This window comes from Somniosus microcephalus, unplaced genomic scaffold (assembly GCF_052327205.1).
Source record: "Somniosus microcephalus isolate GS21.2 unplaced genomic scaffold, FLI_Smic_1.0 scaffold997, whole genome shotgun sequence".
In the NCBI taxonomy this organism is placed as follows: domain Eukaryota; kingdom Metazoa; phylum Chordata; class Chondrichthyes; order Squaliformes; family Somniosidae; genus Somniosus; species Somniosus microcephalus.
The window spans coordinates 1-66,106 of NW_028226184.1; the positions used below are offsets into that span (position 1 = coordinate 1).

Below are 66,106 nucleotides of genomic sequence, written 5' to 3' on the forward strand. Positions count from 1 at the left end.
CAACCAATTGTCTCTTGTCCCCAATCACACTGCCCCTTAGTGTCCTCCCTGGTAACTGGTCTCCCACTCTACTACCCTTCAGTGAAAAATATTACCCTGATTTCACACAGAAATACAACCAATTGTCTCTTGTCCCCAATCACACTGCCCCTTAGTGTCCTCCCTGGTAACTGGTCTCCCACTCTACTACCCTTCAGTGAAAAATATTACCCTGATTTCACACAGTAACACAACCAATTGTCTCTTGTCCCCAATCACACTGCCCCTTAGTGTCCTCCCTGGTAACTGGTCTCCCACTCTACTACCCTTCAGAGAAAAATATTACCCTGATTTCACACAGAAACACAACCAATTGTCTCTTGTCCCCAATCACACTGCCCCTTAGTGTCCTCCCTGGTAACTGGTCTCCCACTCTACTACCCTTCAGTGAAAAATATTACCCTGATTTCACACAGAAACACAACCAATTGTCTCTTGTCCCCAATCACACTGCCCCTTAGTGTCCTCCCTGGTAACTGGTCTCCCACTCTACTACCCTTCAGTGAAAAATATTACCCTGATTTCACACACAAACACAACCAATTGTCTCTTGTCCCCAATCACACTGCCCCTTAGTGTCCTCCCTGGTAACTGGTCTCCCACTCTACTACCCTTCAGTGAAAAATATTACCCTGATTTCACACAGAAACACAACCAATTGTCTCTTGTCCCCAATCACACTGCCCCTTAGTGTCCTCCCTGGTAACTGGTCTCCCACTCTACTACCCTTCAGTGAAAAATATTACCCTGATTTCACACAGAAACACAACCAATTGTCTCTTGTCCCCAATCACACTGCCCCTTAGTGTCCTCCCTGGTAACTGGTCTCCCACTCTACTACCCTTCAGTGAGAAATATTACCCTGATTTCACACAGAAACACAACCAATTGTCTCTTGTCCCCAATCACACTGCCCCTTAGTGTCCTCCCTGGTAACTGGTCTCCCACTCTACTACCCTTCAGTGAGAAATATTACCCTGATTTCACACAGAAACACAACCAATTGTCTCTTGTCCCCAATCACACTGCCCCTTAGTGTCCCCCCTGGTAACTGGTCTCCCACTCTACTACCCTTCAGTGAAAAATATTACCCTGATTTCACACAGAAACACAACCAATTGTCTCTTGTCCCCAATCACACTGCTCCTTAGTGTCCTCCCTGGTAACTGGTCTCCCACTCTACTACCCTTCAGTGAAAAATATTACCCTGATTTCACACAGAAACACAACCAATTGTCTCTTGTCCCCAATCACACTGCCCCTTAGTGTCCTCCCTGGTAACTGGTCTCCCACTCTACTACCCTTCAGTGAAAAATATTACCCTGATTTCACACAGAAATACAACCAATTGTCTCTTGTCCCCAATCACACTGCCCCTTAGTGTCCTCCCTGGTAACTGGTCTCCCACTCTACTACCCTTCAGTGAAAAATATTACCCTGATTTCACACAGAAATACAACCAATTGTCTCTTGTCCCCAATCACACTGCCCCTTAGTGTCCTCCCTGGTAACTGGTCTCCCACTCTACTACCCTTCAGTGAAAAATATTACCCTGATTTCACACAGAAACACAACCAATTGTCTCTTGTCCCCAATCACACTGCCCCTTAGTGTCCTCCCTGGTAACTGGTCTCCCACTCTATTACCCTTCAGTGAAAAATATTACCCTGATTTCACACAGAAACACAACCAATTGTCTCTTGTCCCCAATCACACTGCCCCTTAGTGTCCTCCCTGGTAACTGGTCTCCCACTCTACTACCCTTCAGTGAGAAATATTACCCTGATTTCACACAGAAACACAACCAATTGTCTCTTGTCCCCAATCACACTGCCCCTTAGTGTCCTCCCTGGTAACTGGTCTCCCACTCTACTACCCTTCAGTGAAAAATATTACCCTGATTTCACACAGAAACACAACCAATTGTCTCTTGTCCCCAATCACACTGCCCCTTAGTGTCCTCCCTGGTAACTGGTCTCCCACTCTACTACCCTTCAGTGAAAAATATTACCCTGATTTCACACAGAAACACAACCAATTGTCTCTTGTCCCCAATCACACTGCCCCTTAGTGTCCTCCCTGGTAACTGGTCTCCCACTCTACTACCCTTCAGTGAAAAATATTACCCTGATTTCACACAGAAACACAACCAATTGTCTCTTGTCCCCAATCACACTGCCCCTTAGTGTCCTCCCTGGTAACTGGTCTCCCACTCTACTACCCTTCAGTGAGAAATATTACCCTGATTTCACACAGAAACACAACCAATTATCTCTTGTCCCCAATCACACTGCCCCTTAGTGTCCTCCCTGGTAACTGGTCTCCCACTCTACTACCCTTCAGTGAGAAATATTACCCTGATTTCACACAGAAACACAACCAATTGTCTCTTGTCCCCAATCACACTGCCCCTTAGTGTCCTCCCTGGTAACTGGTCTCCCACTCTACTACCCTTCAGTGAAAAATATTACCCTGATTTCACACAGAAACACAACCAATTGTCTCTTGTCCCCAATCACACTGCCCCTTAGTGTCCTCCCTGGTAACTGGTCTCCCACTCTACTACCCTTCAGTGAAAAATATTACCCTGATTTCACACAGAAACACAACCAATTGTCTCTTGTCCCCAATCACACTGCCCCTTCGTGTCCCCCCTGGTAACTGGTCTCCCACTCTACTACCCTTCAGTGAAAAATATTACCCTGATTTCACACAGAAACACAACCAATTGTCTCTTGTCCCCAATCACACTGCCCCTTAGTGTCCTCCCTGGTAACTGGTCTCCCACTCTACTACCCTTCAGTGAGAAATATTACCCTGATTTCACACACAAACACAACCAATTGTCTCTTGTCCCCAATCACACTGCCCCTTAGTGTCCTCCCTGGTAACTGGTCTCCCACTCTATTACCCTTCAGTGAGAAATATTACCCTGATTTCACACAGAAACACAACCAATTGTCTCTTGTCCCCAATCACAATGCCCCTTAGTGTCCTCCCTGGTAACTGGTCTCCCACTCTATTACCCTTCAGTGAAAAATATTACCCTGATTTCACACAGAAACACAACCAATTGTCTCTTGTCCCCAATCACACTGCCCCTTAGTGTCCTCCCTGGTAACTGGTCTCCCACTCTACTACCCTTCAGTGAAAAATATTACCCTGATTTCACACAGAAACACAACCAATTGTCTCTTGTCCCCAATCACACTGCCCCTTAGTGTCCACCCTGGTAACTGGTCTCCCACTCTATTACCCTTCAGTGAAAAATATTACCCTGATTTCACACAGAAACACAACCAATTGTCTCTTGTCCCCAATCACACTGCCCCTTAGTGTCCTCCCTGGTAACTGGTCTCCCGCTCTACTACCCTTCAGTGAAAAATATTACCCTGATTTCACACAGAAACACAACCAATTGTCTCTTGTCCCCAATCACACTGCCCCTTAGTGTCCTCCCTGGTAACTGGTCTCCCACTCTACTACCCTTCAGTGAGAAATATTACCCTGATTTCACACAGAAACACAACCAATTGTCTCTTGTCCCCAATCACACTGCCCCTTAGTGTCCTCCCTGGTAACTGGTCTCCCACTCTACTACCCTTCAGTGAAAAATATTACCCTGATTTCACACAGAAACACAACCAATTGTCTCTTGTCCCCAATCACACTGCCCCTTAGTGTCCTCCCTGGTAACTGGTCTCCCACTCTACTACCCTTCAGTGAAAAATATTACCCTGATTTCACACAGAAACACAACCAATTGTCTCTTGTCCCCAATCACACTGCCCCTTAGTGTCCTCCCTGGTAACTGGTCTCCCACTCTACTACCCTTCAGTGAGAAATATTACCCTGATTTCACACAGAAACACAACCAATTATCTCTTGTCCCCAATCACACTGCCCCTTAGTGTCCTCCCTGGTAACTGGTCTCCCACTCTACTACCCTTCAGTGAAAAATATTACCCTGATTTCACACAGAAACACAACCAATTGTCTCTTGTCCCCAATCACACTGCCCCTTCGTGTCCTCCCTGGTAACTGGTCTCCCACTCTACTACCCTTCAGTGAAAAATATTACCCTGATTTCACACAGAAACACAACCAATTGTCTCTTGTCCCCAATCACACTGCCCCTTAGTGTCCTCCCTGGTAACTGGTCTCCCACTCTACTACCCTTCAGTGAAAAATATTACCCTGATTTCACACAGAAACACAACCAATTGCCTCTTGTCCCCAATCACACTGCCCCTTCGTGTCCCCCCTGGTAACTGGTCTCCCACTCTACTACCCTTCAGTGAAAAATATTACCCTGATTTCACACAGAAACACAACCAATTGTCTCTTGTCCCCAATCACACTGCCCCTTAGTGTCCTCCCTGGTAACTGGTCTCCCACTCTACTACCCTTCAGTGAGAAATATTACCCTGATTTCACACAGAAACACAACCAATTGTCTCTTGTCCCCAATCACACTGCCCCTTAGTGTCCTCCCTGGTAACTGGTCTCCCACTCTACTACCCTTCAGTGAAAAATATTACCCTGATTTCACACAGAAACACAACCAATTGTCTCTTGTCCACAATCACACTGCCCCTTAGTGTCCTCCCTGGTAACTGGTCTCCCACTCTACTACCCTTCAGTGAAAAATATTACCCTGATTTCACACAGAAACACAACCAATTGTCTCTTGTCCCCAATCACACTGCCCCTTAGTGTCCTCCCTGGTAACTGGTCTCCCACTCTACTACCCTTCAGTGAAAAATATTACCCTGATTTCACACAGAAACACAACCAATTGTCTCTTGTCCCCAATCACACTGCCCCTTAGTGTCCTCCCTGGTAACTGGTCTCCCACTCTACTACCCTTCAGTGAGAAATATTACCCTGATTTCACACAGAAACACAACCAATTGTCTCCTGTCCACAATCACACTGCCCCTTAGTGTCCTCCCTGGTAACTGGTCTCCCACTCTATTACCCTTCAGTGAGAAATATTACCCTGATTTCACACAGAAACACAACCAATTGTCTCTTGTCCCCAATCACACTGCCCCTTAGTGTCCTCCCTGGTAACTGGTCTCCCACTCTACTACCCTTCAGTGAGAAATATTACCCTGATTTCACACAGAAACACAACCAATTGTCTCTTGTCCCCAATCACACTGCCCCTTAGTGTCCTCCCTGGTAACTGGTCTCCCACTCTACTACCCTTCAGTGAGAAATATTACCCTGATTTCACACAGAAACACAACCAATTGTCTCTTGTCCCCAATCACACTGCCCCTTAGTGTCCTCCCTGGTAACTGGTCTCCCACTCTACTACCCTTCAGTGAAAAATATTACCCTGATTTCACACAGAAACACAACCAATTGTCTCTTGTCCCCAATCACACTGCCCCTTAGTGTCCTCCCTGGTAACTGGTCTCCCACTCTACTACCCTTCAGTGAGAAATATTACCCTGATTTCACACAGAAACACAACCAATTGTCTCTTGTCCCCAATCACACTGCCCCTTAGTGTCCTCCCTGGTAACTGGTCTCCCACTCTACTACCCTTCAGTGAAAAATATTACCCTGATTTCACACAGAAACACAACCAATTGTCTCTTGTCCCCAATCACACTGCCCCTTAGTGTCCTCCCTGGTAACTAGTCTCCCACTCTATTACCCTTCAGTGAGAAATATTACCCTGATTTCACACAGAAACACAACCAATTGTCTCTTGTCCCCAATCACACTGCCCCTTAGTGTCCTCCCTGGTAACTGGTCTCCCACTCTACTACCCTTCAGTGAGAAATATTACCCTGATTTCACACAGAAACACAACCAATTGTCTCCTGTCCCCAGATAACCTGCCCACGGTCTGATACAGTAACAGTGCAAATTATATCCATTCACAGTCTGTCCCTCTCCCAGTGTACACACTAACCCCAGATAACCTGCCCACGGTCTGATACAGTAACAGTGCAAGTTCTGTCCATTCACAGTCTGTCCCTCTCCCAGTGTACACACTAACCCAGATAACCTGCCCACGGTCTGATACAGTAACAGTGCAAGTTCTGTCCATTCACAGTCTGCCCCTCTCCCAGTGTACACACTACCCCAGATAACCTGCCCACGGTCTGATACAGTAACAGTGCAAGTTCTGTCCATTCACAGTCTGTCCCTCTCCCAGTGTACACACTAACCCAGATAACCTGCCCACGGTCTGATACAGTAACAGTGCAAGTTCTGTCCATTCACAGTCTGTCCCTCTCCCAGTGTACACACTAACCCAGATAACCTGCCCACGGTCTGATACACTAACAGTACAAGTTCTGTCCATTCACTGTCTGTCCCTCTCCCAGTGTACACACTAACCCAGATAACCTGCCCACGGTCTGATACAGTAACAGTGCAAGTTCTGTCCATTCACAGTCTTCCCCTCTCCCAGTGTACACACTAACCCAGATAACATGCCCACGGTCTGATACAGTAACAGTGCAAGTTCTGTCCATTCACAGTCTGTCCCTCTCCCAGTGTACACACTAACCCAGATAACCTGCCCACGGTCTGATACAGTAACAGTGCAAGTTCTGTCCATTCACAGTCTGTCCCTCTCCCAGTGTACACTAACACAGATAACCTGCCCACGGTCTGATACAGTAACAGTGCAAGTTCTGTCCATTCACAGTCTGTCCCTCTCCCAGTGTGTACACTAACCCAGATAACCTGCCCACGGTCTGATACAGTAACAGTGCAAGTTCTGTCCATTTACAGTCTGTCCCTCTCCCAGTGTACGCACTAACCCAGATAACCTGCCCACGGTCTGATACAGTAACAGTGCAAGTTCTGTCCATTCACAGTCTGTCCCTCTCCCAGTGTACACACTAACCCAGATAACCTGCCCACGGTCTGATACAGTAACAGTACAAGTTCTGTCCATTCACAGTCTGTCCCTCTCCCAGTGTACACACTAACCCAGATAACCTGCCCACGGTCTGATACAGTAACAGTGCAAGTTCTGTCCATTCACAGTCTGTCCCTCTCCCAGTGTACACACTACCCCAGATAACCTGCCCACGGTCTGATACAGTAACAGTGCAAGTTCTGTCCATTCACAGTCTGTCCCTCTCCCAGTGTACACACTAACACAGATAACCTGCCCACGGTCTGATACAGTAACAGTGCAAGTTCTGTCCATTCACAGTCTGTCCCTCTCCCAGTGTACACACTAACCCAGATAACCTGCCCACGGTCTGATACACTAACAGTGCAAGTTCTGTCCATTCACAGTCTGTCCCTCTCCCAGTGTACACACTAACCCAGATAACCCGCCCATGGGCTGATACAGTAACAGTGCAAGTTCTGTCCATTCACAGTCTGTCCCTCTCCCAGTGAACACACTAACCCAGTTAACCTGCCCACGGTCTGATACAGTAACAGTGAAAGTTCTGTCCATTCACAGTCTGTCCCTCTCCCAGTGTACACACTAACCCAGATAACCTGCCCACGGTCTGATACAGTAACAGTGCAAGTTCTGTCCATTCACAGTCTGTCCCTCTCCCAGTGTACACACTAACCCAGATAACCTGCCCACGGTCTGATACACGAACAGTGCAAGTTCTGTCCATTCACAGTCTGTCCCTCTCCCAGTGTACACACTAACCCAGATAACCTGTCCACGGTCTGATACAGTAACAGTGCAAGTTCTGTCCATTCACAGTCTGTCCCTCTCCCAGTGTACACACTAACCCAGATAACCTGCCCACGGTCTGATACAGTAACAGTGCAAGTTCTGTCCATTCACAGTCTGTCCCTCTCCCAGTGTACACACTAACCCAGATAATCTGCCCACGGTCTGATACAGTAACAGTGCAAGTTCTGTCCATTCACAGTCTGTCCCTCTCCCAGTGTGTACACTAACCCAGATAACCTGCCCACGGTCTGATACAGTAACAGTGCAAGTTCTGTCCATTCACAGTCTGTCCCTCTCCCAGTGTACACACTAACCCAGATAACCTGCCCGGGGTCTGATACAGTAACAGTGCAAGTTCTGTCCATTCACAGTCTGTCCCTCTCCCAGTGTACACACTAACCCAGATAACCTGCCCACGGTCTGATACAGTAACAGTGCAAGTTCTGTCCATTCACAGTCTGTCCCTCTCCCAGTGTACACACTAACCCAGATAACCTGCCCACGGTCTGATACAGTAACAGTGCAAGTTCTGTCCATTCACAGTCTGTCCCTCTCCCAGTGTACACACTAACCCAGATAACCTGCCCACGGTCTGATACAGTAACAGTGCAAGCTCTGTCCATTCACAGTCTGTCCCTCCCCCAGTGTACACACTAACCTAGATAACCTGCCCACGGTCTGATACAATAACAGTGCAAGTTCTGTCTATTCACAGTCTGTCCCTCTCCCAGTGTACACACTACCCCAGATAACCTGCCCACGGTCTGATACAGTAACAGTACAAGTTCTGTCCATTCACAGTCTGTCCCTCTCCCAGTGTACACACTAACCCAGATAACCTGCCCACGGTCTGATACAGTAACAGTGCAAGTTCTGTCCATTCACAGTCTGTCCCTCTCCCAGTGTACACACTAACCCAGATAACCTGCCCACGGTCTGATACAGTAACAGTGCAAGTTCTGTCCATTCACAGTCTGTCCCTCTCCCAGTGTACACACTAACCCAGATAACCTGCCCACGGTCTGATACAGTAACAGTACAAGTTCTGTCCATTCACAGTCTGTCCTTCTCCCAGTGTACACACTGACCCAGATAACCTGCCCACGGTCTGATACAGTAACAGTGCAAGTTCTGTCCATTCACAGTCTGTCCCTCTCCCAGTGTACACACTAACCCAGATAACCTGCCCACGGTCTGATACAGTAACAGTACAAGTTCTGTCCATTCACAGTCTGTCCTTCTCCCAGTGTACACACTGACCCAGATAACCTGCCCACGGTCTGATACAGTAACAGTGCAAGTTCTGTCCATTCACAGTCTGTCCCTCTCCCAGTGTACACACTAACCCAGATAACCTGCCCACGGTCTGATACAGTAACAGTACAAGTTCTGTCCATTCACAGTCTGTCCTTCTCCCAGTGTACACACTGACCCAGATAACCTGCCCACGGTCTGATACAGTAACAGTGCAAGTTCTGTCCATTCACAGTCTGTCCCTCTCCCAGTGTACACACTAACACAGATAACCTGCCCACGATCTGATACAGTAACAGTACAAGTTCTGTCCATTCACAGTCTGTCCCTCTCCCAGTGTACACACTAACCCAGATAACCTGCCCACGGTCTGATACAGTAACAGTGCAAGTTCTGTCCATTCACAGTCTGTCCCTCTCCCAGTGTACACACTAACCCAGATAACCTGCCCACGGTCTGATACAGTAACAGTGCAAGTTCTGTCCATTCACAGTCTGTCCCTCTCCCAGTGTACACACTAACCCAGATAACCTGTCCATGGTCTGATACACTAACAGTGCAAGTTCTGTCCATTCACAGTCTGTCCCTCTCCCAGTGTACACACTAACCCAGATAACCTGCCCACGGTCTGATACAGTAACAGTGCAAGTTCTGTCCATTCACAGTCTGTCCCTCTCCCAGTGTACACACTAACCCAGATAACCTGCCCACGGTCTGATACAGTAACAGTGCAAGTTCTGTCCATTCACAGTCTGTCCCTCTCCCAGTGTACACACTAACCCAGATAACCTGCCCACGGTCTGATACAGTAACAGTGCAAGTTCTGTCCATTCACAGTCTGTCCCTCTCCCAGTGTGCACACTACCCCAGATAACATGCCCACGGTCTGATACAGTAACAGTGCAAGTTCTGTCCATTCACAGTCTGTCCCTCTCCCAGTGTACACACTAACCCAGATAACCTGCCCACGGTCTGATACAGTAACAGTGCAAGTTCTGTCCATTCACAGTCTGTCCCTCTCCCAGTGTACACACTAACCCAGATAACCTGCCCACGGTCTGATACAGTAACAGTGCAAGTTCTGTCCATTCACAGTCTGTCCCTCTCCCAGTGTACACACTAACCCAGATAACCTGCCCACGGTCTGATACAGTAACAGTGCAAGTTCTGTCCATTCACAGTCTGTCCCTCTCCCAGTGTACACACTAACCCAGATAACCTGCCCACGGTCTGATACAGTAACAGTGCAAGTTCTGTCCATTCACAGTCTGTCCCTCTCCCAGTGTACACACTAACCCAGATAACCTGCCCACGGTCTGCAGTAACAGTGCAAGTTCTGTCCATTCACAGTCTGTCCCTCTCCAGTGTACACACTAACCCCTGATAACCTGCCCACGGTCTGATACAGTAACAGTGCAAGTTCTGTCCATTCACAGTCTGTCCCTCTCCCAGTGTACACACTAACCCAGATAACCTGCCCACGGTCTGATGCAGTAACAGTGCAAGTTCTGTCCATTCACAGTCTGTCCCTCTCCCAGTGTACACACTAACCCAGATAACCTGCCCACGGTCTGATACAGTAACAGTGCAAGTTCTGTCCATTCACAGTCTGTCCCTCTCCCAGTGTACACACTAACACAGATAACCTGCCCACGGTCTGATACAGTAACAGTGCAAGTTCTGTCCATTCACAGTCTGTCCCTCTCCCAGTGTACACACTAACCCAGATAACCTGCCCACGGTCTGATACAGTAACAGTGCAAGTTCTGTCCATTCACAGTCTGACCCTCTCCCAGTGTACACACTAACCCAGATAACCTGCCCACGAGTCTGATACAGTAACAGTGCAAGTTCTGTCCATTCACAGTCTGTCCCTCTCCCAGTGTACACACTACCCCAGATAACCTGCCCACGGTCTGATACAAGGTAACAGTGCAAGTTCTGTCCATTCACAGTCTGTCCCTCTCCCAGTGTACACACTAACCCAGATAACCTGCCCACGGTCTGATACAGTAACAGTGCAAGTTCTGTCCATTCACTGTCTGTCCCTCTCCAGTGTACACACTAACCCAGATAACCTGCCCATGGGCTGATACAGTAACAGTGCAAGTTCTGTCCATTCACAGTCTGTCCCTCTCCCAGTGTGTACACTAACCCAGATAACCTGCCCACGGTCTGATACAGTAACAGTGCAAGTTCTGTCCATTCACAGTCTGTCCCTCTCCCAGTGTACACACTAACCCAGATAACCTGCCCACGGTCTGATACAGTAACAGTGCAAGTTCTGTCCATTCACAGTCTGTCCCTCTCCCAGTGTACACACTAACCCAGATAACCTGCCCACGGTCTGATACAGTAACAGTGCAAATTCTGTCCATTCACAGTCTGTCCCTCTCCCAGTGTACACACTAACCCCAGATAACCTGCCCACGGTCTGATGCAGTAACAGTGCAAGTTCTGTCCATTCACAGTCTGTCCCTCTCCCAGTGTACACACTAACCCAGATAACCTGCCCACGGTCTGATACAGTAACAGTGCAAGTTCTGTCCATTCACAGTCTGTCCCTCTCCCAGTGTACACACTAACCCAGATAACCTGCCCACGGTCTGATACAGTAACAGTGCAAGTTCTGTCCATTCACAGTCTGTCCCTCTCCCAGTGTACACACTAACCAGATAACCTGCCCACGGTCTGATACAGTAACAGTGCAAGTTCTGTCCATTCACAGTCTGTCCCTCTCCCAGTGTACGCACTAACCCAGATAACCTGCCCACGGTCTGATACAGTAACAGTGCAAGTTCTGTCCATTCACAGTCTGTCCCTCTCCCAGTGTACACACTAACCCAGATAACCTGCCACGGTCTGATACAGTAACAGTGCAAGTTCTGTCCATTCACAGTCCCTTGTCCCTCTCCCAGTGTACACACTAACCCAGATAACCTGCCCACGGTCTGATACAGTAACAGTGCAAGTTCTGTCCATTCACAGTCTGTCCCTCTCCCAGTGTACACACTAACCCAGATAACCTGCCCACGGTCTGATACAGTAACAGTGCAAGTTCTGTCCATTCACAGTCTGTCCCTCTCCCAGTGTACACACTAACCCAGATAACCTGCCCACGGTCTGATACAGTAACAGTGCAAGTTCTGTCCATTCACAGTCTGTCCCTCTCCCAGTGTACACACTAACCCAGATAACCTGCCCACGGTCTGATGCAGTAACAGTGCAAGTTCTGTCCATTCACAGTCTGTCCCTCTCCCAGTGTACACACTAACCCAGATAACCTGCCCACGGTCTGATACAGTAACAGTGCAAGTTCTGTCCATTCACAGTCTGTCCCTCTCCCAGTGTACACACTAACACAGATAACCTGCCCACGGTCTGATACAGTAACAGTGCAAGTTCTGTCCATTCACAGTCTGTCCCTCTCCCAGTGTACACACTAACCCAGATAACCTGCCCACGGTCTGATACAGTAACAGTGCAAGTTCTGTCCATTCACAGTCTGACCCTCTCCCAGTGTACACACTAACCCAGATAACCTGCCCACAGTCTGATACAGTAACAGTGCAAGTTCTGTCCATTCACAGTCTGTCCTTCTCCCAGTGTACACACTACCCCAGATAACCTGCCCACGGTCTGATACAGTAACAGTGCAAGTTCTGTCCATTCACAGTCTGTCCCTCTCCAGTGTACACACTAACCCAGATAACCTGCCCACGGTCTGATACAGTAACAGTGCAAGTTCTGTCCATTCACTGTCTGTCCCTCTCCCAGTGTACACACTAACCCAGATAACCTGCCCATGGGCTGATACAGTAACAGTGCAAGTTCTGTCCATTCACAGTCTGTCCCTCTCCCAGTGTGTACACTAACCCAGATAACCTGCCCACGGTCTGATACAGTAACAGTGCAAGTTCTGTCCATTCACAGTCTGTCCCTCTCCCAGTGTACACACTAACCCAGATAACCTGCCCACGGTCTGATACAGTAACAGTGCAAGTTCTGTCCATTCACAGTCTGTCCCTCTCCCAGTGTACACACTAACCCAGATAACCTGCCCACGGTCTGATACAGTAACAGTGCAAATTCTGTCCATTCACAGTCTGTCCCTCTCCCAGTGTACACACTAACCCCAGATAACCTGCCCACGGTCTGATGCAGTAACAGTGCAAGTTCTGTCCATTCACAGTCTGTCCCTCTCCCAGTGTACACACTAACCCAGATAACCTGCCCACGGTCTGATACAGTAACAGTGCAAGTTCTGTCCATTCACAGTCTGTCCCTCTCCCAGAGTACACACTAACCCAGATAACCTGCCCACAGTCTGATACAGTAACAGTGCAAGTTCTGTCCATTCACAGTCTGTCCCTCTCCCAGTGTACACACTAACCCAGATAACCTGCCCACGGTCTGATACAGTAACAGTGCAAGTTCTGTCCATTCACAGTCTGTCCCTCTCCCAGTGTACACACTAACCCAGATAACCTGCCCACGGTCTGATACAGTAACAGTGCAAGTTCTGTCCATTCACAGTCTGTCCCTCTCCCAGTGTACGCACTAACCCAGATAACCTGCCCACGGTCTGATACAGTAACAGTGCAAGTTCTGTCCATTCACAGTCTGTCCCTCTCCCAGTGTACACACTAACCCAGATAACCTGCCCACGGTCTGATACACTAACAGTGCAAGTTCTGTCCATTCACAGTCTGTCCCTCTCCCAGTGTACACACTAACCCAGATAACCTGCCCACGGTCTGATACAGTAACAGTGCAAGTTCTGGCCATTCACAGCCTGTCCCCCTCCCAGTGAACACACTAACGCAGATAACCTGCCCACGGTCTGATACAGTAACAGTGCAAGTTCTGTCCATTCACAGTCTGTCCCTCTCCCAGTGTACACACTAACCCAGATATCCTGCCCACGGTCTGATACAGTAACAGTGCAAGTCCTGTCCATTCACAGTCTGTCCCTCTCCCAGTGTACACACTAACCCAGATAACCTGCCCACGGTCTGATACAGTAACAGTGCAAGTTCTGTCCATTCACAGTCTGTCCCTCTCCCAGTGTACACACTAACCCAGATAACCTGCCCACGGTCTGATACAGTAACAGTGCAAGTTCTGTCCATTCACAGTCTGTCCCTCTCCCAGTGTACACACTAACCCAGATAACCTGCCCACGGTCTGATACAGTAACAGTGCAAGTTCTGTCCATTCACAGTCTGTCCCTCTCCCAGTGTACACACTAACCTAGATAACCTGCCCACGGTCTGATACAGTAACAGTGCAAGTTCTGTCCATTCACAGTCTGTCCCTCTCCCAGTGTACACACTAACCCAGATAACCTGCCCACGGTCTGATACAGTAACAGTGCAAGTTCTGTCCATTCACAGTCTGTCCCTCTCCCAGTGTACACACTAACCCAGATAACCTGCCCACGGTCTGATACAGTAACAGTGCAAGTTCTGTCCATTCACAGTCTGTCCCTCTCCCAGTGTACACACTAACCCAGATAACCTGCCCACGGTCTGATACAGTAACAGTGCAAGTTCTGTCCATTCACAGTCTGTCCCTCTCCCAGTGTACACACTAACCCAGATAACCTGCCCACGGTCTGATACAGTAACAGTGCAAGTTCTGTCCATTCACAGTCTGTCCCTCTCCCAGTGTACACACTAACCCAGATAACCTGCCCACGGTCTGATACAGTAACAGTGCAAGTTCTGTCCATTCACAGTCTGTCCCTCTCCCAGTGTACACACTAACCCAGATAACCTGCCCACGGTCTGATGCAGTAACAGTGCAAGTTCTGTCCATTCACAGTCTGTCCCTCTCCCAGTGTACACACTAACCCAGATAACCTGCCCACAGTCTGATACAGTAACAGTGCAAGTTCTGTCCATTCACAGTCTGTCCCTCTCCCAGTGTACACACTAACCCAGATAACCTGCCCACGGTCTGATACAGTAACAGTGCAAGTTCTGTCCATTCACAGTCTGTCCCTCTCCCAGTGTACACACTAACCCAGATAACCTGCCCACGGTCTGATACAGTAACAGTGCAAGTTCTGTCCATTCACAGTCTGTCCCTCTCCCAGTGTACACACTAACCCAGATAACCTGCCCACGGTCTGATACAGTAACAGTGCAAGTTCTGTCCATTCACAGTCTGTCCCTCTCCCAGTGTACACACTAACCCAGATAACCTGCCCACGGTCTGATACAGTAACAGTGCAAGTTCTGTCCATTCACAGTCTGTCCCTCTCCCAGTGTACACATTACCCCAGATAACCTGCCCACGGTCTGATACAGTAACAGTGCAAGTTCTGTCCATTCACAGTCTGTCCCTCTCCCAGTGTACACACTAACCCAGATAACCTGCCCACGGTCTGATACAGTAACAGTGCAAGTTCTGTCCATTCACAGTCTGTCCCTCTCCCAGTGTACGCACTAACCCAGATAACCTGCCCATGGTCTGATACAGTAACAGTGCAAGTTCTGTCCATTCACAGTCTGTCCCTCTCCCAGTGTACACACTAACCCAGATAACCTGCCCACGGTCTGATACAGTAACAGTGCAAGTTCTGTCCATTCACAGTCTGTCCCTCTCCCAGTGTACACACTACCCCAGATAACCTGCCCCTGGTCTGATACAGTAACAGTGCAAGTCCTGTCCATTCACAGTCTGTCCCTCTCCCAGTGTACACACTAACCCAGATAACCTGCCCACGGTCTGATACAGTAACAGTGCAAGTTCTGTCCATTCACAGTCTGTCCCTCTCCCAGTGTACGCACTAACACAGATAACCTGCCCACGGTCTGATACAGTAACAGTGCAAGTTCTGTCCATTCACAGTCTGTCCCTCTCCCAGTGTACACACTAACCCAGATAACCTGCCCACGGTCTGATACAGTAACAGTGCAAGTTCTGTCCATTCACAGTCTGTCCCTCTCCCAGTGTACACACTAACCCAGATAACCTGCCCACGGTCTGATACACTAACGGCGGGTCTTCTGCACATTGTCCCTCTCGGTGAGCGATCAATCCCGTTTTCCATTGCTTCAGAATGGAAGCACCACTGACGGTTTCAGAGTTTGATCCACTAGAACTTCTACTGTCGTATAAACAGGATCATGTGTGGATTTGTAATGTGATTTCTAAAGCACAGCGCAGGCCGGAGAGTATTAACCATCAGAGGGAAAATATCACCTTCATTGAAACCTCCATGTTCAGTGAATATTAGAATCAAGTGAGGATTTGAAACTTTTCTCGACCATTGTTCGCTTTCAAGCGAGGTTTCCATTAACTGAGATTTAATTTCTACACGCACCTCTATTGAAGCTGTGAATTAAACCGTGCAATATTTTACTGAACATTCAATGTTATTGAGAAGTTGTTTTTGTCAATACAACTAACATTGAAACCACTTTCTGTCTGTTCTAATTGAAGATGTTCAGCAGAAACACAAGGAAACACTCCGGGTACAAACTGAAACACTGAGAGTGAACACTATCCTAATAAAGGAGAAAGTTAAGATTTTCCAGCTGGTTGATCGATACGCTGAACTAACGATCATTTCTACTGTTCGAGATCGGACACTTGTAGAACATGAACTGCTGGCAAGAGGCCGAGACCATGAAGAGTGGAGAAAACAACATCTCCGGGGAGTGCTGGAAAAAATACGAACTAATCAATTGTTCCACAGCAGTTTTTCCCAGAGAGAATCCAAATCTGGGAGTTCAGGAGCAGTGAGCGGAGTCCCAGGGATTGGAAAAACAACAATGGTACAAAAGATTGTTCATGACTGGGCCACTGGGAAAATATACCCAAACTTTCAATTTGTTTTCAGCTTTAAATTCCGGGATTTGAACGCATTTAACTGTAGAATAAACCTGAGGAATCTGATACTGGATCAGTATCCTTACTTTGGGAATATTCTTAGGGAGCTCTGGAAGAACCCAGAGGTATTGCTGTTTATATTCGATGGTTTGGATGAATTCAAGGACAGGATCGATTTTGCTGACAATCGGAGAAATACTGAACCTCAGCACAGGTGCACAGATCCTGAAGACTGGTGTGAAGTGTCTGACATTGTGTACAGTTTAATACAGCACAAGCTGCTCCCAGGATGTTCAGTGCTAGTGACCAGCCGCCCCACTGCATTACATTTATTGGAAAAGGCTGAGATCAGTGTCTGGGCTGAAATCCTGGGATTTGTTGGTGAAGAACGGAAGGAATATTTCAACAAGTTTTTTGAAGATCAGACGGTGGCAGCAGCTGTTTTCAAACACGTGGAGGAGAACGAGATCCTGTACACCATGTGCTACAACCCTTCCTACTGCTGGATCCTCGGTCTGTCACTGGGTCCCTTCTTTACACAAAGAGACAGGAATCGGCGAGTTCCCAAGACCATCACCCAACTATATTCCTACTATATTTACAACATTCTGAAAAACCATGGCCGAGAGATTGCAAGCCCCCGGGATGTGTTACTGAAGCTTGGTGAGATGGCCTTCACAGGAGTCTCCGAGAAGAAGATTGTGTTTGGAAATGGAGATTTGATCAAGTACAATCTACAACCTTCCCAGTTCCTGTCTGGGTTCATGGTGGAACTTTTGGAGAGAGATGAATCTGCCCAGAGCGTGGTGTACACATTCCCGCACCTCACCATCCAAGAGTTTGTAGCCGCACTCGCACAATTCCTGACTCCAGATCCTGGGAACATCCTGAAACTCCTCAGAGAAGCCCACAGCAAGAAAGATGGGCGATTTGAGATATTTCTCCGTTTTGTTGCTGGTCTCTCCTCCCCACAGGCAGCTCGGCCCCTGGAGGAGTTTCTGGGTCCATTTCTTCATCACACCACCTGCCGAGTGATTGACTGGGTGAAGGAGAAGATTGAAGGACAGATTGGAGACACAGTGAGTGAAACTGGTAAAAGGGACCTCCTGAACACATTCCACTACCTGTTTGAGTCTCAGAATAAAGCACTGGCTCAGACCACAGTGGGATCTGTGGAAACACTTACATTTACTGGATTGACATTGACCCCGATTGACTGTGCGGTCCTGTCTCACGTCATTGGACTCTGTGATTCAATAAAAGACCTCGATCTAGGAGGCTGCTCCATTCAGTGTGAAGGACTCCAGCGGCTGGGACCCGTACTGCACAAATGCCGGGTGTTGAGGTAACTGTTTATTTGTCTCTAACTGTTGGGTGAATTGTAGAACAGTCACGGATTGTGTTGTTGCTCCGTAATGTAGGGAAACAAACAGTTCAGTTAAACCAGGGAGAAGCGGATTCAACACAAATATGACCAATAATAAAAGGATCGGTCAGTAATTCCCTAAGGACTGGAGAATCTAAAATGGATCCTTGTGACCAAGTAGAGATTTTACAGTCTTTATCGGATCAGCAGATACAGGCCACTGAGAGTCTGATAATTTAATTACAATAAATCATATTTAATAAGGCTGGACAGGTAAACATATAAAATATAATCCGGCAGTAAAGATAACATTAATTTAAAATATTTTCCACATCCACCATTTCAACTAGAAACAGGAGAGAAACCCGAGTTTAAATCACTAACAGTTCGATATTTACTCCAATACCGTGCAGGGTGTATCCTGTCGAGGGGGTAGTTTCCTGGATTGGGAATATTGGGGAATCGGGAATTCTTTCAGCTGTAAATGTTTACAATTATTCACAGTCCTGAACATTGAGTAAAGATTGATATTCAGGATCTTAAACCTGCCGGTGAAAAGGTTCCAATCTAACCGGAGTACAGACACACACCGGCCAGCGGTGGGGCCTCGCACACAGCGGGCGGCTCCTGGGTAAACCGGGGGCAGTGAACCCGGGAATTCCCCATAATCCACCCCCTGTGTGTGAGGCCCCACTCGGGGAGGGAACTTCCGAAAATTCCCCAAAAACTGCCGGGCCAGTTACCCCGAAATAAATGTAGAGCCAGTTTAATGGGAATAAAGTGAGAGATTCCCCTCCCCTATAAACTAGGAGCACAGGGACATTTAAAACTTGTAACGGGACAGAATAAACTCTCTTGCTGCTATTGACAAACATTCACTATAAGCCCTCTGACTCCCACAGCTACCTGGAATACACTTCCTCCCACCTCGCTTCCTGTAAGGACGCTGGCCCATTCTCCCAGTTTTTCTGATGATGCCACGTTCCATCCAGTGCTTCCGACATGTCTTCCTTTTCCCTCAACCGAGGATTCCCCTCTACCGTGGTTGACGCGGCTCTTGACCGTGTCTGTTCTGTTTCCCACACTTCTGCTCTCACCCCTGCCCCTCCCTCCCAGAACCACGATAGGTTCCCCTTGTCTTCACCTTTCACCCCACCAGCCTCCACATTTAATCTCTCCTGTCTTCCACCCTATCACAGACCTTCCCTTTTGTTCTGTCCTCCGCTCCCCCCACCTTTCCCGGCCCCGACACTTGCTTAAACATCTGTTACATCTGTAACTTGTTCCAGTTCTGACGAGGGGTCCTTGTCCTGAAACATTAACTCTGTTTCTCTCTCTGTAGATGCTGCCTGACCTGCCGGGTATTTCCAGCATTTCCTGTTTTTATTTCAGAATAAATTCTCCTTGTTATATAAAATCCTGGGGGGCGGATTTTACAGCAGCAGTGAGCGTTTCACAATATAACTCACCCAGAGTTATTGTACAGATTAATATAATGCACAGAGTAGAAAGCACAGGGAATCACCGCTTTATCATTTAATTCTGAAAAAATCGACCGATTCCCATAAAATCCGGGATTTAAGGAGCAGCAGAAATGGGACAAGTTTCTCCAAACATGACGAGGCCGGTCACTGAGCTCCAGGAGGGTAATTCTGATCATCAGGGAATGAGACCGGACTGAGGGACATTTAAAGGCTCCACACAGACAGCACTTTATTTAATAAATACATTAACGGACAGTCCCTGAATATATGGGCAGTTGGACAGAGTGAGATACATTCCCAGTGAGGGGGGAATTTCGCAGGGGTCAGCGGGCGCGATCAGTGGCGGGTCGGGTGGGAAAATGGATTTTTCCCCAGTGGTTCGGGACCTCGCTGTCAACCCGCCACCACGTGCCTTTCCCAAATGTCGGGTCTGTCAGAGCAGAGCAGACCCCACACGTAGCGGCGGGGGAGGCAATTCAGGTCATTATAACCTTGTTAACAGAGGATTACAGTAACAACTATTTTCAGCTCGCCTTCAGAGTTTACATAGAAACATAGAAGATAGGAGCAGGAGTAGGCCAATCGGCCCCTCGAGCCTGCTCCGCCATTCAATGCGATCATGGCTGATCATCCAAATTCAGTACCCTGTCCCTGCTTTCTCCCCATATCCCTTGATCCCTTTAGCCTTAAGAAATATATCCAACTCCTCCTTGAATATATTTAATGAATTGGCCTCTGCTGCCTTCTGTGGTAGAGAATTCCACAGGTTCACCACTCTCTGGGTGAAGAAATTCCTCCTCATTTCTGTCCTAGAAGGCCTACCCCTTATCCTTTAGACTGTGACCCCTGGTTCTGGACTCCCCGACCATCGGGAACATCCTTCCTGCATCTAGTCTGTCTAGTCCGGTTAGAATTTTATAAGTTTCAATGAGATCCCCTCTCATTCTTCTAAACTCCAGCGAGTACAAGCCCAATCGACCCAATCTCTCTTCATACGTCATTTCTGCCATCCCAGGTATCAGCCTGGTGAATCTTCACTGAACTCCTTCCATGGCAGGAATATCCTTCCTCAGATGAGGTGACCAAAACTGCACACAATACTCAAGATGTGGTCTCACCAAGGCCCTGTACAACTGCAGCAAGACCTCCTTGTTCCTGTACTCAAACCCTCTCGCTACGAAGGCCAACATACCATTTGCCGCCTTAACCACCTGCTGCACCTGCATGCTTACCTTCAGCGACTGGTGCACAAGGACACCCAGGTCTCATTGCACTTCCCCTTCTCCCAATCTATTGCCATTCAGATAATAATCTGCCTTCCTGTTTTTGACACCAAAGTGGATAACCTCACATTTATCCACGTTGTATTGCATCTGCCATGCTTCTGCCCAATCACCCAACCTGTCCAAATCATTCTGTAGTTTCTCGGCATCCTCCTCACAACACACACGCCCACCCAGCTTTGTGTCATCTGCAAATTTGGAGATATTACATCTAGTTCCCTTGTCTAGATCATTAATATATATTGTGAATAGCTGGGGTCCAAGGACCAATCCCTGCGGTACCCCACTAGTCACTGCCTGCCTCTCAGAAAAAGACCCGTTTATTCCAACTCTTTGCTTTCTATCTGCCAACCAGTTCTCTATCCAAGTCAACACCTTGCCCCCAATCCCATGTGCCTTAACTTTACACACTAATCTCTTATGTGGGACCTTATCGAAAGCCTTCTGAAAGTCCAAATACACCACATCCACTGGTTCTCCCTTATCTATTTTACTAGTTACATCCTCAAAAAATTCCAGTAGATTATTCAAGCACGATTTACCTTTTGTAAATCCATGTTGACTTTGTCCGATCCTGTCACTGTTTTCCAAGTGCTCTGCTATTGCATCTTTTATAATGGACTCTAGCATTTTCCTCACTACCGATGTCAGGCTTACCGATGTAATTCCCTGTTTTCTCTCTACCACCTTTTTTGAACAGTGGGGTAACATTAGCTACCCTCCAATCCATGGGTACTGTTCCAGATTCCATCAAATGTTGGCAGATGATCAGCAATGCATCTACTATTTCTAGGGCCACTTCCTTAAGTACCCTAGGATGTAGATTATCAGGCCCGAGGGATTTATCGGCCTTCAATCCCATCAATTTCCCTAACACCATTTCCCTACAAATACTGATTTCTTTCAGTTCCTCCCTTTCATCAGACCCTATGTTCCTGTGGTCCACGCTGCTCGGGGATCACGTCAGGTAACCAGGGCGGGAGTTGAAAGGCCATGGAATCATTTCATTACTTGACAGCTGGAAATGTGCTATAAAAGCTCCCATCTCACAGCTGTTCACTTTCCAAGCTCAGAAGCTGTTGCTTACTGCATTTGGAAGACAGATTGAGCTTTATGCAGGTTGCAAGTGTTTGGAGCAAACTCTCTATCCAGTGTCACCTCATTGGAACAACCTCTCTCACCGTTAACAGATAGCTTCTGACATCTCAAGTTCACCTGCCATCTATTACACCAGCATGGGTCTGGTTTATACTGTCTCACCTTGGGCCTCAGAGTCTCACCACGATCAGCCCCAACACCAGCAGCACCAGGGACACCAGCAGCACCAACAACAACACCAACCTTCTCCACAAGTCCTGATGCTGCACCGCACAGAGGGCATCAACACCCGGCCACATTGCTGACCGGGTCACCAGAGATGGCCTCACCATGGCCAGAATTTCTTCACTTGGTGCTGCTCGCCCTGGATGACACATGATGCGCCAGGTTAACACCAGCCCACACCAACAACACAAAGCATCCCTACAATGCCCAAACCATTCCTGTCACACTCATCAGCATTGCGGGGGCTATCGTTATGTCTCACCATTCACTGCAACTCACTAAGCCACTTCCAAACATGTACACAAATCTTTCGAAGAACGGAAAGTGTTGAAAATAAAGATTTCAATGTTTGACACCACATTAACAGAAACTTCACATGAACATTGGCTAAAACACACAATTGCCTATCCTTGTGTGTTGTTAGTTGGTATGATTGGACTAGGATGAGGGTGAGTGTGAGGGGTGGCTCGTGAGATGGGGATGTGATAATATAGAGAGAGATGGGTGGAGGTGCAGGGTACGTTGGTGAGAGTAAGGATGTTCAGGAGTAGGGTGGGGAAGGCAGAGTGATGGGGATGTGATATAGAGAGAGATGGGTGGAGGTACAGGGTAAGTTGGTGAGAGTAAGGATGTTCAGGAGTAGGGTGGGGAAGGCAGAGTGATGGGGATGTGATAATATAGAGAGAGATGGGTGGAGGTGCAGGGTAAGTTGGTGAGAGTAAGGATGTTCAGGAGTAGGGTGGGGAAGGCAGAGTGATGGGGATGTGATAATATAGAGAGAGATGGGTGGAGGTGCAGGGTAAGTTGGTGAGAGTAAGGATGTTCAGGACTAGGGTGGGGAAGGCAGAGTGATGGGGATGTGATGAGAGGCACAGCCTGATGAGGTTAAGTGAGGCTTTGCAGTAACGTTTTGTAATCTACTGAGATCATTGAAAGGTTTGTGTCACTGCAGGCTGCTCCTCCCGACCACATCCCTGCTTGAGCCCCACGGTGCAATGTGCACCCAGGCTGTGTTGGTCTCTTCCGCCCCTTGAAAGTGACGAGAACCTCCCTGCGGGCTGTGGCTCCCTCAGTAATCATCTAGAGGGAGTTCTGGGAGAGCCTGGGTGCAGCCGAGCTCCTCTGTGCTGATGTCAGTGTTTGTAGAACCTCAATACTGTAGAACACAGAGCACAATGGGCAAAGTCAATGTGTGCGTCATCAAATGAGGTCATCAAACCCGCTTCCCCCAATTCCCCAGAGTGAGGCCGCGACCCCCGACCCCGGACACACCCGACCCGCCCCCGACCCTCCGCCGCCCCCGGCCCTGCCCGACCCTCGCCCAGCCCCGCCCGACCCTCCGCCGTCCCCGGCCCCGCCCGACCCTCTGTCGTCCCCGGCCCCGCCCGACCCTCCGCCGCCCCCGGCCCTGCCCGACCCTCTGCCGTCCCCGGCCCCGCCCGACCCTCGCCCAGCCCCGCCCGACCCTCCGCCGGCCCCGCCCGACCCTCCGCCGCCCCCCGGCCCCGCCCGACCCTCCGCCGTCCCCGGCCCCGCCCGACCCTCCATCGTCCCCGGCCCCGCCCGACCCTCTGCCGTCCCCGGCCCCGCCCGACCCGGCCCCGCCCGACCCGCCGCCGCCCCCGGCCCCGCCCGACCCTCCGCCGCCGCCCCCGGCCCCGCCCGACCCTCCGTCGTCCCCGGCCCCGCCCGACCCTCCGCCGCCCCCGGCCCCGCCCGACCCTCCGTCGTCCCCTGGCCCCGCCCGACCCTCCGCCGTCCCCGGCCCCGCCCGACCCTCCGCCGTCCCCGGCCCCGCCCGACCCTCCGCCGTCCCCGGCCCCGCCCGACCCTCCGCCGACCCGGCCCCGCCCGACCCTCCGCCGCCCCCGGCCCCGCCCGACACTCCGCCGCCCGGCCGACCCTCCGGCCGCCCCTCCGCCGGCCCCGCCCGACCGCCGCCTCCGGCCCCCGGCCTCGCCCCGACCCTCTCCCGACCCCGGCCCCGCCCGACCCTACCGACCCTCGCCCGACCCTCTCCCGACCCCGGCCCCGCCCGACCCTACCGACCCTCGCCCGACCCTCTCCCGACCCCGGCCCCGCCCGACCCTACCGACCCTCGCCCGACCCTCTCCCGGCCCCGGCCGCACCCGACACCGATCCCACCCGACCGCCACCAACTCTCCACCGACCCTGACCCTCCCCTCCCCCGACCCAGGCCCCCGCCCGACCCTCCGCCGACCCCCGCCCGACCCTTCACCGGACCCCGCCCCCGCCCGACTGTCGCCGATGGGGAAAACCGGGTGATTAATTTCCTGAAGTACTTTCAGTGATTGCTGTAATATCCCAGAGAGAAAAGTATATCAGATCCGGGCTTTGATTCAGTTTGTTTCTCTCTCTCTGTTTGTTTTTAGGCTGAATGGCATTCAATTGGGAGATTCAGGAGTGAAACTACTGTCTGTGGCTCTGAGGAACCCGGACTGTAAAATACAGAGACTGGGGTAAGTACCAGACTGTGTGAGATTGTGTTTATAATAACTGGATGTCTGACACTGAACATTATTATTAGTATCAGTAATAGTGTTATTAATAAACTCTGGGGATTGACTCTGATTCCTGTTATTTCTCTCTCTGATCCCCAGGCTGGGTGATGTCGGTCTCACAGATTCTTGTACCGAGGATCTCGCCTCCACTCTCAGTACAAACCGCTCACTGACGGTTCTGAACCTGAGTCATAATAAACTGGGAGATTCAGGAGTGAAACTACTGTCTGCGGCTCTGAGGAACCCGGACTGTAAAATACAGACACTGGGGTAAGTACCAGACTGTGTGAGATTGTGTTTATAATAACTGGATGTCTGACACTGAACATTATTATTAGTATCAGTAATAGTGTTATTAATAAACTCTGGGGATTTACTCTGATTCCTGTTATTTCTCTCTCTGATCCCCAGGCTGGTTAATGTCCGTCTCACAGATTCTTGTGCCGAGGATCTCGCCTCCGCTCTCAGTACAAACCGCTCACTGACGGATCTGAGCCTGAGTCATAATAAACTGGGAGATTCAGGAGTGAAACTACTGTCTGTGGCTCTGAGGAACCCGGACTGTAAAATACAGACTCTGCAGTAAGTACCAGACTGTGTGAGATTGTGTTTATAATAACTGGATGTCTGACACTGAACATTATTATTAGTATCAGTAATAGTGTTATTAATAAACTCTGGGGATTGACTCTGATTCCTGTTATTTCTCTCTCTGATCCCCAGGCTGGGTGATGTTGGTCTCACAGATTCTTGTGCCGAGGATCTCGCCTCCGCTCTCAGTACAAACCGCTCACTGACGGATCTGGACCTGAGTGATAATAAACTGCGAGATTCAGGAGTGAAACGACTGTCTGTGGCTCTGAGGAACCCGGACTGTAAAATACAGAGACTGCAGTAAGTACCAGACTGTGTGAGATTGTGTTTATAATAACTGGATGTCTGACACTGAACATTATTATTAGTATCAGTAATAGTGTTATTAATAAACTCTGGGGATTGACTCTGATTCCTGTTATTTCTCTCTCTGATCCCCAGGCTATGGGATGTCGGACTCACAGATTCTTGTACTGAGGATCTCGCCTCCACTCTCAGTACAAACCGCTCACTGAGGGATCTGAACCTGGCAGGAAACGACTTCACAGACCGATCTGTCCCCGCTATCTGCTGCCTCATACTGACCTGCCGGAGTCTGGAGCAGATCATGTGAGTGTTTGTGTTAATGTTTAATGTAATAAATAAACTATCAATGGGATTCAGTCACTTTTTTGGGTAATATTTGTCAGTAATTATTATTGAAATATTACCCCCAGTCTCGCGGTTATTTACACTGTTGTTCAATCTGTTTATTTCCTGTTTAATCTTTAATCTGTTTCAGGCTGTGGGGGAATCAGTTCAGTTCATCCGGAGAAAAACAGCTGGAGTTACTGCGGGGAACAAGACTCGGACTGAGTGTGATTGTGTGAACAGTCCAAGTGATGACCTCACTGCTCCCATTGTGTGAACATTCCAAGTGATGACCTCACTGCTCCCATTGTGTGACCATTCCAAGTGATGACCTCACTGCTCCCATTGTGTGAACATTCCAAGTGATGACCTCACTGCTCCCATTGTGTGACCATTCCAAGTGATGACCTCACTGCTCCCATTGTGTGACCATTCCAAGTGATGACCTCACTGCTCCCATTGTGTGAACAGTCCAAGTGATGACCTCACAGCTCCCATTGTGTGACCATTCCAAGTGATGACCTCACTGCTCCCATTGTGTGAACATTCCAAGTGATGACCTCACTGCTCTCATTGTGTGACCATTCCAAGTGATGACCTCACTGCTCCCATTGTGTGAACATTCCAAGTGATGCTGTCACTGCTCCCATTGTGTGAACATTCCAAGTGATGACCTCACTGCTCCCATTGTGTGACCATTCCAAGTGATGATCTCACTGCTCCCATTGTGTGAACATTCCAAGTGATGCTGTCACTGCTCCCATTGTGTGACCATTCCAAGTGATGACCTCACTGCTCCCATTGTGTGAACATTCCAAGTGATGACCTCACTCCTCCCATTGTGTGACCATTCCAGGTGATGACCTCACTGCTCCCATTGTGTGACCATTCCAAGTGATGACCTCACTGCTCCCATTGTGTGACCATTCCAAGTGATGACCTCACTGCTCCCATTGTGTGACCATTCCAAGTGATGACCTCACTGCTCTCATTGTGTGAACATTCCAAGTGATGACCTCACTGCTCCCATTGTGTGACCATTCCAAGTGATGACCTCACTGCTCCCATTGTGTGACCATTCCAAGTGATGACCTCACTGCTCCCATTGTGTGAACATTCCAAGTGATGACCTCACTGCTCCCATTGTGTGAACATTCCAAGTGATGACCTCACTGCTCCCATTGTGTGACCATTCCAAGTGATGACCTCACTGCTCCCATTGTGTGAACATTCCAAGTGATGACCTCACTGCTCCCATTGTGTGACCATTCCAAGTGATGACCTCACTGCTCCCATTGTGTGAACATTCCAAGTGATGACCTCACTGCTCCCATTGAGTGATCAGTCCAAGTGATGACCTCACTGCTCCCATTGTGTGACCATTCCAAGTGATGACCTCACTGCTCTCTGTGGTAAACCACTGTTATAGTTATCACTGTATATTGTTCTCACTGTTCTCACTGTCACATCACTACACGAGGTCGCCTCTTGTCGCACTGTTATACCTGGGCTGACCACCTCCGACTCCGCCCATTACCTGCCCAGGTATAAAGGTAGCTGACTGGCTAGTATTCCTCCCTGTTGGATCGGATCACCCACGAGGGTGGGCTCTGTTATTTAGCCAATAAAAACCTTCAGTTACGTTCTTAACTCGTCGCCTTTTATTGGACTAATTGATAGGCATATCAATTTTATTGGCTAAATTTTAAAGATGTCTGATAATGAACAGCAACAGCAAGGAGCTCACCCAGCAGCACAGCAACAGCAGCCTCCAGACAACGGGCCACACCAGCCGGCTTGGCTGCAAGCCTTGAAACCACCATACCTGGATCTAAACCCACAGGCACCAAACTCAGCCAACGACTTCAAACACTGGCTGGACTGCTTCGAATCGTACCTGGAGGAAGCCGTCGTCCCTCAGAGATCCAAACTAAGAGTCCTGAAAGCCCAAGCGAGCCCGAGAGTATATACACTCATCCAGGACATGACTACGTACGACGACGCCATCAACCTACTGAAACAGCAGTACCGGAGCCCGGTAAACTACATGTACACTAGGCATCTCTTAAGATCTCGCCAGCAACAGCCAGGAGAATCGATAGCTGAATTTTCACGAGCGCTGAGACAACTCGGCAGGAACTGTGACTTTAAAGCGGTGACGGCTACTGCGAACATGGAAGACAATGTCCGCGACGCCTTGGTGAGAGGCCTACGTTCCGACTACACACGGCAAAGACTGCTTGAAGCTAAGGACATAGACCTGGACAAGGCCGAAGCCCTCGCCCTCACCCTAGAGGCCACCCAGCAAGACCAGGAAGCGTTTGCCAGGTACTATTCGCGACCCTGGGACTCGGGCCCGACCCCCACCCCACCACCCTTCACAGCGCTGCCCCCGGGACCTACCTCAGCGTCTGCATCACGGATCCGACCGGGCCCGCTAGCCCCGGTACCGGCCCCGACATCAGGCAACCCCGATCGGGCCGCTGGCTGCTTCTTTTGCGGCCAGGAGAAGCATCCGAGGTCGCGCTGCCCAGCCAAAAACTCGACCTGCAAAACCTGCCTCAAGAAAGGCCACTTCTCCAAGGCCTGCAGAAGCAAATCCTCAGAAGCCAGCAGTGCCTCATGCGAACCCTGGGGGCGGCCATCTTTGTGCGGGGCAGCCGAAGCCTGCAGAGCCTCATGGGAAAACCAGGGGCGGCCATCTTTGTGCGGGGCAGCCGAAGCCTGCAGAGCCTCATGGGAAAACCAGGGGCGGCCATCTTTGTGCGGGGCAGCCGAAGCCTGCAGAGCCTCATGGGAACAGCAGGGGCGGCCATCTTTGTGCGGGGCAAACGATTTAAACAGAGCCTCATGTGAACTACGGGGGCCGCCATCTTCGCCGCCATCTTGTCATGACAACGACGCGCTCATCTACACCCTAGCTTCCGTGACCCTGGATCAAGCCCGCCCGCACCACCTGGCCAGCTCAATGATGGACATCAAAGTCAACGGCCACGCCACGACCTGCCTGTTCGACAGCGGAAGCACGGAGAGCTTCATCCACCCAGACACGGTGAGCCACTACTTCCTCCCCGTCCTGCCAACGCGCAGCCGCATCTCGATGGCATCGAGGTCGCACGCCACAGACATCAGCGGCTACTGTGTCGTGACATTGTCGGTTAAAGGGACAGAGTATAAAAATTTTAAACTCCTCGTACTCCCCCAGCTGTGCGCTGCCGTCATACTAGGGCTGGACTTCCAATCCCACCTCCAAAGTGTAACCCTAGCATACGGTGGACCCCTCCCCCCACTCACAGTCGACAACCAGCGAAAGTTAAACCGCCCACCGCGTAACACCTGCAGCCTATCCACCCTCAAGGTACCGCCACCTTCCCTGTTCGCTAACCTCACCCCCGACTGCAAACCTGTCGCTACTAAGAGCAGGCGGTACAGCGCTGGGGACAGAGCCTTCATTAGCTCTGAGGTGCAGCGACTCCTGAAAGAGGGCATTATTGAGGGGAGCAGCAGCCCCTGGCGTGCCCAGGTGGTGGTAGTCAAGACCGGCGACAAAAATCGCCTGGTTATCGACTACAGCCAGACCATAAACAGATACACCCAGCTGGACGCATACCCCCTCCCCCGCATATCGGACATGGTCAATGAGATTGCACAATACCGCGTATTCTCGACCATCGACCTCAAGTCGGCCTACCACCAACTCCCCATCAGCCCGGAGGACAGCCAGTACACCGCCTTCGAGGCGAATGGCCGCCTCTACCAATTCCTTAGGGTCCCCTTTGGTGTCACCAACGGGGTCTCGGTTTTCCAACGGGAGATGGACCGGATGGTTGACCAGAACGGACTACAGGCCACTTTCCCCTATCTCGATAACGTCACCATCTGCGGCCGCAACCGGCAGGACCATGACGTGAATCTGGAGAAATTCCTCCGTACGGCCCAACGGCTGAACCTCACCTACAATAAGGAGAAATGCGTGTTTAACACAGCGCGCCTTGCCATCCTTGGCTGTGTAGTAGAGAACGGAGTCATCGGCCCCGACCCCGAAAGAATGCGCCCCCTCATGGAGCTACCCCTCCCCCACTGTCCAAAAGCACTTAGGAGAACCCTGGGGCTTTTCGCCTACTATGCCCAATGGGTACCCAATTATGCGGACAAAGCCAGACCCCTCCTGAAAACCACATCCTTCCCCCTCACGGAAGAGGCGTGCGCGGCCTTCTCCCTCATTAAGGGAGACATAGCCAAGGCCACAATGCACGCAGTGGATGAGTCAATCCCCTTCCAAGTGGAGAGCGATGCATCCGACTTCGCCCTAGCCGCTACCCTTAACCAGGAGGGTAGGCCGGTAGCCTTCTTCTCAAGGACCCTACAGGGCCCCGAGACCCGACACTCGTCGGTCGAGAAGGAAGCCCAGGCAATTGTGGAGGCAGTACGGCGCTGGAGGCACTACTTGGCAGGCAAACGATTTACCCTCCTCACCGACCAACGCTCGGTTGCCTTCATGTTTAATAACAAGCTGAGGGGCAAGATCAAGAACGACAAAATCTTGAGGTGGAGAATCGAGCTTTCCACCTATGATTATGAGATCTTGTACCGGCCCGGTAAACTGAACGACCCCCCTGATGCTCTTTCACGCATTACATGCGCCAGCGCGCAAAGTGATAGACTTCAGACCCTCCACAATGACCTCTGCCACCCCGGAGTCACCAGACTCTACCATTTCATTAAGGCCCGCAACCTGCCATACTCCATCGAGGAGGTCAGGACCATGACCAGGAACTGCCAGATCTGTGCTGAGTGCAAACCGCACTTCTATAAGCCGGACAGAGCAAGCCTGATCAAGGCCACCCGCCCCTTCGAGCGTCTGAGCATCGACTTCAAGGGGCCCCTACCGTCATCCGACCGTAATGTGTACTTCCTCAACATCGTTGATGAGTACTCCCGTTTCCCCTTTGCCTTCCCCTGCCCAGACATGACCAGTAACACGGTCATTAAATGCCTGAACAAACTCTTCGCCTTGTTCGGGTTCCCGAACTATATACATAGTGACCGGGGCGCCTCCTTCATGAGCGAGGAACTCCGTCAGTTCCTATTGGAGAGGGGTATTGCAGCAAGCAGGACCACCAGCTACAACCCCCGAGGGAACGGCCAGGTGGAAAGAGAGAACGCGACGGTATGGAAGGCCACCCTCTTAGCCTTAAAGTCTAAGGGCCTCCCAACCTCCCGCTGGCAAGAGGTCCTCCCGATTGCGCTGCACTCCATCCGGTCACTACTTTGCACTGCCATTAACACCACCCTCCATGCTCGAATGTTTGTCTTCCCCAGGAAGTCGACTACGGGAACCACCCTACCAACCTGGCTGACCTCTCCGGGACCCGTCTTGCTGCGAAAGCACGTGAGGGCCCATAAAACGGACCCCCTGGTCGAGAAGGTGAACCTCCTGCACGCCAACCCCCAGTACGCCTATGTGGCTTACCCAGACGGACGGGAGGACACTGTCTCCTTACGAGACCTCGCACCCTCACCCCCCCCTCCCAACCCCCCGAGTCCAGCCGAGGTAGACGGCATGCCGGAACCCCACGAGCCTTTGCCGACTACGCAGACACCAGCTTTAACACCGGATAATGTAACACCGCCGCTGCGACGATCGGAGAGGCTAACGAAGCCTCCGGACAGACTGACATACCAGAGCTGGTAATACACTTCACCCCGCCGGACTCTAATCTAAACAAGGGGTGAATGTGGTAAACCACTGTTATAGTTATCACTGTATATTGTTCTCACTGTTCTCACTGTCACATCACTACACGAGGTCGCCTCTTGTCGCACTGTTATACCTGGGCTGACCACCTCCGACTCCGCCCATTACCTGCCCAGGTATAAAGGTAGCTGACTGGCTAGTATTCCTCCCTGTTGGATCGGATCACCCACGAGGGTGGGCTCTGTTATTTAGCCAATAAAAACCTTCAGTTACGTTCTTAACTCGTCGCCTTTTATTGGACTAATTGATAGGCATATCACTCCCATTGTGTGAACAGTCCAAGTGATGACCTCACTGCTCCCATTGTGTGACCATTCCAAGTGATGACCTCACTGCTCCCATTGTGTGACCATTCCAAGTGATGATCTCACTGCTCCCATTGTGTGACCATTCCAAGTGATGACCTCACTGCTCCCATTGTGTGAACATTCCAAGTGATGACCTCACTGCTCCCATTGTGTGACCATTCCAAGTGATGACCTCACTGCTCTCATTGTGTGACCATTCCAAGTGATGACCTCACTGCTCCCATTGTGTGAACATTCCAAGTGATGACCTCACTGCTCCCATTGTGTGACCGTTCCAAGTGATGACCTCACTGCTCCCATTGTGTGACCATTCCAAGTGATGACCTCACTGCTCCCATTGTGTGAACATTCCAAGTGATGACCTCACTGCTCCCATTGTGTGACCAATCCAAGTGATGACCTCACTGCTCCCATTGTGTCACCATTCCAAGTGATGACCTCACTGCTCCCATTGTGTGACCATTCCAAGTGATGACCTCACTGCTCCCATTGTGTGAACAGTCCGAGTGATGACCTCACTGCTCCCATTGTGTGACCATTCCAAGTGATGACCTCACTGCTCCCATTGTGTGACCATTCCAAGTGATGACCTCACTGCTCCCATTGTGTGACCATTCCAAGTGATGACCTCACTGCTCCCATTGTGTGACCATTCCAAGTGATGACCTCACTGCTCCCATTGTGTGACCATTCCAAGTGATGACCTCACTGCTCCCATTGTGTGACCATTCCAAGTGATGACCTCACTGCTCCCATTGTGTGACCATTCCAAGTGATGAGCTCACTGCTGCCATTGTGTGAACAGTCCAAGTGATGACCTCACTGCTCCCATTGTGTGAAGAGTCCAAGTGATGACCTCACTGCTCCCATTGTGTGACCATTCGAATTGATGACCTCACTGCTCCCATTGTGTGACCATTCCAAGTGATGACTTCACTGCTCCCATTGTGTGAACATTCCAAGTGATGACCTCACTGCTCACATTGTGCGAACAGTCCAAGTGATGACGTCACTGCTCCCATTGTGTGAACATTCCAAGTGATGACCTCACTGCTCCCATTGTGTGACCATTCCAAGTGATGACCTCACTGCTCCCATTGTGTGACCATTCCAAGTGATGACCTCACTGCTCCCATTGTGTGAACATTCCAAGTGATGACCTCACTGCTCCCATTGTGTGAACATTCCAAGTGATGACCTCACTGCTCCCATTGTGTGACCATTCCAAGTGATGACATCACTGCTCCCATTGTGTGACCATTCCAAGTGATGACCTCACTGCTCCCATTGAGTGACCATTCCAAGTGATGACCTCACTGCTCCCATTGTGTGAACATTCCAAGTGATGACCTCACTGCTCCCATTGTGTGACCATTCCAAGTGATGACCTCACTGCTCCCATTGTGTGACCATTCCAAGTGATGACATCACTGCTCCCATTGTGTGACCATTCCAAGTGATGACCTCACTGCTCCCATTGTGTGACCATTCCAAGTGATGACCTCACTGCTCCCATTGTGTGACCATTCCAAGTGATGATGTCACTGCTCCTATTGTGTGACCATTCCAAGTGATGACCTCACTGCTTCCATTGTGTGACCATTCCAAGTGATGACCTCACTGCTCCCATTGTGTGACCATTCCAAGTGATGACCTCACTGCTCCCATTGTGTGACCATTCCAAGTGATGATGTCACTGCTCCCATTGTGTGACCATTCCAAGTGATGACCTCACTGCTCCCATTGTGTGACCATTCCAAGTGATGACCTCACTGCTCCCATTGTGTGACCAGTCCAAGTGATGACCTCACTGCTCCCATTGTGTGACCATCCCAAGTGATGACCTCACTGCTCCCATTGTGTGACCATTCCAAGTGATGACCTCACTGCTCTCATTGTGCGAACAGTCCAAGTGATGACCTCACTGCTCCCATTGTGTGACCATTCCAAGTGATGACCTCACTGCTCCCATTGTGTGACCATTCCAAGTGATGACCTCACTGCTCCCATTGTGTGACCATTCCAAGTGATGACCTCACTGCTCCCATTGTGTGACCATTCCAAGTGATGACGTCACTGCTCCCATTGTGTGACCATTCCAAGTGATGACCTCACTGCTCCCATTGTGTGACTATTCCAAGTGATGACGTCACTGCTCCCATTGTGTGACAATTCCAAGTGATGACCTCACTGCTCCCATTGTGCTAGCATTCCAAGTGATGACCTCACTGCTCCCATTGTGTGACCATTCCAAGTGATGATGTCACTGCTCCCATTCTGTGGCCATTCCAAGTGATGACCTCACTGCTCCCATTGTGTGACCATTCCAAGTGATGACGTCACTGCTCCCATTGTATGACCATTCCAAGTGATGACCTCACTGCTCCCATTGTGTGACCATTCCAAGTGATGACCTCACTGCTCCCATTGTGTGACCAGTCCAAGTGATGACCTCACTGCTCCCAATGTGTGAACAGTCCGAGTGATGTCACTGCTCCCATTGTGTGACCATTCCAAGTGATGACCTCACAGCTCCCATTGTGTGACCATTCCAAGTGATGACCTCACTGCTCCCATTGTGTGACCATTCCAAGTGATGACCTCACTGCTCCCATTGTGTGACCAGTCCAAGTGATGACCTCACTGCTCCCATTGTGTGAACAGTCCGAGTGATGTCACTGCTCCCATTGTGTGAACAGTCCAAGTGATGACCTCACTGCTCCCATTGTATGAACAGTCCAAGTGATGACCTCACTGCTCCCATTGTGTGAACATTCCAAGTGATGACCTCACTGCTCCCATTGTGTGACCATTCCAAGTGATGACCTCACTGCTCTCATTGTGTGACCATTCCAAGTGATGATGTCACTGCTCCCATTGTGTGATCATTCCAAGTGATGACCTCACTGCTCCCATTGTGTGACCATTCCAAGTGATGACCTCACTGCTCCCATTGTGTGAACAGTCCAAGTGATGACCTCACTGCTCCCATTGTGTGAACATTCCAAGTGATGACCTCACTGCTTCCATTGTGTGACCATTCCAAGTGATGACCTCACTGCTCCCATTGTGTGACCATTCCAAGTGATGACCTCACTGCTCCCATTGTGTGACCATTCCAAGTGATGACCTCACTGCCCCCATTGTGACCATTCCAAGTGATGACCTCACTGCTCCCATTGTGTGAACATTCCAAGTGATGACCTCACTGCTCCCATTGTGTGACCATTCCAAGTGATGACCTCACTGCTCCCATTGTGTGACCAGTGCAAGTGATGACCTCACTGCTCCCATTGTGTGACCATTCCAAGTGATGACCTCACTGCTCCCATTGTGTGACCATTCCAAGTGATGACCTCACTGCTCCCATTGTGTGACCATTCCAAGTGATGACCTCACTGCTCCCATTGTGTGACCATTCCAAGTGATGACCTCACTGCTCCCATTGTGTGACCATTCCAAGTGATGACCTCACTGCTCCCATTGTGTGAACATTCCAAGTGATGACCTCACTGCTCCCATTTTGTGAACATTCCAAGTGATGACCTCACTGCTCCCATTGTGTGACCATTCCAAGTGATGACGTCACTGCTCCCATTGTGTGACCATTCCAAGTGATGACCTCACTGCTCCCATTGTGTGAACATTCCAAGTGATGACCTCACTGCTCCCATTGTGTGACCATTCCAAGTGATGACCTCACTGCTCCCATTGTGTGAACATTCCAAGTGATGACCTCACTGCTCCCATTGTGTGACCATTCCAAGTGATGGCATCACTGCTCCCATTGTGTGACCATTCCAAGTGATGACCTCACTGCTCCCATTGTGTGACCATTCCAAGTGATGACCTCACTGCTCCCATTGTGTGACCATTCCAAGTGATGACCTCACTGCTCCCATTGTGTGAACAGTCCAAGTGATGACCTCACTGCTCCCATTGTGTGAACAGTCCAAGTGATGACCTCACTGCTCCCATTGTGTGACCATTCCAAGTGATGACCTCACTGCTCCCATTGTGTGAACATTCCAAGTGATGACCTCACTGCTCCCATTGTGTGACCATTCCAAGGGATGACCTCACTGCTCCCATTGTGTGACCATTCCAAGTGATGAGCTCACTGCTGCCATTGTGTGAACAGTCCAAGTGATGACCTCACTGCTCCCATTGTGTGAACAGTCCAAGTGATGACCTCACTGCTCCCATTGTGTGACCATTCCAAGTGATGATGTCTCTGCTCCCATTGTGTGACCATTCCAAGTGATGACCTCACTGCTCCCATTGTGTGACCATTCCAAGTGATGACCTCACTGTTCCCATTGTGTGAACATTCCAAGTGATGACCTCACTGCTCCCATTGTGTGACCATTCCAAGTGATGATGTCACTGCTCCCATTGTGTGACCATTCCAAGTGATGACCTCACTGCTCCCATTGTGTGACCATTCCAAGTGATGATGTCACTGCTCCCATTGTGTGACCATTCCAAGTGATGACCTCACTGCTCCCATTGTGTGACCATTCCAAGTGATGACCTCACTGCTCCCATTGTGTGACCATTCGAAGTGATGACCTCACTGCTCCCATTGTGTGAACATTCGAAGTGATGACCTCACTGCTCCCATTGTGTGACCATTCCAAGTGATGACCTCACTGCTCCCATTGTGTGACGATTCCAAGTGATGACCTCACTGCTCGCATTGTGTGACCATTCCAAGTGATGACCTCACTGCTCCCAATGTGTGACGATTCCAAGTGATGACCTCACTGCTCCCATTGTGTGAACATTCCAAGTGATGACCTCACTGCTCCCATTGTGTGACCATTCCAAGTGATGACCTCACTGCTCCCATTGTGTGACCATTCCAAGTGATGACCTCACTGCTCCCATTGTGCGAACAGTCCAAATGATGACGTCACTGCTCCCATTGTGTGACCATTCCAAGTGATGACCTCACTGCTCCCATTGTGTGACCATTCCAAGTGATAACCTCACTGTTCCCATTGTGTGACCATTCCAAGTGATGACCTCACTGCTCCCATTGTGTGACCATTCCAAGTGATGATGTCACTGCTCCCATTCTGTGACCATTCCAAGTGATGACCTCACTGCTCCCATTGTGTGACCATTCCAAGTGATGACGTCACTGCTCCCATTGTGTGACCATTCCATGTGATGACCTCACTGCTCCCATTGTGTGACCAGTCCAAGTGATGACGTCACTGCTCCCATTGTGTGAACAGTCCAAGTGATGACCTCACTGCTCCCATTGTGTGACCATTCCAAGTGATGACGTCGCTGGTGCCATTGAGTGACCAGTCCAAGTGATGACCTCACTGCTCCCATTGTGTGACCATTCCAAGTGATGATCTCACTGCTCCCATTGTGTGACCATTCAAAGTGATGAGCTCACTGCTCCCATTGTGTGAACAGTCCAAGTGATGACCTCACTGCTCCCATTGTGTGAACAGTCCAAGTGATGACCTCACTGCTCCCATTGTGTGACCATTCCAAGTGATGACCTCACTGCTCCCATTGTGTGACCATTCCAAGTCATGACCTCACTGCTCTCATTGTGTGACCATTCCAAGTGATGATGTCACTGCTCCCATTCTGTGACCATTCCAAGTGATGACCTCACTGCTCCCATTGTGTGACCATTCCAAGTGATGACGTCACTGCTCCCATTGTGTGACCATTCCAAGTGATGACCTCACTGCTCCCATTGTGTGACCATTCCAAGTGATGACCTCACTGCTCCCATTGTGTGAACAGTCCAAGTGATGACCTCACTGCTCCCATTGTGTGACCATTCCAAGTGATGATGTCACTGCTCCCATTGTGTGACCATTCCAAGTGATGACCTCACTGCTCCCATTGTGTGACCATTCCAAGTGATGTCCTCACTGCTCCCATTGTGTGAACATTCCAAGTGATGACCTCACTGCTCCCATTGTGTGACCATTCCAAGTGATGATATCACTGCTCCCATTGTGTGACCATTCCAAGTGATGACCTCACTGCTCCCATTGTGTGACCATTCCAAGTGATGATGTCACTGCTCCCATTGTGTGACCATTCCAAGTGATGACCTCACTGCTCCCATTGTGTGACCATTCCAAGTGATGACCTCACTGCTCCCATTGTGTGACCATTCGAAGTGATGACCTCACTGCTCCCATTGTGTGAACATTCGAAGTGATGACCTCACTGCTCCCATTGTGTGACCATTCCAAGTGATGACCTCACTGCTCCCATTGTGTGACGATTCCAAGTGATGACCTCACTGCTCGCATTGTGTGACCATTCCAAGTGATGACCTCACTGCTCCCAATGTGTGACGATTCCAAGTGATGACCTCACTGCTCACATTGTGTGAACATTCCAAGTGATGACCTCACTGCTCCCATTGTGTGACCATTCCAAGTGATGACCTCACTGCTCCCATTGTGCGAACATTCCAAGTGATGACCTCACTGCTCCCATTGTGTGACCATTCCAAGTGATGACCTCACTGCTCCCATTGTGTGACCATTCCAAGTGATGACCTCACTGCTCCCATTGTGCGAACAGTCCAAATGATGACGTCACTGCTCCCATTGTGTGACCATTCCAAGTGATGACCTCACTTCTCCCATTGTGTGACCATTCCACGTGATGACCTCACTGTTCCCATTGTGTGACCATTCCAAGTGATGACCTCACTGCTCCCATTGTGTGACCATTCCAAGTGATGATGTCACTGCTCCCATTCTGTGACCATTCCAAGTGATGACCTCACTGCTCCCATTGTGTGACCATTCCAAGTGATGACGTCACTGCTCCCATTGTGTGACCATTCCATGTGATGACCTCACTGCTCCCATTGTGTGACCAGTCCAAGTGATGACGTCACTGCTCCCATTGTGTGAACAGTCCAAGTGATGACCTGACTGCTCCCATTGTGTGACCATTCCAAGTGATGACCTCACTGCTCCCATTGTGTGACCATTCCAAGTGATGACGTCGCTGGTGCCATTGTGTGACCAGTCCAAGTGATGACCTCACTGCTCCCATTGTGTGACCATTCCAAGTGATGATCTCACTGCTCCCATTGTGTGACCATTCAAAGTGATGAGCTCACTGCTCCCATTGTGTGAACAGTCCAAGTGATGACCTCACTGCTCCCATTTTTGAACAGTCCAAGTGATGACCTCACTGCTCCCATTGTGTGACCATTCCAAGTGATGACCTCACTGCTCCCATTGTGTGACCATTCCAAGTCATGACCTCACTGCTCTCATTGTGTGACCATTCCAAGTGATGATGTCACTGCTCCCATTCTGTGACCATTCCAAGTGATGACCTCACTGCTCCCATTGTGTGACCATTCCAAGTGATGACGTCACTGCTCCCATTGTGTGACCATTCCAAGTGATGACCTCACTGCTCCCATTGTGTGACCATTCCAAGTGATGACCTCACTGCTCCCATTGTGTGAACATTCCAAGTGATGACGTCACTGCTCCCATTGTGTGAACAGTCGAAGTGATGATCTCACTGCTCCCATTGTTTGACCATTCCAAGGGATGACCTCACTGCTCCCATTGTGTGACCAGTCCAAGTGATGACGTCACTGCTCCCATTGTGTGAACAGTCCAAGTGATGACCTCACTGCTCCCATTGTGTGACCATTCCAAGTGATGACCTCACTGCTCCCATTCTGTGACCATTCCAAGTGATGACGTCACTGCTCCCATTGTGTGACCATTCCAAGTGATGACCTCACTGCTCCCATTGTGTGACTATTCCAAGTGATGACGTCACTGGTCCCATTGTGTGACGAGTCCAAGTGATGACCTCACTGCTCCCATTGTGTGACCATTCCAAGTGATGACCTCACTGCTCCCATTGTGTGACCATTCCAAGTGATGACCTCACTGCCCCCATTGTGTGAACTGTCCAAGTGATGACCTCACTGCTCCCATTGTGCGACCATTCCAAGTGATGACCTCACTGCTCCCATTGTGTGAATAGTCCATGTGATGACCTCACTGCTCCCATTGTGTGACCAGTCCAAGTGATGACCTCACTGCTCCCATTGTGTGAACAGTCCAAGTGATGACCTCACTGCACCCATTGTGTGAACATTCCAAGTGACGACCTCACTGCTCCCATTGTGTGACCATTCCAAGTGATGACCTCACTGCTCCCATTGTGTGAACATTCCAAGTGATGATGTCACTACTCCCATTGTGTGACCATTCCAAGTGATGACATCACTGCTCCTATTGTGTGAACAGTCCAAGTGATGACCTCACTGCTCCCATTGTGTGAACATTACAAGTGATGACCTCACTGCTCCCATTGTGTGACCAGTCCAAGTGATGACCTCACTGCTCCCATTGTGTGAACAGTCCGAGTGATGTCACTGCTCCCATTGTGTGACCAGTCCAAGTGATGACCTCACTGTTCCCATTGTGTGACCATTCCAAGTGATGACCTCACTGCTCCCATTGTGTGAACATTCCAAGTGATGACGTCACTGCTCCCATTGTGTGAACAGTCGAAGTGATGATCTCACTGCTCCCATTGTGTGACCATTCCAAGGGATGACCTCACTGCTCCCATTGTGTGACCAGTCCAAGTGATGACGTCACTGCTCCCATTGTGTGAACAGTCCAAGTGATGACCTCACTGCTCCCATTGTGTGACCATTCCAAGTGATGACCTCACTGCTCCCATTGTGTGACCATTCCAAGTGATGACGTCGCTGGTGCCATTGTGTGACCATTCCAAGTGATGACCTCACTGCTCCCATTGTGTGACCATTCCAAGTGATGACCTCACTGCTCCCATTGTGTGACCATTCCAAGTGATGACCTCACTGCTCCCATTGTGTGACCATTCCAAGTGATGACCTCACTGCTCCCATTGTGTGAACATTCCAAGTGATGACCTCACTGCTCCCATTGTGTGACCATTCCAAGTGATGACCTCACTGCTCCCATTGTGTGAACATTCCAAGTGATGACCTCACTGCTCCCATTGTGTGACCATTCCAAGTGATGACCTCACTGCTCCCATTGTGTGAACATTCCAAGTGATGACCTCACTGCTCCCATTGTGTGACCATTCCAAGTGATGGCATCACTGCTCCCATTGTGTGACCATTCCAAGTGATGACCTCACTGCTCCCATTGTGTGACCATTCCAAGTGATGACCTCACTGCTCCCATTGTGTGACCATTCCAAGTGATGACCTCACTGCTCCCATTGTGTGAACAGTCCAAGTGATGACCTCACTGCTCCCATTGTGTGAACAGTCCAAGTGATGACCTCACTGCTCCCATTGTGTGACCATTCCAAGTGATGACCTCACTGCTCCCATTGTGTGAACATTCCAAGTGATGACCTCACTGCTCCCATTGTGTGACCATTCCAAGGGATGACCTCACTGCTCCCATTGTGTGACCATTCCAAGTGATGAGCTCACTGCTGCCATTGTGTGAACAGTCCAAGTGATGACCTCACTGCTCCCATTGTGTGAACAGTCCAAGTGATGACCTCACTGCTCCCATTGTGTGACCATTCCAAGTGATGATGTCTCTGCTCCCATTGTGTGACCATTCCAAGTGATGACCTCACTGCTCCCATTGTGTGACCATTCCAAGTGATGACCTCACTGTTCCCATTGTGTGAACATTCCAAGTGATGACCTCACTGCTCCCATTGTGTGACCATTCCAAGTGATGATGTCACTGCTCCCATTGTGTGACCATTCCAAGTGATGACCTCACTGCTCCCATTGTGTGACCATTCCAAGTGATGATGTCACTGCTCCCATTGTGTGACCATTCCAAGTGATGACCTCACTGCTCCCATTGTGTGACCATTCCAAGTGATGACCTCACTGCTCCCATTGTGTGACCATTCGAAGTGATGACCTCACTGCTCCCATTGTGTGAACATTCGAAGTGATGACCTCACTGCTCCCATTGTGTGACCATTCCAAGTGATGACCTCACTGCTCCCATTGTGTGACGATTCCAAGTGATGACCTCACTGCTCGCATTGTGTGACCATTCCAAGTGATGACCTCACTGCTCCCAATGTGTGACGATTCCAAGTGATGACCTCACTGCTCCCATTGTGTGAACATTCCAAGTGATGACCTCACTGCTCCCATTGTGTGACCATTCCAAGTGATGACCTCACTGCTCCCATTGTGTGACCATTCCAAGTGATGACCTCACTGCTCCCATTGTGCGAACAGTCCAAATGATGACGTCACTGCTCCCATTGTGTGACCATTCCAAGTGATGACCTCACTGCTCCCATTGTGTGACCATTCCAAGTGATAACCTCACTGTTCCCATTGTGTGACCATTCCAAGTGATGACCTCACTGCTCCCATTGTGTGACCATTCCAAGTGATGATGTCACTGCTCCCATTCTGTGACCATTCCAAGTGATGACCTCACTGCTCCCATTGTGTGACCATTCCAAGTGATGACGTCACTGCTCCCATTGTGTGACCATTCCATGTGATGACCTCACTGCTCCCATTGTGTGACCAGTCCAAGTGATGACGTCACTGCTCCCATTGTGTGAACAGTCCAAGTGATGACCTCACTGCTCCCATTGTGTGACCATTCCAAGTGATGACGTCGCTGGTGCCATTGAGTGACCAGTCCAAGTGATGACCTCACTGCTCCCATTGTGTGACCATTCCAAGTGATGATCTCACTGCTCCCATTGTGTGACCATTCAAAGTGATGAGCTCACTGCTCCCATTGTGTGAACAGTCCAAGTGATGACCTCACTGCTCCCATTGTGTGAACAGTCCAAGTGATGACCTCACTGCTCCCATTGTGTGACCATTCCAAGTGATGACCTCACTGCTCCCATTGTGTGACCATTCCAAGTCATGACCTCACTGCTCTCATTGTGTGACCATTCCAAGTGATGATGTCACTGCTCCCATTCTGTGACCATTCCAAGTGATGACCTCACTGCTCCCATTGTGTGACCATTCCAAGTGATGACGTCACTGCTCCCATTGTGTGACCATTCCAAGTGATGACCTCACTGCTCCCATTGTGTGACCATTCCAAGTGATGACCTCACTGCTCCCATTGTGTGAACAGTCCAAGTGATGACCTCACTGCTCCCATTGTGTGACCATTCCAAGTGATGATGTCACTGCTCCCATTGTGTGACCATTCCAAGTGATGACCTCACTGCTCCCATTGTGTGACCATTCCAAGTGATGTCCTCACTGCTCCCATTGTGTGAACATTCCAAGTGATGACCTCACTGCTCCCATTGTGTGACCATTCCAAGTGATGATGTCACTGCTCCCATTGTGTGACCATTCCAAGTGATGACCTCACTGCTCCCATTGTGTGACCATTCCAAGTGATGATGTCACTGCTCCCATTGTGTGACCATTCCAAGTGATGACCTCACTGCTCCCATTGTGTGACCATTCCAAGTGATGACCTCACTGCTCCCATTGTGTGACCATTCGAAGTGATGACCTCACTGCTCCCATTGTGTGAACATTCGAAGTGATGACCTCACTGCTCCCATTGTGTGACCATTCCAAGTGATGACCTCACTGCTCCCATTGTGTGACGATTCCAAGTGATGACCTCACTGCTCGCATTGTGTGACCATTCCAAGTGATGACCTCACTGCTCCCAATGTGTGACGATTCCAAGTGATGACCTCACTGCTCACATTGTGTGAACATTCCAAGTGATGACCTCACTGCTCCCATTGTGTGACCATTCCAAGTGATGACCTCACTGCTCCCATTGTGCGAACATTCCAAGTGATGACCTCACTGCTCCCATTGTGTGACCATTCCAAGTGATGACCTCACTGCTCCCATTGTGTGACCATTCCAAGTGATGACCTCACTGCTCCCATTGTGCGAACAGTCCAAATGATGACGTCACTGCTCCCATTGTGTGACCATTCCAAGTGATGACCTCACTTCTCCCATTGTGTGACCATTCCACGTGATGACCTCACTGTTCCCATTGTGTGACCATTCCAAGTGATGACCTCACTGCTCCCATTGTGTGACCATTCCAAGTGATGATGTCACTGCTCCCATTCTGTGACCATTCCAAGTGATGACCTCACTGCTCCCATTGTGTGACCATTCCAAGTGATGACGTCACTGCTCCCATTGTGTGACCATTCCATGTGATGACCTCACTGCTCCCATTGTGTGACCAGTCCAAGTGATGACGTCACTGCTCCCATTGTGTGAACAGTCCAAGTGATGACCTGACTGCTCCCATTGTGTGACCATTCCAAGTGATGACCTCACTGCTCCCATTGTGTGACCATTCCAAGTGATGACGTCGCTGGTGCCATTGTGTGACCAGTCCAAGTGATGACCTCACTGCTCCCATTGTGTGACCATTCCAAGTGATGATCTCACTGCTCCCATTGTGTGACCATTCAAAGTGATGAGCTCACTGCTCCCATTGTGTGAACAGTCCAAGTGATGACCTCACTGCTCCCATTTTTGAACAGTCCAAGTGATGACCTCACTGCTCCCATTGTGTGACCATTCCAAGTGATGACCTCACTGCTCCCATTGTGTGACCATTCCAAGTCATGACCTCACTGCTCTCATTGTGTGACCATTCCAAGTGATGATGTCACTGCTCCCATTCTGTGACCATTCCAAGTGATGACCTCACTGCTCCCATTGTGTGACCATTCCAAGTGATGACGTCACTGCTCCCATTGTGTGACCATTCCAAGTGATGACCTCACTGCTCCCATTGTGTGACCATTCCAAGTGATGACCTCACTGCTCCCATTGTGTGAACATTCCAAGTGATGACGTCACTGCTCCCATTGTGTGAACAGTCGAAGTGATGATCTCACTGCTCCCATTGTTTGACCATTCCAAGGGATGACCTCACTGCTCCCATTGTGTGACCAGTCCAAGTGATGACGTCACTGCTCCCATTGTGTGAACAGTCCAAGTGATGACCTCACTGCTCCCATTGTGTGACCATTCCAAGTGATGACCTCACTGCTCCCATTCTGTGACCATTCCAAGTGATGACGTCACTGCTCCCATTGTGTGACCATTCCAAGTGATGACCTCACTGCTCCCATTGTGTGACTATTCCAAGTGATGACGTCACTGGTCCCATTGTGTGACGAGTCCAAGTGATGACCTCACTGCTCCCATTTTGTGACCATTCCAAGTGATGACCTCACTGCTCCCATTGTGTGACCATTCCAAGTGATGACCTCACTGCCCCCATTGTGTGAACTGTCCAAGTGATGACCTCACTGCTCCCATTGTGCGACCATTCCAAGTGATGACCTCACTGCTGCCATTGTGTGAATAGTCCATGTGATGACCTCACTGCTCCCATTGTGTGACCAGTCCAAGTGATGACCTCACTGCTCCCATTGTGTGAACAGTCCAAGTGATGACCTCACTGCACCCATTGTGTGAACATTCCAAGTGACGACCTCACTGCTCCCATTGTGTGACCATTCCAAGTGATGACCTCACTGCTCCCATTGTGTGAACATTCCAAGTGATGATGTCACTACTCCCATTGTGTGACCATTCCAAGTGATGACATCACTGCTCCTATTGTGTGAACAGTCCAAGTGATGACCTCACTGCTCCCATTGTGTGAACATTACAAGTGATGACCTCACTGCTCCCATTGTGTGACCAGTCCAAGTGATGACCTCACTGCTCCCATTGTGTGAACAGTCCGAGTGATGTCACTGCTCCCATTGTGTGACCAGTCCAAGTGATGACCTCACTGTTCCCATTGTGTGACCATTCCAAGTGATGACCTCACTGCTCCCATTGTGTGAACATTCCAAGTGATGACGTCACTGCTCCCATTGTGTGAACAGTCGAAGTGATGATCTCACTGCTCCCATTGTGTGACCATTCCAAGGGATGACCTCACTGCTCCCATTGTGTGACCAGTCCAAGTGATGACGTCACTGCTCCCATTGTGTGAACAGTCCAAGTGATGACCTCACTGCTCCCATTGTGTGACCATTCCAAGTGATGACCTCACTGCTCCCATTGTGTGACCATTCCAAGTGATGACGTCGCTGGTGCCATTGTGTGACCAGTCCAAGTGATGACCTCACTGCTCCCATTGTGTGACCATTCCAAGTGATGATCTCACTGCTCCCATTGTGTGACCATTCAAAATGATGAGCTCACTGCTCCCATTGTGTGAACAGTCCAAGTGATGACCTCACTGCTCCCATTGTGTGAACAGTCCAAGTGATGACCTCACTGCTCCCATTGTGTGACCATTCCAAGTGATGACCTCACTGCTCCCATTGTGTGACCATTCCAAGTCATGACCTCACTGCTCTCATTGTGTGACCATTCCAAGTGATGATGTCACTGCTCCCATTCTGTGACCATTCCAAGTGATGACCTCACTGCTCCCATTGTGTGACCATTCCGAGTGATGACGTCACTGCTCCCATTGTGTGACCATTCCAAGTGATGACCTCACTGCTCCCATTGTGTGACCATTCGAAGTGATGACCTCACTGCTCCCATTGTGTGAACAGTCCAAGTGATGACCTCACTGCTCCCATTGTGTGACCATTCCAAGTGATGATGTCACTGCTCCCATTCTGTGACCATTCCAAGTGATGACCTCACTGCTCCCATTGTGTGACCATTCCAAGTGATGACGTCACTGCTCCCATTGTGTGACCATTCCATGTGATGACCTCACTGCTCCCATTGTGTGACCAGTCCAAGTGATGACGTCACTGCTCCCATTGTGTGAACAGTCCAAGTGATGACCTCACTGCTCCCATTGTGTGACCATTCCAAGTGATGACCTCACTGCTCCCATTGTGTGACCATTCCAAGTGATGACGTCGCTGCTGCCATTGTGTGACCAGTCCAAGTGATGACCTCACTGCTCCCATTGTGTGACCATTCCAAGTGATGATCTCACTGCTCCCATTGTGTGACCATTCAAAGTGATGAGCTCACTGCTCCCATTGTGTGAACAGTCCAAGTGATGACCTCACTGCTCCCATTGTGTGAACAGTCCAAGTGATGACCTCACTGCTCCCATTGTGTGACCATTCCAAGTGATGACCTCACTGCTCCCATTGTGTGACCATTCCAAGTCATGACCTCACTGCTCTCATTGTGTGACCATTCCAAGTGATGATGTCACTGCTCCCATTCTGTGACCATTCCAAGTGATGACCTCACTGCTCCCATTGTGTGACTATTCCAAGTGATGACGTCACTGGTCCCATTGTGTGACGAGTCCAAGTGATGACCTCACTGCTCCCATTGTGTGACCATTCCAAGTGATGACCTCACTGCTCCCATTGTGTGACCATTCCAAGTGATGACCTCACTGCCCCCATTGTGTGAACTGTCCAAGTGATGACCTCACTGCTCCCATTGTGCGACCATTCCAAGTGATGACCTCACTGCTCCCATTGTGTGAATAGTCCATGTGATGACCTCACTGCTCCCATTGTGTGACCAGTCCAAGTGATGACCTCACTGCTCCCATTGTGTGAACAGTCCGACTGATGTCACTGCTCCCATTGTGTGACCATTCCAAGTGATGACCTCACTGCTCCCATTGTGTGATCATTCCAAGTGATGACCTCACTGCTCCCATTGTGTGAACAGTCCAAGTGATGACCTCACTGCACCCATTGTGTGAACATTCCAAGTGATGACCTCACTGCTCCCATTGTGTGACCATTCCAAGTGATGACCTCACTGCTCCCATTGTGTGAACATTCCAAGTGATGATGTCACTACTCCCATTGTTTGACCATTCCAAGTGATGACATCTCTGCTCCTATTGTGTGAACAGTCCAAGTGATGACCTCACTGCTCCCATTGTGTGAACATTACAAGTGATGACCTCACTGCTCCCATTGTGTGACCAGTCCAAGTGATGACCTCACTGCTCCCATTGTGTGAACAGTCCGAGTGATGTCACTGCTCCCATTGTGTGACCAGTCCAAGTGATGACCTCACTGTTCCCATTGTGTGACCATTCCAAGTGATGACCTCACTGCTCCCATTGTGTGAACATTCCAAGTGATGACGTCACTGCTCCCATTGTGTGAACAGTCGAAGTGATGATCTCACTGCTCCCATTGTGTGACCATTCCAAGGGATGACCTCACTGCTCCCATTGTGTGACCAGTCCAAGTGATGACGTCACTGCTCCCATTGTGTGAACAGTCCAAGTGATGACCTCACTGCTCCCATTGTGTGACCATTCCAAGTGATGACCTCACTGCTCCCATTCTGTGACCATTCCAAGTGATGACGTCACTGCTCCCATTGTGTGACCATTCCAAGTGATGACCTCACTGCTCCCATTGTGTGACGATTCCAAGTGATGACGTCGCTGGTGCCATTGTGTGACCAGTCCAAGTGATGACCTCACTGCTCCCATTGTGTGACCATTCCAAGTGATGATCTCACTGCTCCCATTGTGTGACCATTCAAAATGATGAGCTCACTGCTCCCATTGTGTGAACAGTCCAAGTGATGACCTCACTGCTCCCATTGTGTGAACAGTCCAAGTGATGACCTCACTGCTCCCATTGTGTGACCATTCCAAGTGATGACCTCACTGCTCCCATTGTGTGACCATTCCAAGTCATGACCTCACTGCTCTCATTGTGTGACCATTCCAAGTGATGATGTCACTGCTCCCATTCTGTGACCATTCCAAGTGATGACCTCACTGCTCCCATTGTGTGACCATTCCGAGTGATGACGTCAATGCTCCCATTGTGTGACCATTCCAAGTGATGACCTCACTGCTCCCATTGTGTGACCATTCCAAGTGATGACCTCACTGCTCCCATTGTGTGAACAGTCCAAGTGATGACCTCACTGCTCCCATTGTGTGACCATTCCAAGTGATGATGTCACTGCTCCCATTCTGTGACCATTCCAAGTGATGACCTCACTGCTCCCATTGTGTGACCATTCCAAGTGATGACGTCACTGCTCCCATTGTGTGACCATTCCATGTGATGACCTCACTGCTCCCATTGTGTGACCAGTCCAAGTGATGACGTCACTGCTCCCATTGTGTGAACAGTCCAAGTGATGACCTCACTGCTCCCATTGTGTGACCATTCCAAGTGATGACCTCACTGCTCCCATTGTGTGACCATTCCAAGTGATGACGTCGCTGCTGCCATTGTGTGACCAGTCCAAGTGATGACCTCACTGCTCCCATTGTGTGACCATTCCAAGTGATGATCTCACTGCTCCCATTGTGTGACCATTCAAAGTGATGAGCTCACTGCTCCCATTGTGTGAACAGTCCAAGTGATGACCTCACTGCTCCCATTGTGTGAACAGTCCAAGTGATGACCTCACTGCTCCCATTGTGTGACCATTCCAAGTGATGACCTCACTGCTCCCATTGTGTGACCATTCCAAGTCATGACCTCACTGCTCTCATTGTGTGACCATTCCAAGTGATGATGTCACTGCTCCCATTCTGTGACCATTCCAAGTGATGACCTCACTGCTCCCATTGTGTGACCATTCCAAGTGATGTCGTCACTGCTCCCATTGTGTGACCATTCCAAGTGATGACCTCACTGCTCCCATTGTGTGACTATTCCAAGTGATGACCTCACTGCTCCCATTGTGTGAACATTCCAAGTGATGACGTCACTGCTCCCATTGTGTGAACAGTCGAAGTGATGATTTCACTGCTCCCATTGTGTGACCATTCCAAGGGATGACCTCACTGCTCCCATTGTGTGACCAGTCCAAGTGATGACGTCACTGCTCCCATTGTGTGAACAGTCCAAGTGATGACCTCACTGCTCCCATTGTGTGACCATTCCAAGTGATGACCTCACTGCTCCCATTCTGTGACCATTCCAAGTGATGACGTCACTGCTCCCATTGTGTGACCATTCCAAGTGATGACCTCACTGCTCCCATTGTGTGACTATTCCAAGTGATGACGTCACTGGTCCCATTGTGTGACGAGTCCAAGTGATGACCTCACTGCTCCCATTGTGTGACCATTCCAAGTGATGACCTCACTGCTCCCATTGTGTGACCATTCCAAGTGATGACCTCACTGCCCCCATTGTGTGAACTGTCCAAGTGATGACCTCACTGCTCCCATTGTGCGACCATTCCAAGTGATGACCTCACTGCTCCCATTGTGTGAATAGTCCATGTGATGACCTCACTGCTCCCATTGTGTGACCAGTCCAAGTGATGACCTCACTGCTCCCATTGTGTGAACAGTCCGAGTGATGTCACTGCTCCCATTGTGTGACCATTCCAAGTGATGACCTCACTGCTCCCATTGTGTGATCATTCCAAGTGATGACCTCACTGCTCCCATTGTGTGAACAGTCCAAGTGATGACCTCACTGCACCCATTGTGTGAACATTCCAAGTGATGACCTCACTGCTCCCATTGTGTGACCATTCCAAGTGATGACCTCACTGCTCCCATTGTGTGAACATTCCAAGTGATGATGTCACTACTCCCATTGTGTGACCATTCCAAGTGATGACATCTCTGCTCCTATTGTGTGAACAGTCCAAGTGATGACCTCACTGCTCCCATTGTGTGAACATTACAAGTGATGACCTCACTGCTCCCATTGTGTGACCAGTCCAAGTGATGACCTCACTGCTCCCATTGTGTGAACAGTCCGAGTGATGTCACTGCTCCCATTGTGTGACCAGTCCAAGTGATGACCTCACTGTTCCCATTGTGTGACCATTCCAAGTGATGACCTCACTGCTCCCATTGTGTGAACATTCCAAGTGATGACGTCACTGCTCCCATTGTGTGAACAGTCGAAGTGATGATCTCACTGCTCCCATTGTGTGACCATTCCAAGGGATGACCTCACTGCTCCCATTGTGTGACCAGTCCAAGTGATGACGTCACTGCTCCCATTGTGTGAACAGTCCAAGTGATGACCTCACTGCTCCCATTGTGTGACCATTCCAAGTGATGACCTCACTGCTCCCATTCTGTGACCATTCCAAGTGATGACGTCACTGCTCCCATTGTGTGACCATTCCAAGTGATGACCTCACTGCTCCCATTGTGTGACTATTCCAAGTGATGACGTCATTGGTCCCATTGTGTGACGAGTCCAAGTGATGACCTCACTGCTCCCATTGTGTGACCATTCCAAGTGATGACCTCACTGCTCCCATTGTGTGACCATTCCAAGTGATGACCTCACTGCCCCCATTGTGTGAACTGTCCAAGTGATGACCTCACTGCTCCCATTGTGCGACCATTCCAAGTGATGACCTCACTGCTCCCATTGTGTGAATAGTCCATGTGATGACCTCACTGCTCCCATTGTGTGACCAGTCCAAGTGATGACCTCACTGCTCCCATTGTGTGAACAGTCCGAGTGATGTCACTGCTCCCATTGTGTGACCATTCCAAGTGATGACCTCACTGCTCCCATTGTGTGATCATTCCAAGTGATGACCTCACTGCTCCCATTGTGTGAACAGTCCAAGTGATGACCTCACTGCTCCCATTGTGTGACCATTCCAAGTGATGACGTCACTGCTCCCATTGTGTGAACAGTCCAAGTGATGACCTCACTGCTCCCATTGTGTGAACATTCCAAGTGATGACCTCACTGCTCCCATTGTGTGACCATTCCAAGTGATGACCTCACTGCTCCCATTGTGTGAACATTCCAAGTGATGCTGTCACTACTCCCATTGTGTGACCATTCCAAGTGATGACATCACTGCTCCTATTGTGTGAACAGTCCAAGTGATGACCTCACTGCTCCCATTGTGTGAACATTACAAGTGATGACCTCACTGCTCCCATTGTGTGACCAGTCCAAGTGATGACCTCACTGCTCCCATTGTGTGAACAGTCCGAGTGATGTCACTGCTCCCATTGTGTGACCAGTCCAAGTGATGACCTCACTGTTCCCATTGTGTGACCATTCCAAGTGATGACCTCACTGCTCCCATTGTGTGACCATTCCAAGTGATGATGTCACTGCTCCCATTCTGTGACCATTCCAAGTGATGACCTCACTGCTCCCATTGTGTGACCATTCCAAGTGGTGTCGTCACTGCTCCCATTGTGTGACCATTCCAAGTGATGACCTCACTGCTCCCATTGTGTGACCAGTCCAAGTGATGACGTCACTGCTCCCATTGTGTGACCATTCCATGTGATGACCTCACTGCTCCCATTGTGTGACCAGTCCAAGTGATGACGTCACTGCTCCCATTGTGTGAACAGTCCAAGTGATGACCTCACTGCTCCCATTGTGTGACCATTCCAAGTGATGACCTCACTGCTCCCATTGTGTTACCATTCCAAGTGATGACGTCGCTGGTCCCATTGTGTGACCAGTCCAAGTGATGACCTCACTGCTCCCATTGTGTGACCATTCCAAGTGATGATCTCACTGCTCCCATTGTGTGACCATTCAAAGTGATGAGCTCACTGCTCCCATTGTGTGAACAGTCCAAGTGATGACCTCACTGCTCCCATTGTGTGAACAGTCCAAGTGATGACCTCACTGCTCCCATTGTGTGACCATTCCAAGTGATGACCTCACTGCTCCCATTGTGTGACCATTCCAAGTGATGACCTCACTGCTCTCATTGTGTGACCATTCCAAGTGATGATGTCACTGCTCCCATTCTGTGACCATTCCAAGTGATGACCTCACTGCTCCCATTGTGTGACCATTCCAAGTGATGACGTCACTGCTCCCATTGTGTGACCATTCCAAGTGATGACCTCACTGCTCCCATTGTGTGACCATTCCAAGTGATGACCTCACTGATCCCATTGTGTGAACATTCCAAGTGATGACGTCACTGCTCCCATTGTGTGAACACTCGAAGTGATGATCTCACTGCTCCCATTGTGTGACCATTCCAAGGGATGACCTCACTGCTCCCATTGTGTGACCAGTCCAAGTGATGACGTCACTGCTCCCATTGTGTGAACAGTCCAAGTGATGACCTCACTGCTCCCATTGTGTGACCATTCCAAGTGATGACCTCACTGCTCCCATTCTGTGACCATTCCAAGTGATGACGTCACTGCTCCCATTGTGTGACCATTCCAAGTGATGACCTCACTGCTCCCATTGTGTGACTATGCCAAGTGATGACGTCACTGGTCCCATTGTGTGACGAGTCCAAGTGATGACCTCACTGCTCCCATTGTGTGACCATTCCAAGTGATGACCTCACTGCTCCCATTGTGTGACCATTCCAAGTGATGACCTCACTGCCCCCATTGTGTGAACTGTCCAAGTGATGACCTCACTGCTCCCATTGTGTGACCATTCCAAGTGATGACCTCACTGCTCCCATTGTGTGAATAGTCCATGTGATGACCTCACTGCTCCCATTGTGTGACCAGTCCAAGTGATGACCTCACTGCTCCCATTGTGTGAACAGTCCGAGTGATGTCACTGCTCCCATTGTGTGACCATTCCAAGTGATGACCTCACTGCTCCCATTGTGTGATCATTCCAAGTGATGACCTCACTGCTCCCATTGTGTGAACAGTCCAAGTGATGACCTCACTGCACCCATTGTGTGAACATTCCAAGTGATGACCTCACTGCTCCCATTGTGTGACCATTCCAAGTGATGACCTCACTGCTCCCATTGTGTGAACATTCCAAGTGATGATGTCACTACTCCCATTGTGTGACCATTCCAAGTGATGACATCACTGCTCCTATTGTGTGAACAGTCCAAGTGATGACCTCACTGCTCCCATTGTGTGAACATTCCAAGTGATGACCTCACTGCTCCCATTGTGTGACCAGTCCAAGTGATGACCTCACTGCTCCCATTGTGTGAACAGTCCGAGTGATGTCACTGCTCCCATTGTGTGACCAATCCAAGTGATGACCTCACTGCTCCCATTGTGTGACCATTCCAAGTGATGACCTCACTGCTCCCATTGTGTGACCATTCCAAGTGATGACCTCACTGCTCCCATTTTGCGACCATTCCAAGTGATGACCTCACTGCTCCCATTGTGTGACCAGTCCAAGTGATGACCTCACTGCTCCCATTGTGTGAACAGTCCGAGTGATGTCACTGCTCCCATTGTGTGAACAGTCCAAGTGATGACCTCACTGCTCCCATTGTGTGAACAGTCCAAGTGATGACGTCACTGCTCCCATTGTGTGACCATTCCAAGTGATGACCTCACTGCTCCCATTGTGTGAATAGTCCAAGTGATGACCTCACTGCTCCCATTGTGTCAACAGTCCAAGTGATGACATCACTGCTCCCATTGCGACCACTCCAAGTGATGACGTCACTGCTCCCATTGTGTGACCATTCCAAGTGATGACGTCACTGCTCCCATTGTGTGAACATTCCAACTGATGACCTCACTGATCCCATTGTGTGACCATTCCAAGTGATGACATCACTGATCCCATTGTGTGACCATTCCAAGTGATGACGTCACTGCTCCCATTGTGTGAACATTCCAAGTGATGACCTCACTTCTCCCATTGTGTGACCATTCCAAGTGATGACCTCACTGCTCCCATTCTGTGACCATTCCAAGTGATGACGTCACTGCTCCCATTGTGTGACCATTCCAAGTGATGACCTCACTGCTCCCATTGTGTGACTATTCCAAGTGATGACGTCGCTGGTGCCATTGTGTGACCAGTCCAAGTGATGACCTCACTGCTCCCATTGTGTGACCATTCCAAGTGATGATCTCACTGCTCCCATTGTGTGACCATTCAAAATGATGAGCTCACTGCTCCCATTGTGTGAACAGTCCAAGTGATGACCTCACTGCTCCCATTGTGTGAACAGTCCAAGTGATGACCTCACTGCTCCCATTGTGTGACCATTCCAAGTGATGACCTCACTGCTCCCATTGTGTGACCATTCCAAGTCATGACCTCACTGCTCTCATTGTGTGACCATTCCAAGTGATGATGTCACTGCTCCCATTCTGTGACCATTCCAAGTGATGACCTCACTGCTCCCATTGTGTGACCATTCCGAGTGATGACGTCAATGCTCCCATTGTGTGACCATTCCAAGTGATGACCTCACTGCTCCCATTGTGTGACCATTCCAAGTGATGACCTCACTGCTCCCATTGTGTGAACAGTCCAAGTGATGACCTCACTGCTCCCATTGTGTGACCATTCCAAGTGATGATGTCACTGCTCCCATTCTGTGACCATTCCAAGTGATGACCTCACTGCTCCCATTGTGTGACCATTCCAAGTGATGACGTCACTGCTCCCATTGTGTGACCATTCCATGTGATGACCTCACTGCTCCCATTGTGTGACCAGTCCAAGTGATGACGTCACTGCTCCCATTGTGTGAACAGTCCAAGTGATGACCTCACTGCTCCCATTGTGTGACCATTCCAAGTGATGACCTCACTGCTCCCATTGTGTGACCATTCCAAGTGATGACGTCGCTGCTGCCATTGTGTGACCAGTCCAAGTGATGACCTCACTGCTCCCATTGTGTGACCATTCCAAGTGATGATCTCACTGCTCCCATTGTGTGACCATTCAAAGTGATGAGCTCACTGCTCCCATTGTGTGAACAGTCCAAGTGATGACCTCACTGCTCCCATTGTGTGAACAGTCCAAGTGATGACCTCACTGCTCCCATTGTGTGACCATTCCAAGTGATGACCTCACTGCTCCCATTGTGTGACCATTCCAAGTCATGACCTCACTGCTCTCATTGTGTGACCATTCCAAGTGATGATGTCACTGCTCCCATTCTGTGACCATTCCAAGTGATGACCTCACTGCTCCCATTGTGTGACCATTCCAAGTGATGTCGTCACTGCTCCCATTGTGTGACCATTCCAAGTGATGACCTCACTGCTCCCATTGTGTGACCATTCCAAGTGATGACCTCACTGCTCCCATTGTGTGAACATTCCAAGTGATGACGTCACTGCTCCCATTGTGTGAACAGTCGAAGTGATGATTTCACTGCTCCCATTGTGTGACCATTCCAAGGGATGACCTCACTGCTCCCATTGTGTGACCAGTCCAAGTGATGACGTCACTGCTCCCATTGTGTGAACAGTCCAAGTGATGACCTCACTGCTCCCATTGTGTGACCATTCCAAGTGATGACCTCACTGCTCCCATTCTGTGACCATTCCAAGTGATGACGTCACTGCTCCCATTGTGTGACCATTCCAAGTGATGACCTCACTGCTCCCATTGTGTGACTATTCCAAGTGATGACGTCACTGGTCCCATTGTGTGACGAGTCCAAGTGATGACCTCACTGCTCCCATTGTGTGACCATTCCAAGTGATGACCTCACTGCTCCCATTGTGTGACCATTCCAAGTGATGACCTCACTGCCCCCATTGTGTGAACTGTCCAAGTGATGACCTCACTGCTCCCATTGTGCGACCATTCCAAGTGATGACCTCACTGCTCCCATTGTGTGAATAGTCCATGTGATGACCTCACTGCTCCCATTGTGTGACCAGTCCAAGTGATGACCTCACTGCTCCCATTGTGTGAACAGTCCGAGTGATGTCACTGCTCCCATTGTGTGACCATTCCAAGTGATGACCTCACTGCTCCCATTGTGTGATCATTCCAAGTGATGACCTCACTGCTCCCATTGTGTGAACAGTCCAAGTGATGACCTCACTGCACCCATTGTGTGAACATTCCAAGTGATGACCTCACTGCTCCCATTGTGTGACCATTCCAAGTGATGACCTCACTGCTCCCATTGTGTGAACATTCCAAGTGATGATGTCACTGCTCCCATTGTGTGACCATTCCAAGGGATGACCTCACTGCTCCCATTGTGTGACCATTCCAAGTGATGATCTCACTGCTCCCATTGTGTGACCATTCCAAGGGATGACCTCACTGCTCCCATTGTGTGACCAGTCCAAGTGATGACGTCACTGCTCCCATTGTGTGAACAGTCCAAGTGATGACCTCACTGCTCCCATTGTGTGACCATTCCAAGTGATGACCTCACTGCTCCCATTCTGTGACCATTCCAAGTGATGACGTCACTGCTCCCATTGTGTGACCATTCCAAGTGATGACCTTACTGCTCCCATTGTGTGACTATTCCAAGTGATGACGTCGCTGGTGCCATTGTGTGACCAGTCCAAGTGATGACCTCACTGCTCCCATTGTGTGACCATTCCAAGTGATGATCTCACTGCTCCCATTGTGTGACCATTCAAAATGATGAGCTCACTGCTCCCATTGTGTGAACAGTCCAAGTGATGACCTCACTGCTCCCATTGTGTGAACAGTCCAAGTGATGACCTCACTGCTCCCATTGTGTGACCATTCCAAGTGATGACCTCACTGCTCCCATTGTGTGACCATTCCAAGTCATGACCTCACTGCTCTCATTGTGTGACCATTCCAAGTGATGATGTCACTGCTCCCATTCTGTGACCATTCCAAGTGATGACCTCACTGCTCCCATTGTGTGACCATTCCGAGTGATGACGTCACTGCTCCCATTGTGTGACCATTCCAAGTGATGACCTCACTGCTCCCATTGTGTGACCATTCCAAGTGATGACCTCACTGCTCCCATTGTGTGAACAGTCCAAGTGATGACCTCACTGCTCCCATTGTGTGACCATTCCAAGTGATGATGTCACTGCTCCCATTCTGTGACCATTCCAAGTGATGACCTCACTGCTCCCATTGTGTGACCATTCCAAGTGATGACGTCACTGCTCCCATTGTGTGACCATTCCATGTGATGACCTCACTGCTCCCATTGTGTGACCAGTCCAAGTGAGGACGTCACTGCTCCCATTGTGTGAACAGTCCAAGTGATGACCTCACTGCTCCCATTGTGTGACCATTCCAAGTGATGACCTCACTGCTCCCATTGTGTGACCATTCCAAGTGATGACGTCGCTGCTGCCATTGTGTGACCAGTCCAAGTGATGACCTCACTGCTCCCATTGTGTGACCATTCCAAGTGATGATCTCACTGCTCCCATTGTGTGACCATTCAAAGTGATGAGCTCACTGCTCCCATTGTGTGAACAGTCCAAGTGATGACCTCACTGCTCCCATTGTGTGAACAGTCCAAGTGATGACCTCACTGCTCCCATTGTGTGACCATTCCAAGTGATGACCTCACTGCTCCCATTGTGTGACCATTCCAAGTCATGACCTCACTGCTCTCATTGTGTGACCATTCCAAGTGATGATGTCACTGCTCCCATTCTGTGACCATTCCAAGTGATGACCTCACTGCTCCCATTGTGTGACCATTCCAAGTGATGTCGTCACTGCTCCCATTGTGTGACCATTCCAAGTGATGACCTCACTGCTCCCATTGTGTGACTATTCCAAGTGATGACCTCACTGCTCCCATTGTGTGAACATTCCAAGTGATGACGTCACTGCTCCCATTGTGTGAACAGTCGAAGTGATGATTTCACTGCTCCCATTGTGTGACCATTCCAAGGGATGACCTCACTGCTCCCATTGTGTGACCAGTCCAAGTGATGACGTCACTGCTCCCATTGTGTGAACAGTCCAAGTGATGACCTCACTGCTCCCATTGTGTGACCATTCCAAGTGATGACCTCACTGCTCCCATTCTGTGACCATTCCAAGTGATGACGTCACTGCTCCCATTGTGTGACCATTCCAAGTGATGACCTCACTGCTCCCATTGTGTGACTATTCCAAGTGATGACGTCACTGGTCCCATTGTGTGACGAGTCCAAGTGATGACCTCACTGCTCCCATTGTGTGACCATTCCAAGTGATGACCTCACTGCTCCCATTGTGTGACCATTCCAAGTGATGACCTCACTGCCCCCATTGTGTGAACTGTCCAAGTGATGACCTCACTGCTCCCATTGTGCGACCATTCCAAGTGATGACCTCACTGCTCCCATTGTGTGAATAGTCCATGTGATGACCTCACTGCTCCCATTGTGTGACCAGTCCAAGTGATGACCTCACTGCTCCCATTGTGTGAACAGTCCGAGTGATGTCACTGCTCCCATTGTGTGACCATTCCAAGTGATGACCTCACTGCTCCCATTGTGTGATCATTCCAAGTGATGACCTCACTGCTCCCATTGTGTGAACAGTCCAAGTGATGACCTCACTGCACCCATTGTGTGAACATTCCAAGTGATGACCTCACTGCTCCCATTGTGTGACCATTCCAAGTGATGACCTCACTGCTCCCATTGTGTGAACATTCCAAGTGATGATGTCACTACTCCCATTGTGTGACCATTCCAAGTGATGACATCTCTGCTCCTATTGTGTGAACAGTCCAAGTGATGACCTCACTGCTCCCATTGTGTGAACATTACAAGTGATGACCTCACTGCTCCCATTGTGTGACCAGTCCAAGTGATGACCTCACTGCTCCCATTGTGTGAACAGTCCGAGTGATGTCACTGCTCCCATTGTGTGACCAGTCCAAGTGATGACCTCACTGTTCCCATTGTGTGACCATTCCAAGTGATGACCTCACTGCTCCCATTGTGTGAACATTCCAAGTGATGACGTCACTGCTCCCATTGTGTGAACAGTCGAAGTGATGATCTCACTGCTCCCATTGTGTGACCATTCCAAGGGATGACCTCACTGCTCCCATTGTGTGACCAGTCCAAGTGATGACGTCACTGCTCCCATTGTGTGAACAGTCCAAGTGATGACCTCACTGCTCCCATTGTGTGACCATTCCAAGTGATGACCTCACTGCTCCCATTCTGTGACCATTCCAAGTGATGACGTCACTGCTCCCATTGTGTGACCATTCCAAGTGATGACCTCACTGCTCCCATTGTGTGACTATTCCAAGTGATGACGTCACTGGTCCCATTGTGTGACGAGTCCAAGTGATGACCTCACTGCTCCCATTGTGTGACCATTCCAAGTGATGACCTCACTGCTCCCATTGTGTGACCATTCCAAGTGATGACCTCACTGCCCCCATTGTGTGAACTGTCCAAGTGATGACCTCACTGCTCCCATTGTGCGACCATTCCAAGTGATGACCTCACTGCTCCCATTGTGTGAATAGTCCATGTGATGACCTCACTGCTCCCATTGTGTGACCAGTCCAAGTGATGACCTCACTGCTCCCATTGTGTGAACAGTCCGAGTGATGTCACTGCTCCCATTGTGTGACCATTCCAAGTGATGACCTCACTGCTCCCATTGTGTGATCATTCCAAGTGATGACCTCACTGCTCCCATTGTGTGAACAGTCCAAGTGATGACCTCACTGCTCCCATTGTGTGACCATTCCAAGTGATGACGTCACTGCTCCCATTGTGTGAACAGTCCAAGTGATGACCTCACTGCTCCCATTGTGTGAACATTCCAAGTGATGACCTCACTGCTCCCATTGTGTGACCATTCCAAGTGATGACCTCACTGCTCCCATTGTGTGAACATTCCAAGTGATGCTGTCACTACTCCCATTGTGTGACCATTCCAAGTGATGACATCACTGCTCCTATTGTGTGAACAGTCCAAGTGATGACCTCACTGCTCCCATTGTGTGAACATTACAAGTGATGACCTCACTGCTCCCATTGTGTGACCAGTCCAAGTGATGACCTCACTGCTCCCATTGTGTGAACAGTCCGAGTGATGTCACTGCTCCCATTGTGTGACCAGTCCAAGTGATGACCTCACTGTTCCCATTGTGTGACCATTCCAAGTGATGACCTCACTGCTCCCATTGTGTGACCATTCCAAGTGATGATGTCACTGCTCCCATTCTGTGACCATTCCAAGTGATGACCTCACTGCTCCCATTGTGTGACCATTCCAAGTGGTGTCGTCACTGCTCCCATTGTGTGACCATTCCAAGTGATGACCTCACTGCTCCCATTGTGTGACCAGTCCAAGTGATGACGTCACTGCTCCCATTGTGTGACCATTCCATGTGATGACCTCACTGCTCCCATTGTGTGACCAGTCCAAGTGATGACGTCACTGCTCCCATTGTGTGAACAGTCCAAGTGATGACCTCACTGCTCCCATTGTGTGACCATTCCAAGTGATGACCTCACTGCTCCCATTGTGTTACCATTCCAAGTGATGACGTCGCTGGTCCCATTGTGTGACCAGTCCAAGTGATGACCTCACTGCTCCCATTGTGTGACCATTCCAAGTGATGATCTCACTGCTCCCATTGTGTGACCATTCAAAGTGATGAGCTCACTGCTCCCATTGTGTGAACAGTCCAAGTGATGACCTCACTGCTCCCATTGTGTGAACAGTCCAAGTGATGACCTCACTGCTCCCATTGTGTGACCATTCCAAGTGATGACCTCACTGCTCCCATTGTGTGACCATTCCAAGTGATGACCTCACTGCTCTCATTGTGTGACCATTCCAAGTGATGATGTCACTGCTCCCATTCTGTGACCATTCCAAGTGATGACCTCACTGCTCCCATTGTGTGACCATTCCAAGTGATGACGTCACTGCTCCCATTGTGTGACCATTCCAAGTGATGACCTCACTGCTCCCATTGTGTGACCATTCCAAGTGATGACCTCACTGATCCCATTGTGTGAACATTCCAAGTGATGACGTCACTGCTCCCATTGTGTGAACACTCGAAGTGATGATCTCACTGCTCCCATTGTGTGACCATTCCAAGGGATGACCTCACTGCTCCCATTGTGTGACCAGTCCAAGTGATGACGTCACTGCTCCCATTGTGTGAACAGTCCAAGTGATGACCTCACTGCTCCCATTGTGTGACCATTCCAAGTGATGACCTCACTGCTCCCATTCTGTGACCATTCCAAGTGATGACGTCACTGCTCCCATTGTGTGACCATTCCAAGTGATGACCTCACTGCTCCCATTGTGTGACTATGCCAAGTGATGACGTCACTGGTCCCATTGTGTGACGAGTCCAAGTGATGACCTCACTGCTCCCATTGTGTGACCATTCCAAGTGATGACCTCACTGCTCCCATTGTGTGACCATTCCAAGTGATGACCTCACTGCCCCCATTGTGTGAACTGTCCAAGTGATGACCTCACTGCTCCCATTGTGTGACCATTCCAAGTGATGACCTCACTGCTCCCATTGTGTGAATAGTCCATGTGATGACCTCACTGCTCCCATTGTGTGACCAGTCCAAGTGATGACCTCACTGCTCCCATTGTGTGAACAGTCCGAGTGATGTCACTGCTCCCATTGTGTGACCATTCCAAGTGATGACCTCACTGCTCCCATTGTGTGATCATTCCAAGTGATGACCTCACTGCTCCCATTGTGTGAACAGTCCAAGTGATGACCTCACTGCACCCATTGTGTGAACATTCCAAGTGATGACCTCACTGCTCCCATTGTGTGACCATTCCAAGTGATGACCTCACTGCTCCCATTGTGTGAACATTCCAAGTGATGATGTCACTACTCCCATTGTGTGACCATTCCAAGTGATGACATCACTGCTCCTATTGTGTGAACAGTCCAAGTGATGACCTCACTGCTCCCATTGTGTGAACATTCCAAGTGATGACCTCACTGCTCCCATTGTGTGACCAGTCCAAGTGATGACCTCACTGCTCCCATTGTGTGAACAGTCCGAGTGATGTCACTGCTCCCATTGTGTGACCAGTCCAAGTGATGACCTCACTGCTCCCATTGTGTGACCATTCCAAGTGATGACCTCACTGCTCCCATTGTGTGACCATTCCAAGTGATGACCTCACTGCTCCCATTTTGCGACCATTCCAAGTGATGACCTCACTGCTCCCATTGTGTGACCAGTCCAAGTGATGACCTCACTGCTCCCATTGTGTGAACAGTCCGAGTGATGTCACTGCTCCCATTGTGTGAACAGTCCAAGTGATGACCTCACTGCTCCCATTGTGTGAACAGTCCAAGTGATGACGTCACTGCTCCCATTGTGTGACCATTCCAAGTGATGACCTCACTGCTCCCATTGTGTGAATAGTCCAAGTGATGACCTCACTGCTCCCATTGTGTCAACAGTCCAAGTGATGACATCACTGCTCCCATTGTGACCACTCCAAGTGATGACGTCACTGATCCCATTGTGTGACCATTCCAAGTGATGACGTCACTGCTCCCATTGTGTGAACATTCCAACTGATGACCTCACTGATCCCATTGTGTGACCATTCCAAGTGATGACATCACTGATCCCATTGTGTGACCATTCCAAGTGATGACGTCACTGCTCCCATTGTGTGAACATTCCAAGTGATGACCTCACTTCTCCCATTGTGTGACCATTCCAAGTGATGACCTCACTGCTCCCATTGTGTGAACATTCCAAGTGATGCTGTCACTGCTCCCATTGTGTGACCATTCCAAGTGATGACCTCACTGCTCCCATTGTGTGACCATTCCAAGTGATGACCTCACTGCTCCCATTGTGTGAACAGTCGAAGTGATGACATCACTGCTCCCATTGTGTGAACATGCCAAGTGATGTCACTGCTCTCATTGTGTGACCATTCCAAGTGATGACCTCACTGCTCCCATTGTGCGACCATTCCAATGATGACCTCACTGCTCCCATTGTGTGACCATTCCAAGTGATGACCTCACTGCTCCCATTGTGACAATTCCAAGTGATGACCTCACTGCTCCCATTGTGTGACGATTCCAAGTGATGACCTCACTGCTCCCATTGTGTGACCATTCCAAGTGATGACCTCACTGCTCCCATTGTGTGACCATTCCAGATGATGACGTCACTGCTCCCATTGTGTGACCATTCCAAGTGGTGACCTCACTGATCCCATTGTGTGACCATTCCAAGTGATGACCTCACTGCTCCCATTGTGTGGCCATTGCAAGTGATGACCTCACTGCTCCCATTGTGTGAACATTCCAAGTGATGACCTCACTGCTCCCATTGTGTGACCATTCCAAGTGATGACCTCACAGCTCCCATTGTGTGACCATTCCAAGTGATGACCTCACTGCTCCCATTGTGTGAACAGTCCAAGTGATGACCTCACTGCTCCCATTGTGTGAACATTCAAAGTGATGACCTCACTGCTCCCATTGTGTGAACATTCCAAGTGAAGACTGTGGTAAACCACTGTTATACCTGTCTGTATGTGTATGTGTATTCCACTAGGTACATGTCTGGACATGCCTCGACTGACTCCTCCCACTATTCCAGGTATATAAGTGACTACCTCCCACTCCCTTAGTATTCTGGACGGGTCGACCACTCGAGACAAGACCTTCATTCTTCAGTTAATAAAAGCCTGGTTGTTACTCGCTTAACCTCAGTCTTTTGAGTAATTGATGGCGCATTAATGACCTCACTGCTCCCATTGTGTGACCAGTCCAAGTGATGACATCACTGCTCCCATTGTGTGAACAGTCCGAGTGATGTCACTGCTCCCATTGTGTGACCATTCCAAGTGATGACCTCACTGCTCCCATTTTGTGAACAGTCCAAGTGATGACCTCACTGCTCCCATTGTGTGACCATTCCAAGTGATGACCTCACTGCTCCCATTGTGTGACCATTCCAAGTGATGACCTCACTGCTCCCATTGGGTGAACAGTCCAAGTGATGACCTCACTGCTCCCATTGTGTGACCAGTCCAAGTGATGACCTCACTGCTCCCATTGTGTGACCTTTCCAAGTGATGACCTCACTGCTCCCATTGTGTGACCATTCCAAGTGATGACCTCACTGCTCCCATTGTGTGACCATTCCAAGTGATGACCTCACTGCTCCCATTGTGTGACCATTCCAAGTGATGACCTCACTGCTCCCATTGTGTGACCATTCCAAGTGATGACCTCACTGCTCCCATTGTGTGACCATTCCAAGTGATGACCTCACTGCTCCCATTGTGTGACCATTCCAAGTGATGACCTCACTGCTCCCATTTTATGAACAGTCCAAGTGATGACCTCACTGCTCCCATTGTGTGACCATTCCAAGTGATGACCTCACTGCTCCCATTGTGTGACCATTCCAAGTGATGACCTCACTGCTCCCATTGTGTGACCATTCCAAGTGATGACCTCACAGCTCCCATTGTGTGACCATTCCAAGTGCTGACCTCACTGCTGCCATTGTGTGACCAGTCCAAGTGATGACCTCACTGCTCCCATTCTGTGACCATTCCAAGTGATGACCTCACTGCTCCCATTGTGTGACCATTCCAAGTGATGATGTCACTGCTCCCATTGTGTGACCATTCCAAGTGATGACTTCACTGCTCCCATTGTGTGACCATTCCAAGTGATGACCTCACTGCTCCCATTGTGTGACCATTCCAAGTGATGACGTCACTGCTCCCATTGAGGCCATTCCAAGTGATGACCTCACTGTGACCATTCCAAGTGATGACCTCACTGCTCCCATTGTGTGAACATTTCAAGTGATGACCTCACTGCTCCCATTGTGTGACCATTCCAAGTGATGACCTCACTGCTCCCATTGTGTGAACATTCCAAGTGATGCTGTCACTGCTCCCATTGTGTGACCATTCCAAGTGATGACCTCACTGCTCCCATTGTGTGACCATTCCAAGTGATGACCTCACTGCTCCCATTGTGTGACCATTCCAAGTGATGACCTCACTGCTCCCATTGTGTGACCATTCCAAGTGATAACCTCACAGCTCCCATTGTGTGACCATTCCAAGTGATGACCTCACTGCTCCCATTGTGTGACCAGTCCAAGTGATGACCTCACTGCTCCCATTCTGTGACCATTCCAAGTGATGACCTCACTGCTCCCATTGTGTGACCATTCCAAGTGATGACCTCACTGCTCCCATTGTGTGAATAGTCCAAGTGATGACCTCACTGCTCCCATTGTGTCAACAGTCCAAGTGATGACGTCACTGCTCCCATTGTGACCATTCCAAGTGATGACGTCACTGCTCCCATTGTGTGACCATTCCAAGTGATGACGTCACTGCTCCCATTGTGTGACCATTCCAAGTGATGA

At 49.8% G+C, this 66,106-nt stretch overlaps 1 protein-coding gene across 1 annotated transcript; it reads left to right on the top strand.

Annotated features, from left to right (window-relative positions):
• The first annotated feature begins 16,420 nt into the window (after positions 1-16,420).
• On the top strand, positions 16,421-27,692 carry LOC147080914 (NACHT, LRR and PYD domains-containing protein 3-like). Its single transcript, XM_085981027.1, has 7 exons — positions 16,421-18,161; positions 24,666-24,752; positions 24,894-25,064; positions 25,206-25,376; positions 25,518-25,688; positions 25,830-25,997; positions 26,170-27,692. The coding sequence occupies exons 1-7, from the start codon at positions 16,759-16,761 to the stop codon at positions 26,255-26,257; spliced, it is 2,259 nt and encodes a 752-aa protein (XP_085837153.1). The 5' UTR covers positions 16,421-16,758; the 3' UTR covers positions 26,258-27,692.
• Positions 27,693-66,106: the final 38,414 nt, after the last annotated feature.

Coding starts and splice junctions, on each gene's coding strand:
- LOC147080914 (XM_085981027.1), top strand. CDS start 16,759: ATGGTACAAAAGATTGTTCATGACTGGGCCACTGGGAAAATATACCCA. Junction 25,689..25,829: donor TGTAAAATACAGAGACTGCA/GTAAGTACCAGA, acceptor TCTGATCCCCAG/GCTATGGGATGTCGGACTCA. Junction 25,998..26,169: donor CGGAGTCTGGAGCAGATCAT/GTGAGTGTTTGT, acceptor AATCTGTTTCAG/GCTGTGGGGGAATCAGTTCA.